The 71,597-nt window shown below is 46.0% G+C and overlaps 2 protein-coding genes, 1 long non-coding RNA gene and 1 other non-coding gene across 7 annotated transcripts in view; 3 read left to right on the top strand and 1 right to left on the bottom strand.

Annotated features, from left to right (window-relative positions):
• Window positions 1-14,875: 14,875 nt before the first annotated feature.
• Window positions 14,876-18,126, top strand: LOC103646247 (uncharacterized). Of its 2 annotated transcripts, XR_004856170.1 has the most exons (5): window positions 14,876-15,642; window positions 16,033-16,078; window positions 17,203-17,293; window positions 17,383-17,418; window positions 17,963-18,126. It is a non-coding gene; the product is annotated as an uncharacterized lncRNA (long non-coding RNA). The 2 variants fall into 2 exon arrangements; XR_004856169.1 differs by lacking the exons at window positions 14,876-15,642; window positions 17,963-18,126 and having other exon boundaries at window positions 15,665-16,078; window positions 17,383-17,674.
• A 987-nt stretch (window positions 18,127-19,113) lies between these two features.
• Window positions 19,114-45,113, top strand: LOC103646248 (uncharacterized). Of its 3 annotated transcripts, XR_562085.2 has the most exons (9): window positions 19,114-19,269; window positions 19,358-19,477; window positions 19,645-20,600; window positions 20,768-21,394; window positions 22,144-22,277; window positions 22,362-22,418; window positions 22,579-22,674; window positions 44,072-44,189; window positions 44,676-45,113. It is a non-coding gene; the product is annotated as an uncharacterized protein (transcript). The 3 variants fall into 3 exon arrangements; XR_562084.2 differs by having other exon boundaries at window positions 19,645-21,394; XR_002267132.1 differs by lacking the exons at window positions 22,144-22,277; window positions 22,362-22,418 and having other exon boundaries at window positions 19,645-21,394.
• Window positions 45,114-60,990: 15,877 nt separating this feature from the next.
• LOC103646249 (uncharacterized) lies at window positions 60,991-63,606 on the bottom strand. The gene is made up of 4 exons (XM_008670976.4): window positions 63,058-63,606; window positions 61,727-62,953; window positions 61,516-61,634; window positions 60,991-61,434 (listed from the first exon to the last, which is right to left on the bottom strand). The coding sequence occupies exons 1-4, from the start codon at window positions 63,599-63,601 to the stop codon at window positions 61,042-61,044; spliced, it is 2,283 nt and encodes a 760-aa protein (XP_008669198.2). The 5' UTR covers window positions 63,602-63,606; the 3' UTR covers window positions 60,991-61,041.
• Window positions 63,607-69,669: 6,063 nt separating this feature from the next.
• The window catches only part of LOC100273927 (Serinc-domain containing serine and sphingolipid biosynthesis protein), a 4,382-nt gene continuing 2,454 nt past the window's right edge, over window positions 69,670-71,597 (top strand). The window contains exons 1-7 of the mRNA NM_001360496.1: window positions 69,670-69,733; window positions 69,836-70,101; window positions 70,194-70,270; window positions 70,640-70,799; window positions 71,118-71,142; window positions 71,279-71,368; window positions 71,477-71,597. The exon at window positions 71,477-71,597 is cut by the window's right edge and continues 51 nt beyond it. Coding sequence (NP_001347425.1) covers window positions 69,927-70,101; window positions 70,194-70,270; window positions 70,640-70,799; window positions 71,118-71,142; window positions 71,279-71,368; window positions 71,477-71,597 — 648 coding nt within the window. The 5' untranslated portion in view covers window positions 69,670-69,733; window positions 69,836-69,926. The remainder of the gene's footprint in view (window positions 69,734-69,835; window positions 70,102-70,193; window positions 70,271-70,639; window positions 70,800-71,117; window positions 71,143-71,278; window positions 71,369-71,476) is intronic.

Below are 71,597 nucleotides of genomic sequence, written 5' to 3' on the forward strand. Positions count from 1 at the left end.
AAAGTTCTTGTATCTAATGTCAAAGGACCCAAAACTGTTTGGGTACCAAAAATCAAGAACTAAATTTGTTTTGTAGGTTTATGCATCCGGGGGCTCAAGTTGGATCATCGATAGCGGGTGCACAAACCACATGATAGGGGAGAAGAAGATGTTCTCCTCCTACGAGAAAAACCAAGATCCCCAACGAGCTATCACATTCGGGGATGGAAATCAAGGTTTGGTCAAAGGATTGGGTAAAATTGCTATATCACCTGACCATTCTATTTCCAATGTTTTTCTTGTAGATTCTTTAGATTACAACTTGCTTTCTGTTTCCCAATTATGTAAAATGGGCTACAACTGTCTTTTCACGGATACAGGTGTTACTGTCTTTAGAAGAAGTGATGATTCAGTAGCTTTTAAGGGAGTGTTAGAGGGTCAGCTATACTTAGTTGATTTCAATAGAGCTGAACTTGACACTTGCTTAATTGCTAAGACTAACATGGGTTGGCTCTGGCATCGCCGACTAGCCCATGTTGGGATGAAGAATCTTCACAAGCTTCTAAAGGGAGAGCACATTTTGGGACTAACAAATGTGCATTTTGAGAAAGACAGGATTTGTAGCGCATGTCAAGCAGGGAAGCAAGTTGGCGCTCATCATCCATATAAGAACATCTTGACGACTGACAGGCCACTCGAGCTCCTCCACATGGACCTATTCGGCCCGATCGCTTACATAAGCATCGGCGGGAGTAAGTACTGTCTAGTTATTGTGGATGACTATTCTCGCTTCACTTGGGTATTCTTTTTATAGGAAAAATCTCAAACCCAAGAGACCTTAAAGGGATTCTTGAGACGGGATCAAAATGAGTTCGGCTTGAGGATCAAGAAAATTAGAAGCGATAATGGGACGGAGTTCAAGAATTCACAAATTGAAGGCTTCCTTGAGGAGGAGGGCATCAAGCATGAATTATCTTCTCCCTACACGCCACAACAAAATGGTGTAGTGGAGAGGAAGAATAGAACTCTACTGGATATGGCGAGGACCATGCTTGATGAATACAAGACTTTGGATCGGTTTTGGGCCGAGGCGGTCAACACCGCTTGCTACGCCATCAACCGGTTATATCTACACCGAATCCTCAAGAAGACATCTTACGAACTCCTCACCGGTAAAAAGCCAAATGTTTCATATTTTAGAGTCTTTGGTAGCAAATCTTTTATACTTGTTAAAAGAGGTAGAAAGTCCAAATTTGCTCCTAAGGCTGTAGAAGGCTTTTTACTAGGATATGATTCAAACACAAGGGCATATAGAGTCTTTAACAAGTCCACGGGACTAGTTGAAGTTTCTTGTGACATTGTGTTTGATGAAACTAATGGCTCTCAAGTAGAGGAAGTTGATCTTGATGAATTAGATGATGAAGAGGCTCCATGCGTCGCTCTAAGGAACATGTCCATTAGGGATGTGTGTCCTAAGGAATCCGAAGAGCCCATTCAAGCACAAGATCAACCATCCTCCTCCATGCAAGCATCTCCACCAACTCAAGATGAGGATGAGGCTCAAGATGATGAAGAAGAAGATCAAGAAGATGAGCCACCTCAAGACGACGACAATGATCAAGGGGGAGATGCAAATGATCAAGACAAGGAGGATGAGCAAGTTCCAAAGCCGCCACACCCAAGAGTCCACCAAGCAATCCAACGAGATCACCCCGTGAACACCATCCTCGGCGACATTCAAAAGGGGGTAACCACTAGATCTCGTGTTGCACATTTTTGTGAGCATTACTCTTTTGTTTCCTCTATTGAGCCACACATGGTAGAGGAGGCACTTCAAGATTCGGATTGGGTGATGGCGATGCAAGAGGAGCTCAACAACTTCATGAGAAATGAGGTATGGCATTTAGTTCCACGTCCTAACCAAAATGTTGTAGGAACCAAGTGGGTCTTCCGCAACAAGCAAGATGAGCATGGTGTGGTGACAAGGAACAAAGCCCGACTTGTGGCCAAGGGATATTCACAAGTCGAAGGTTTGGATTTCGGTGAAACCTATGCACCCGTAGCTAGGCTTGAGTCAATTCGCATTTTACTTGCCTATGCTACTTACCATGGCTTCAAGCTTTATCAAATGGACGTGAAAAGTGCCTTCCTCAACGGACCTATCAAGGAAGAGGTCTATGTTGAGCAACCTCCTGGCTTTGAAGACAGTGAGTACCCTAATCATGTTTATAGACTCTCTAAGGTGCTTTATGGGATCAAGCAAGCCCCAAGAGCATGATATGAATGCCTAAGAGATTTTCTTATTGCTAATGGATTCAAAGTCGGAAAAGCCGATCCTACTCTCTTTACTAAAACACTTGCAAATGATTTGTTCGTATGCCAAATTTATGTTGATGATATCATATTTGGGTATACTAACGAATCTACATGTGAAGAGTTTAGTAGGATCATGACACAAAAATTCGAGATGACGATGGGGGAGTTGAAGTATTTCTTAGGATTTCAAGTGAAGCAACTCCAAGAGGGCACCTTCATTAGCCAAACAAAGTACATTCAAGACATTCTAACCAAGTTTGGGATGAAGGACGCCAAGCCCATCAAAACACCCATGGGAACCAATGGGCATCTCGACCTCGACACGGGAGGTAAATCCATAGATCAAAAGGTATACCGGTCGATGATAGGTTCCTTACTCTATTTATGTGCTTCACGACCGAATATTATGCTTTCTGTATGCATGTGTGCAATATTCCAAGCCGATCCTAAGGAAGCTCACCTTAGGGCCGTAAAACGAATCTTGAGATATTTAGTTTATACTCCTAAGTTTGGCCTTTGGTACCCCAGGGGATCCACATTTGATTTAATTAGTTATTCCGATGCCGATTAGGTAGGGTGCAAAATTAATAGAAAGACCACATCGGGGACTTGCCAGTTCTTGGGAAGATCTCTGGTGTCTTGGGCTTCAAAGAAGCAAAATTCTGTGGCTCTTTCAACCGCCGAAGCCGAGTATATTGCCGCAGGCCATTGTTGCGCGCAATTGCTTTGGATGAGGCAAACCCTCAGGGACTATGGTTACAAATTAACCAAAGTTCCTCTTCTATGTGATAATGAGAGTGCAATCCGCATGGCGGATAATCCCGTTGAGCATAGCCGCACTAAACACATAGCCATTCGGTATCATTTTCTAAGGGATCACCAACAAAAGAGGGATATCGAGATTGCATATGTTAGCACCAAAGAACAATTAGCCGATATCTTTACCAAGCCATTGGATGAACAAACCTTTACCAAACTTAGGCATGAGCTAAATATTCTTGATTCTAGGAATTTTTATTGATGTTTTTTTTGCACACATAGCTCATTATTATACCTTTGATCATCTCTTTCATGTGCTATGACTAATGTGTTCTTTCAAGTCCATTTCATGCTAAGTCATAGATTGAAAGGGAAAAGGAGTCTTCGGCGAAGACAAGGCTTCCACTCCGCTCCATCGAATCATTCATCCTTCGCCATCGCTCCGCACTACCCTCCAACTTTGGTATAATCTTCACTTCTTTATCTCTATCCAAAGGGGGAGAAAGTAGTTTAAAAGGGCTTATATTTCACTCAAACATCCGTTTTTGGCGATTCATGCCAAAGGGGGAGAGAGTATTAGCCCAAAGCAAAAGGACCGCACCACCACCAATTTCAAAAAATGTAGTCTTTTAATTGGTGTTAAAAGAAGTTTTTCAATTGGTATCCTATTTTAATATGATTTCAAATTGGTATACCCTCTTCAAAATTAATATCTAAAACCCTCTTGAACACTAAGAGGAGGATTTCATTAAGGGGGAGTTTTGTTTAGTCAAAGGAAAAGCATTTGAAACAGGGAGAGAAAATTTCAAAACTTGAAAATGCTTCTCAAAATCTTATTCATTTACCTTTGACTATTTGCAAAAGAACTTTGAAAAGAATTTCCAAAACATTTTGCAAAACAAAACATGTGGTGCAAGCGTGGTCCAAAATGTTAATAAGAAGAAAAGCCATCCATGCGCATCTAGTAAGTAATATTTATTGGTTTCATTCCAAGCAACCTTTGCACTTACATTATGCAAACTAGTTCAATTCTACACTTCCATATTTGCTTTGGTTTGTGTTGGCATCAATCACCAAAAAGGGGGAGATTGAAAGGGAAATAGGCTTACACCTTTTTCCTAATTGATTTTGGTGGTTAAATTGCCCAACACAAATAATTGGACTAACTAGTTTGCTCTAGATTATAAGTTTTACAGGTGCCAAAGGTTCACAATAGACCAATAAAATGACCAAGAAAGGGTTCAAACAAAGTGAGCTAAAGACAACCCAAAGGCACCCTGGTCTGGCGCACCGGACTGTCCGGTGTGCCACCGGACAGTGTCCGGTGCACCACCGGACAGTGTCCGGTGCACCAGGGAACTCGACGCTGAACTCGCTACCTTCGAGAAAATGGAGGCCGCTCCGCTATAATTCATCGGACCGTCTGGTGTATGCACCGGACAGTGTCCGGTGGCACACCGGACTGTCCGGTGTGCCAGCGGAGCAACGGCTACTTCGCGCGCAACGGTCGACTGCAACGCATTTAATGCGCGCATGCGCGCGCAGAGGTCAGAGCACGCGCAGCAGGCGCACCGGACAGTCTACAGTACTTGTCGGTGCGCCACCGGACAGCTAGAAGACCCCACCTGTCAGAGCTCCAACGGTCGAACCCTAATGGCCGGGTGACGTGGCTGGCGCACCAGACAGTGTCCGGTGGCGAACCGAACTATTTGTTGCGCCATTCGACAGCAGCCTCCACCAAACGGCTAGTTTGGTGGTTGGGGCTATAAATACCCCAACCACCCCACCATTCATTGCATCCAAGTTTTCAGAATTCTCACACCTTACAAGAGCTATAGCATTCAATTCTAGACACAACCAAAGAGATCAAATCCTCTCCCAAGTCTCTAGTTCAATTCCAATCAATAGTGACTAGTGAGAGAGTGACTTGTGTTTATTTGAGCTCTTGCGCTTGGATTGCTTCTTTTCTTTCTCATTCTTTCTTGTGATTCACTCAATTGTAATCGAGGCAAGAGACACCAATTATGTGGTGGTCCTTGCAGGGACTTAGTGTCCCGTGTGATTGAGAAGAGAAGCTCACTCGGTCTAAGTGACCGTTTGAGAGAGGGAAAGGGTTGAAAGAGACCTGGTCTTTGTGACCACCTCAATGGGGAGTAGGTTTGCAAGAACCGAACCTCGGTAAAACAAATCCTTGTGTCTCACTCTTTATTTGCTTGCGATTTGTTTTTCACTCTCTCTCTCGGACTCGCTTACATTTCTAACGCTAACTCGGCTTGTAGTTGTGATTAACTTTGTAAATTTCAGTTTCGCCCTATTCACCCCCCCTCTAGGCGACTTTCAGTCGTTGCAAGTCAAGCTCACCCTTTCATGCCTGATATTTTGCTCAGATTGCATTAGAGAACGGCTACACAAAGATCATGCTGCCAACATGTGCTTCTAGAATACCATGCCCTGTGCTATCTGCAACTGTGAAGGTATATAGTTGATTCGGTGATGTTTGAATTTTCTTGAGAATAACATGAGCGAACATTGAGTGCATAACGGATATACTAATTTCCCAGGGGCAAGGCTAAGCTTTACCAGCCGATGTCCTGTATGTCAATGCACGATGGGAGGTACTTGTGGTTCTTCAACTTCATGGTTGTCTGGCCTAGCCGCCATCCGCCCATGCAAACGCGGTAGCCTATAGCTGCTCCGTGCTGCCGCCTGCTGCAACGGCTCCACTACAGCGGCAGGAGGCGGTGACGTCGTCAAAGGCTGGCGGGTCTTCTTGGCATGGTTATTCACCACGCTCCCAGTACTTTTCGTGTGAATTTGAGAATCCAAGAGTACTTCACTTCGTTCAAATCGCGCTTGTGAATTGTATCAGGTACTTGATGGCTGTGGATAAGATGCCTATTGCAACTAAAGGCCGCCACCTTTGCTATCCTCATCCTAGCCAAGGACCTCATCTGCCAGGTGCTTCACTTATTCTCTCACTTAACTTCTGAATTTGCATAGCATTGATATTATTTTCTTGCATCAATCTTAGCACTTCAACTCACAATTGATATTATTTTCCCTGCTGTTTCATATTATTAGTTTCAGTGGTGACAAAATGGTCCATTAGTGGAAACACCAAGCATCATGGAGAGTTGTTTCTTCAGGTTATTACTGAAAGTTCCCTTTGCCCGGGAACAGGATCTGGATTTCGCCTAGATGGGGGGTGAATAGGCGAATAAAAATTATCACTTTAAAACTTTAGTTCTTACTCTACTCAAAGACCAGATCGCAGTGGAATGAAAGATCCTTCGAGTAGGTTGCAGCGGAATAGAAGATCCTGTCTCAAAATGCCCTGCACTTCAAATATAACTTGTACCACAGATAAGTGTTGAAGTGTAGATATAAAAAGTGAGTAAGACAGAGAGTCAGCACACAATACAAAGCGAAGCACACAGACGCAAGAATTTATCCCGAGGTTCGGCCAAGCTTGAAATGCTTGCCTAGTCCTCGTTGGAGTTAGCCACACCTGGGCTTGGAGTCTATTTCAACTCCTTCCTCCGTTTGCTCAGATCTGTCAGTATGACAGATAAAGCCTTCCACTATGTTGAGTTGGGTTACAACAAAGCCATGGCTGCTTACAATCTTCTTGACAGTACTCCGGCAGAGTAACAATGCACTCAAGACTTTGCTCTAGCTCTTTGCAGCACCTCTCCACTCTCTAAAGGCTTATAACTTTGCCTTCACACAAACTAGAGAGATATACACGAGAGTGAGAGAGAGAATCGATCTGAGTGATGTATACAATTGTTGGCTGCACTTGTGTCTCTATTGGAGGCGCCTAGGAGTCCCTTTTATAGACCCAAGGGGCCTAGGAGCCATTGGAATCACTTTTGGAAGGCAATATTTGCTTTCTGTTGGGTGGCGCACCGGACAGTCCGGTGCACCACTGGACAGGTCCTGTAGCTTGTCCGGTGCGCGATCTCCTTCCAAATCGGGCTCAGCTGACCATTGGAGCAACGGTCGTCTTGGCTCACCGGACACTGTCCGGTGCACACCAGACAGTCCGGTGCGTCAACTATCCGTTGGCCCAAGCCACGCGTCGCCCACTGATCGCGCTGCCGACCGTTGGCGCAGTCGACTGTTGGCTCACTGGACAGTCCGGTGCACCACCGTATAGTCCGGTGAATTATAGTCGTACATCGCCAAACTTCTCCCGAGAGCGGCCTGTTCACCGTAGTTCAATCTGGCGCACCGGACACTGTCTAGCGCACCATCGGACAGTCTGGTGTGCTAGACTGAGCTGAGTTTTGGCTGTACATAGCCAAACCTTTTGCTTCTCTTTTCTTTTCTCTGTTTCTAATACTTAGACAAATATATTAGTACACAAAAACCAATGTACTAAGTCTAGAAACATTCCTTCTCTTTGATTTTCACTTCTTTAGCATTTGGCATGCTTGAGATTGATGTTGGACTCATAAATCCTCAAGTCAACTTGACTTGATCTAGATTGACATTTCTGAGCTCCAACATCCTGCCAAGGTCACATAGAATATCTCCAAACATAGGAACAACCCAAACTAAAGGTCAAGGTGCACTTAGCTCTTTTGGGCTGCTTCCATTTCTGGTTTCGACATTGGTTCTCCTTCTAGTGACCTTGTTCACTTCTTGAGCTTGATCTTGAGCCTTATGACTTACACCACAGAATTGTAGATGTTACCTCATTGGTTGTAAGTCATGTCCTTATGTAGTGTTCCTTGATGCACCATAACTCTTCTTAACTTGATCAACCTTGATTCCGCAAGTCTCCTTCTTCACCCCTGCCTTTGGGTTCCTGGTCTCCTTGACTTTCTCCCGTGCACTCGGTACCTCGAAGCTCTTCTTGCTTCCAACCTTGGTTTGATCGGTTGTCTCCAAGTTATGCACATCAAGTCTCACTTAAGTAATGTCCATCTTCCTTGTGATGTCCATTATATCTATAGATAACTCCGTCTTTGGACCATCACACCTGTTTACTTGTGTTGAACCTTATTAGCTTTGCATTTAGCACATGTTCAACACTTAGCACACTTGTTAGTCCTTTAATTGAGTTGTCATCCAAACACCAAAACCCACAAGAGAGCTTTCAATCTCCCCCTTTTTGGTGATTGATGGCAACACAATTAAAGCTTACATAAGAATAAGATTTAAAGCACTAATTTTGAATTCTAAGTTTGTAGAATGCTCCCCCTAAATATGTGCTTACATCAAAATTTTAATTTTGGCCTTATATGCCACATTGCACATACTCAGGCTAATTCGAAGCATTACTACACCTTAGCACCTGTGGGATGTATTGTCGATAATTAAACATATGCACAGAATCAGAGTTAAACACCAATCAATTGAGTGGATATATCACGGGAATATCAACCTACCACTATTCACAATTAAGATACCAATTTAAAACAATTTTAAAGCACCAGAACCACATGAATATCTATTACAGGATACACATAGCAGATACTAATTGATTTATATCAACGGAAGCACTGATTTTGCATTATCACCATATGATACAACAACAAGCATATGATAAGAATTATCAATAAAACTAACACAAACTAACACATTTTTCCTTAAGACCAAGAAAACTCAAGGAAACCCCTTTTAGATAAGCTTTCCTCTCAGGTTGAGGTAAGCTTTCCTCTCAGGTTGAGGTAAGCTTTAATGCACAAATTCTCCCCCTTTGACATCAAACACCAAAACCATATTCAAGCAAGAACATAGGATGATGTCAAGGGACAGCAGGGTATTTTAGTAGGTAAAATTAAACACACTAACATTACTCCTCCTTACACATTAAACACATCCAACACAAGAAATGGAGGAAAATACAGATACACAAAAGGTCAACACTTCCTTTTATACCTTTACCCTGTTGTGACGTACTTTCCATCTTGAGAGTTTAATCTCTAGGAAGCTCCTTCACACTTGTGTCTGATCCTTTATTGTTGGGAGGTACCCAAGTCCTGATTGCTCCATTTCTTGCTCATCTTCCCTTTTCCACCTTGAGACTATACAAGATCACTCAAGAAACAATTAGTCTCAAAAGACACAAGTTATGTGTGCTCCCCCTAAAGTTGTGCATCAAGTATTTGAATGACTTGCACTTTGCACATTCTAGCATCCTCAGAACTAGAGGGGATCACAACATATCTTGGTCAAGGCATACTCTATCAATTTCATCACCAAGAGATACCAATTGAATAGTTGACTTAATACAACAATGCATGCCTCAAGGAGTATAGCATTTTACAAGCAACCTAGGCATGCTTCATACATGATAATCATTGCACCACATATACCAATTGAAAACGACAAGATCATGCATATAAAGCGCAATGTCTAAGTACACTAAGATTAAGAAAAATTTTCTTAGGTACACCAAGGGAAACAACATTTTAAGGCATAAGGCACCTACGCCAAGATACTACCAATTGAAAGGCAAGAACATAGCTATGATCATAATCAACGGAACTTCAAAATTTTCAATGAAATTGCACAGTTCCATTCTCCATACCTTTGCCTTTTCCTAAATTGTCATGAGAGCACCAGTTGTCACCAATTTATTGCTCCTTTTGCTCATGCACCTCATACTCAAGAAGGTGCATTAGTGGCACAACATGGATTTGGTATACACACAGTATCAAAATGGGGTAATTATGTGAACATGGACTAAACAAGATATCATGATTGCACAAAGGTTAATCATTAAAAACCATATAACATGACCTACAAAAGGATACAGGTTTATCCATGAACACAAAAAGAGTTCATCTTGAAAAATATATCAAATGGAAAACTACCCATTTAATGATTCAAAAGATATAACATATAGAACACACAATCATGATTAAGCAAGCATCATTGTGAACCATTGATAACACAGGCAATCTCAAAAGCATAACTACTCCAAGGATAGGTAGCACAACAATCCAACTTAAGAGCAATAATGTACTTAAGATACACGGGTACCATCCTTTGGAGAGCAAGTTGCAGATTCTCATCAAGGTCCATTGCTTGATTCACCAATAATGATTAAGGACCTCTACAACTTATTTCACTTGAGATGAACATGGGATTAGTATTGCACAATAATTCATCTTTGGGTCAATGAATAGACAATAAAAAAATTAACAGCTTAAGCATAGAGTTTGAATTAACCATCTTAAGCTTCCCCATGGTCTCCAGTCCATCTCGAGGCACCTGCATGATCTAGTTGGCACAGTTTGGTACCCATCTCGGGATGGGTCCATAATGATCATCCAAAAGAGCCTTTGGTACCCAAATAGCAATTGTGCTAGTTCTAGGTGATCTCATTACTGATCTAGCACAAGTGTATGGTTTGGGTCTCCTAAGCGAATAAGATTGAGACAAATTTACTTGCTTAGGAACCTTACCTTTATTACATACCTCAGGTGGATGACCATGCTCACCACACATGTAGCAGAAACGTCGCTCAACCCGACATGACGCTTGCTGTTTATCATTTTCCTTGGTGAGGGTCATCTTGGAGGGTGCACGTCCTTGATTCTTTATGATCGGACATGAGGTGATCATGTGGTCCTTTTCATTGCATCCAAAACATCTCCTTATCCCTTCGTCCTTGTCTTTGTATGGACAAGAAGCAATGAGGTGACCTAATCTCTTGCACTTGAAGCACCTCCTTTTTCCTCTTCTCTTTTAGCTTTTGGATGACATAGAGAGATTATTAGTGCAAATAACATGACTAATTGAATCATTACCTTTTTCTTGTCTCTTGTTGATTGCTTCACTTATTGCTTTAGGAACATCTTTCTCAAGGAGTTTGACCCTTGCTGCGGTTTCTCCTTCCTCAAGCTTCTTCACCACGTGTTCGTAGATATCTTGAGGAAGTCGAGCAAGGCGTCTTCTCCTTAATTGTCTTTGTTTCTTGTTTCCAAGCAATTTCCTTTTTGACCCTACAACTTGTTGCTCATTCATACATTCGCTTCCTTTTGAGCGACAGGGGTTAGCACATGGTGATATATTATCCAAATGTGCACTTGTGCAAGAATGAGGTTCACATGAATTTAAGTTTGTAATTACAACCTCATGAGCAACATCAAGCATGATATGGTCATCAACTAGTTTACTATGAGAATACGACAACATATCATACTTTTCACCTAAAGCAAGTTTTTCTAAATTTATCATTTCTACTTGACTCCTAAGCATAGAATTTTCAGTTTTAAGTTGAGCAACATTAGATAATACATCATGATTATTTCTTTACTCAATTAAAACAGATTCATATCGTTGGACCAAAGTCCCATGAGAGTACTTTAGCTCCTCATGTTCTTTGGTCATCTTCTCCAGGCTATCGTTGGTTTTGATGAGAGTCACCTCTAGCCTGAGAAGCATTTCGCCTTGTTCCTTGTTCCTTATCAACAGCTTAACCAAGAGCACTTTGTTTTCTTTGTTGAGATGGGTGTAGAGCCGGTGAATCTCTTCTTCTTTCACATCATCGGTCTAATTTCCCTGTCATTATTATCAGTGGACGCAAAACAGGAAAATGTACCTTGTGGTGATGAGGACTCATCCTCGCTATCCTCCTCATATTCCTCCTCATCATCGCTTTTGTCTCCACCATCATTGTTAGCGATAAGACATTTATTACCAGTAGAAGACAAACCTGCCGGTGAGGTGGATTCATCGTTTGGTAGCCATCGTTTTTCTTCTCCCTTTAAAAGGTTAGTATCACAAGCAATATAGGGAGTTGAAGCAGTACAATTTGGCTCAGAATATTTTATTCTAATTATATTCCATAAATCATGAGCATCAACAAATAAATCACTATCACTACTCATGATGGCAAAATAGGCACCTCTAGAAAGAGAGTCAACTAAGATGTTGCAAGCATGGTGATTGAGAGATAGACATCTTAGTTCATCATTAGAAGGATTTTGACTAATATTAGAGGGAAAAATACTTCTGCTAAAGATCTGTCTTAAAATAGGATCAACATGCATGAAAGTATTATAAATAGAGACAGGCCAAGATTTATAATTAGAACCATCACCTAGTAGAAGTTCTACAGTTACCTCTTGTGACGACATCGTCATCTCCGGACGGCTAAGCCCACACTGGAGAGGCCTAGCTCTGATATCAATTGAAAGTTCCCTTTGCCTGGGAACAGCATCTGGATGTCGCCTAGAGGGGGTGAATAGGCGAATAAAAATTATCACTTTAAAACTTTAGTTCTTACTCTACTCAAAGACCAGATCGCAGTGGAATGAAAGATCCTTCGAGTAGGTTGCAGCGGAATAGAAGATCCTATCTCAAAATGCCCTGCACTTCAAATATAACTTGTACCACAGATAAGTGTTGAAGTGCAAATATAAAAAGTGAGTAAGACAAAGAGTCAGCACACAATACAGAGTGAAGCACACAGACGCAAGAATTTATCCCGAGGTTCGGCCAAGCCTGAAATGCTTGCCTAGTCCTTGTTGGAGTTAGCCACACCTGGGCTTGGAGTCTATTTCAACTCCTTCCTCCGTTTGCTCAGATCTGTCAGTATGACAGATAGAGCCTTCCACTATGTTGAGTTGGGTTACAACAAAGCCGCGACTGCTTACAATCTTCTTGATAGTACTCCGGCAGAGTAACAATGTGCTCAAGACTTTGCTCTAGCTCTTTGCAGCACCTCTCCACTCTCTAAAGGCTTATAACTTTGCCTTCACACAAACTAGAGAGATATACACGAGAGTGAGAGAGAGAATCGATCCGAGTGATGTATACAATTGTTGGCTGCACTTGTGTCTCTGTTGGAGGCGCCTAGGAGTCCCTTTTATAGACCCAAGGGGCCTAGGAGCCGTTGGAATCACTTTTGGAAGGCAATTTTTGCTTTCTGACGGGTGGCGCACCAGACAGTCTGGTGCACCACCGGACAGGTCATGTAGCTTGTCCAGTGCGCGATCTCCTTCCAAATCGGGCTTAGCTGACCGTTGGAGCAACGGTCGTCTTGGCTCACCGGACACTGTCCGGTGCACACCGGACAGTCCGGTGTGTCAACTATCCGTTGGCCCAAGCCACGCGTTGCCCACTGATCGCGCTGCCGACCGTTGGCGCAGTCGACCGTTGGCTCACCGGACAGTCCGGTGCACCACCGGACAGTCCGGTGAATTATAGCCGTACGTCGCCAAACTTCTCCCGAGAGCGGCATGTTCACCGTAGTTCAGTCTAGTGCACCGAACACTGTCCGGTGCACCACTGAACACTGTCCGGTGCACCACCGGACAGTCCGGTGTGCCAGACTGAGCTGAGTCTTGGCTGTACACAGCCAAACCTTTTGCTTCTCTTTTCTTTTCTTTGTTTCTAATACTTAGACAAATATATTAGTACACAAAAACCAATGTACTAAGTCTAAAAACATACCTTCTCTTTGATTTTCACTTCTTTAGCATTTGGCATGCTTGAGATTGATGTTGGACTCACAAATCCTCAAGTCAGCTTGACTTGATCTAGATTGACATTTCTGAGCTCCAACATCCTGCAAAGGTCACATAGAATATCTCCAAACATAGGAACAACCCAAACTAAAGGTCAAGGTGCACTTAGCTCTTTTGGGCTGCTTCCAGTTCTGGTTTCGATATTGGTTCTCCTTCCAGTGACCTTGTTCACTTCTTGAGCTTGATCTTGAGCCTTATGACTTACACCACAGAATTGTAGATGTTACCTCATTGGTTGTAAGTCATGTCCTTATGTAGTGTTCCTTGATGCACCATAACTCTTCTTAACTCGATCAACCTTGATTCCGCAAGTCTCCTTCTTCACCCCTGGCTTTAGGTTCCTGGTCTCCTTGACTTTCTCCCATGCACTCGGTACCTTGAAGCTCTTCTTGCTTCCAACCTTGGTTTGATCGGTTGTCTCCAAGTTATGCACATCAAGTCTCACTTAAGCAATGTCCATCTTCCTTGTGATGTCCATTATATCTATAAATAACTCTGTCTTTGGACCATCACACCTGTTTACTTGTGTTGAACCTTATTAGCTTTGCATTCAGCACCTGTTCAACACTTAGCACACTTGTTAGTCCTTTAATTGAGTTGTCATCCAAACACCAAAACCCACAAGAGAGCTTTCAATTACCCACTAAGAAAATACCTCAGTTTCCCCCTTGTGGATATTCCCCCATTTGTTGATTAATTCTTGTTCCTTTTTGTCCCTTTCTGAAATCTACATTGGATCCAAGAGCTCCGAACGCGAGCCATAGACGGGGAGTTTATGCCACCGAGCTTATGGGCTCTTCTTTTGGGCACCAAAGCAAAGAGCAGTGGAGTAAGTTCCTCAATTTTTGTTGCATGTTGGAGATGGGTTCAATTGGGTGACAAATCTTAACCCAAGTTAGAAGGCAATGACCACCATTAATTTCTTTTCTTCCCCTTACAAAGGAATCTTTTGTGAATCTTACCAAATTCTATCATGACCCATCGGGGGAGATCAACTGCCATAACAAGATAGACCATCGTAGAGCTGAGAACAAACTGCACTAGAGCTTTTTGACCAGCTCGATTCAATAACTCAGCCTTCTAACCTTGAAAGTGTTCTGTAATCTTGTTCTCCACATAAAAACAAGGGAACACAAATCTCTACTACTTATTAAGGCAGCAAGGGGTAGGCTGACATTCCGTGTTTTGCCATTCCCATTCCCATTCTCATTCTATGTCTGTCATTCCAATCGTGCAAACCACTACCCAACACCGCAGTCCCCTGTTCCCTCGCCCCTTGAGCATCCCCTCCCCAACCCACTCATTCCAATCCCCCTCCTAGCCTCCTCGTGCCCGACCCCCTCCCCTTCTCCCTCGTGCCCAACTCCCATGTCGCCGCACGATGCCCACCGGAGATGATGCCCCGCTCGCGCACGATGCCCACCAGAGATGATGCCCCGCTCACGCATGTGCCAATTAGAGATGACACTAGGCTAACGCCACCGCAATGCCCTGCTCCATGCCCGCCGCAGCAGGTGCCTTGCCCCCCACCCCCACCGCGCGCGCTCTCATCCTCACCCCGAATCTTTGCCCTCCCCTCACTCCGGGCCTCCCACGCCGGTCTTCTACTCCTAAATTGGTGGCTAGAGCTCGTGTGGCCCTCTCATCAGATTTGGTGTCTGAGCCCTCGCTAGATCTCGCACCCTCACCGAAGCCCTCATTGGATTCGACGCCCTCACTAGAGGTTGCACCGCGATGGGATCTAGGAACCGTTGACGGCCTCGACCACCCACGTGGATTGTTGCCTCAGCGGATGAGACGCAGCGCCAAGGGGCCAGAGGAGACGACGTGATGAACCTCACATCACAGCTCATGTCATGGTTCATGCCTCTCGTCGCCTCCCGTCGCAGCTTATGTCGTGGTTCGCCGAGGCCGCCGCCACGCTGCACGCCATGATCAGCGATGTCGCCTTCGTGAAGCTCGGCATGGAGTGCTACCCCAAGGAGGCCACCGCTGTTGGGGTCAAGGGATTCCCCGACGTGGAAAATAACCGACGACGAGATCAATGCCGCCTTCGTCGCTTGCTGCCGCATCTACCTCAGGTCCGAGTCTGAGCCTGGTGAGCCCCCACCCACACAAGTTCAGAATTCCTACATTCATCTGTTGCAATCCTCTTACTTTCCCTGCTCATTTTGGTAGTAAATGATGGCACCATTCTGCCTCCAAGGCACACTAATCACAACCACTAATCCACTATTTCGAGGAATAATTCTGAACCATCAACTCAACAGTAAGACAAGCCAACAGTTGCCTTCCGATTTGGCTCACATGTCTCTCATCGATGGTAGGCATCCGATTTGGTAGGAAATCTGGGCGCTGATAGATCCATTGGCAGATTTATTGGGTAATGAAAGCAGTGATTGGTGAGAACATGTCATGTAACCTCATGTCAGGTGGGGTGCTATCTATTTGGTAGGATTAAAAAATAATTGCTCTGTCTTCATCCTAGGTATATCGCAAGTTCTTCGGCGGGTACTGCAACTGCTCATACCATGGTTAGTCTTAGTGAACTTCTCTTGGTGTTCTTAGGTTTACCTATAGCTATTATTTATCTGTAGCTATTATCTACTGGGTTTCTTTCTTGGTGTTGATAGTTTGTTGGAGATTAGGCGTTTGATTTCCTTTACAAAATAGGTTCAGTTTGAAATTGCGGCCAAAGCAATGTTTTCATGTGGTTTCATCAATTTTAGTTTCTATATTTACATGTGTTTGATTGTCCCTTGCCCTCGTTTAGATAGAGATTTCTATCAAGAGTATAGAAAGTTGGTGCCTGACAACTAGTTGCTTGCATTCATCCACCCCCTACTCTTATCTTGCAAAAGTCCACTTCTTGTGTTTTGCTTGTATATATATTAGGCTGGACCAAAGTGCGGTTAAGTAACCTCTAACAAATTGTCATGACATGAGCTGATTAGCGATCTATTGTAAGCCCGCTCGGACTTATGAAAGTGGAGGTCACATTTCCATTCCACCAATGCATGTAGATTTTGGTTCAGACTTCCATCAGTGAATGAAAAAAGGAAAAGCAAGAGAGAATAGCAAGTACTTATATCAGTATAAAAATATACCAATGGGTAGTGAGCCTGCAACGTTGTGTACGTATACATGGGGAAAATATTTGGTTTGTGGCTTGTGTGAAAGGACAATTTAGGTTTGTATTCTATATCTGAGAACCATTCATAGCTTTCAGATTTTGTTATAATTGTCATCCCATGGTTCTGCTCGGAACAACTCTTTCTCCAGGATTTTTTGGGACTGGTCATTGCGGGCATGTTGAGGGTATTTAGTTAAGCAATTTTGTTATTATTTTAGATTGAGTACATCAGCTCGCTGGTTGCTTACATTTTCTTGGTCCCTAGAGCTACTCACCTCGTTGGTTGTTTACATTTCCTTGTTCCTGGGATCCACTTTCCTAAAATGAATCAGTTTTAATCTTGTAACTGGAACTGGTGGATATTTTGATAGGGAAATTATGATGATTGATTTCTGGATTTGAGTTTCAGATTTTTTTTTTCTTGTACTGGCCTCTTGAGATTGGAAGACTGGCGTTGTTGTGGGCTTGTGGCATAGGCTTCCTTTGTGGGTCTTTTTCTCATCTAATGTAAACAATATTTTTTAGTCCGGTAACGGTGCAAAGGCAAATGGGGCATCATCACATATCTAGGTCGTATTTTCGACAGACAGATATAAAACAGAGTGGGAATGCCTCGGTAGGATTGATTACTCTGTTTATTTTACTAAGAACGGAAGACTAAATCCATTATTAATTTTCTACTGTTGGATAATATATTTTTTGCAGATTGATATCATGTCCAAGTTCTTCAAGCTGATGGTGGTAGGTGTTTTGCTTTGCTACTTTCTCATTGTTGAAGTTGTCTCCATGTTGTATTCCCTAAAGAACCCCTATATTATTTATTTTGGAACAAACCTTTTTTGTTATGTCCTAAAATGAGATCGAGCAAGAGCATTTTTCCTGTGGGTTGAGTAAATCTAGATTTTTGCTTTGCATGATGAGACAATCCAGAGAATGTATACCAATTATGATGTGTGCCTTTTATATTTATCTACATTACCCAATATAGCATATTATTCTTTGCTGTCTTAGTCTATTATTACTCATGATATGGCATATTATTCTTTTTGCTTCTTGAAATAATTTAACCATAGTTCTTGGAGATGCTAGGATTCCAATGCAAGACACTGTCATCTCTTGTAGTGTTGGCTATATGTGTTCTACTCCTTTGCTCGATAAAGCACCTACCTAATTTTCATATCTTTAGCAGTTGTCTTATGTCACTGTTGGCATCATATCCAAATTTGTATCCTTTTGTATGGTATGATAAGTCCAAAAGCTCTAAGATTTTTTTTGTCTTGTGCAGGTTCTACAATTAATGAATGATTTGAACCGAAGTGTTCAAGATGCCGCTATCTCTTGTATTGAGGTTAGTTAATTCCATATTTGATATTGTCTGTGTATGCCTACTTCAGCCGACATTGTGTTTTTTCTAGACCCATGGTGGCTGGTATGATCTCTATTTATATTGGACTTGTTCAATTTCCCAATAGTTACATCCCACATTTACAAGCTGGAGAGATTGAAACATTTTTTATAACATCTTATCTATTAAAACTAAATGTCGTTTGCTCCACCATGGGCTTCCAGTGCACTTTTTTCCCTCGATCTCGTGTGATCTGAGTGTGAGAAGGTTGTTAAAATGTGCATCTACTCATATTTTTATTTTTACCAGATATGTGTCTAAATTTTGTTTCTTGTGTTTTAATACAGGCTTATACTGTGCTTGAGGTTCTTCGACCTCTCTATAATTCCCCTAACATACTAGAACAAAAGGTAACTGTTGCGATATATGTCAATCTTCAATTTCGTTGTCGCTTAGCAGTTGTTGGGCTTTGGTACCCGGTCTGTAATTTTGCTGATGCACCAGCGACACATATTTATCATTGTTTATTTTTTAATCAATAACAAAGCACAGGTACAATATAATCTTATATAGCTTTTAAGGTATGTAAACATCCACTTTAGTGATGCTAACAAATGTATAAAATAATAATTATTGTTTTTTCATAGCAATATATTTTATCATATTGCATCTTAGTTCATGCTACCTGGATGTAAATGTGGTGTGGTTTAGTTTAGTAAGATCTTCACTAATCACTACATAGTGCAGCACTGGGCTGTTAATATTTTTTGTACCATGTGTCATAAGCATGAGATGTTGCCTGTAGAGTACCAATGCTTTATTGCAGTCTTCCTCCTCGTCCGCCCCAATGTCGGCAAGTCAGCCCTCTTCAACAGGTGAGAGGCACCTTAGGAAGGCATCGGTCATTGCCTCTCGCCTGTAGTTTCTATGCCGCTATGAGGGGTGGTAGCATTTCCTCAAATACGTTGCATGTATCACTATAACTGTTCTTCCCCTTCCGTTACCATTAACCCATGCATCTAATTACTTGTATATTTTACGTTACCGTTTTCCTGTTCTCAACATTTCAAATTCTAGATGATGGTACGACAAATTATTTTAGGAGTGCTTTGCCATAGTTTAAAGCTTGGAAGGGAGCTTTCTATGATTTATTTTTCTGACTGTTTCGTCACATGTTCTTTCCCTAGATGAAAGTATTGATTTATTTTTGGTTCTGCAGGATCATTGCGTCTCTGCGAGCTAATCAGGTTGGGATACTTTGTTATGTTTGGACAGTTCTATGATTGGGAACTGTGCAGAATGTGACAGCATTTCTTATTTTAATGTGCATTGCAGTTCTGTGAGCGTCTCCCTAGCCCCAATGGCGAGTCAACTGTTGATTGCCATCAGATCTCAAAGATGCCAAATCTTGCATTCACCATAGCAAACAATACTTTCACCTTAACACCAGAGCAGGTAACTCCCTACTTACAGTTTCTTCAGTGTTTGAATTAGTAGTGAAACATTGTCTAGGGAACCATGATCTCATTTTCAAAGTTATAGTTCATTTATTGGATATTCTTTGGTGCAAACATATACTTCTTCTATTTCTCTTGAATCCACTGATTGCCTTTGTGCTGCAGTACATAGTGAAGTTGGAGCAAGCAGGACAAACTATCTGCATCAGTGGGTTTATGGCATTTGACGTAGCGCCTCCTCGTGGTCCTCTCTGCTACGCTGAACATATCTGTACTACTCTTAAGTGTGCAACGAGGGCGTCCACCGAGGGCATCACCGTGCCCCCGCTCGCCCCCTCCACGCCCGCGCCTGTCTGCGTCTGCCCCCTTCGTCTCCCCGCAACGGCCGCGTCCCCACCCCAGATTTCCGCGCTCGTGAGAGCCGCCCAGAGATTGCTCCCCTGGTCCCCCCTCTACCCCCGGCCCTACCCCCGTCCTCCCGACACGAACCCCACACACACATTTGCTTCGCCCACCCACATTTGTGACCCCCGCCCCGCAGCCCCTGCCCCAGCACAGGTCCGTGACCGCCGCCCCATCTTCCACCCCACACCCCTTCTTCGTATCTGCGTTCGCCATGCCCCGCGCCATCTAGCCACCTCCTCCCACCTCGCGCATGGCGCTCCCGGCGAATCAGCCCCCATCACCCCCCGCCATGCCCATGTATGCGCTCCCGACAACTTCATGCCCACCCAGGATCCTATGCCCAAGGGTGCCGCCAACCGATGACAGAGCATTCTTTGTCGACAGAAGCGCCACAAGGATGACGGCGGAGAGGGTGATCCTGCAGACCCGCGACGACGTCATCTATGGGGTCTTCACGGAGGGCGGCACCGCAATGATGGCGGCGAGGAGGCCGACCTCACCAAGCCCATCCAGTTCATCTCCACCAGCAAGTTCACCCTGCAGATTTCCATCTCCAACACGTCGGCGAAGAAGAAGCTCTACGGTCTGGAGGAGTAAACCCTGCTCGTTGTCTCGCGTCGGTTGCTTGGTGCGCGGTCGAGATCTGGGCAGAGATCTAGGGCGCCGGCCATGGCGAGCTTTGGACTCGCCTACCCCATGTCTACGACGACAACCACGTGCGTCCTGCCCAGTCCGATCTGCTCAGTTTCGCCATCCCGCTTGTTTCGTGTTTGTTTCTTTGGTGGAGTTTTGATCGAGTGTTTGCTTTTTCTTGCATGCAAAAGCATCGCCACAAGAGTTTGTTCTGGTGCTCACATTGGCAAGTGTGGAACTTTCACCACAGGTTAAACATGAAGATAGTGATCACCGTGCCCCCGCGAGATCCAGGCGGAGATCTAGGGCGTCGGCCATGGCGAGCTTTGGACTCGCCTACCCCATGTCTACGACGACAACCAGGTGCGTCCTGTCCGGTCCGATCTGCTCAGTTTCTCACATTGACACGAGGTCGGTAATACTGACTCTTCTTATTAGAGGGGAGGGTAGTGCATAGCTTGGGCTGCATCTTTAGAATGTTGCCTTCCCTAATAACATGGCTGATATTGATCTTTGGGAAGAGATCATTGTCTTCATGTTTAACCTGTGGTGAAAGTTCCACACTTGCCAATAAGAAGCATGTTTCTTTAGGTTAAAGTGAACTGAATACAAGGGATGAATGGAATGCTTGCAGAGTTGTATCATAAGTGGTCTCTCGGCGTGTCGATGTAATGCACATTATTAACTAATTTAATAATTTTATATGGAATAAAACTAGGTCCATGTAGTGTACAATGCATTCTCATAAATATCGCATATACTTGAATTGCATATTCCACACCTGAGACCCGCTGAGTCCAAGAGGTCCAAGTTGTCAAGGAATTGAAGAACTGAACTGTCCAAATGGTGTTCTGTCTAGTACTGCAGTTAAAAAGAGGTGATCATTTTTTCACATCTCATCCTTGTCTGTTAAAATGATTGATTGTGAAACTAAGACAAGGCTAAATATTTACCATTGCAATACATATCATAAATTGTTCGTATTAATTTTTTAATGATGTAAAAAAATCGTAATTTTTTTATAGCTTCTGTTCTTATTTTATTCTATATCAGTCTTGTAGCTTACAACCTAAGAAAATATAGGTAGGAAGCCAGGCGCTTTATATTGTGATGTTATTTGGGGATGTAGAACTGTGGAACTAAATCTTTATATAAAATGCTTTGACTTTTGGAATGTGATGCTATTTGGGGATGCAGAACTGTGGAACTAGATCTTTATATGAAATGCTTTGCCTTTTGTGACCGATCATTCCACTTATAGAGTACTTCAGATACATATTATATACTTATAATAATGCATAGGAATCTGAAATTTAGTTGGCGGATGAGCATTTTTAGCAGGGATTATAAGGTGTGTTTCTTAGGTTTTGATACTAAAGTAACATTTTTTTGTGGGAACGGTCCATTATACTGGCTTACTAGACCCTTTTGTGTTATTCGGACGTTGCACTTCTGCTAGAAACTAACCCACCCCTGCCTTAATACAGTGACATTTTACCACACATATTTTGTATATCAAAGTGATGTTTATGCTTTTTCAGAATTTTTTTTTGCCACGTGATCATACATTATAATCAGTTTCTCTTCGCCTTACAAGAGCCTCTACATAATCAACCAATCCTGCAGCTGTGAAACTGAAGAACTGTTAGCCATGTCACAAATCCAAAACTGTTAAACAACAGTTGTATGTGTTGGACAATCCATCCATCGATCAGGAAACCATACCAGGATCTATTGAACCAGCAGTTTTCGCGATTGAGGTTTGGCCACTAGATTTGATGTCGCATATTACCATAGGTGATTATGAAGATTGCCTATTTTCTAATGAGAGCCTCAACTTACAGGTGTCATATTCCAAAGAAGCTTTATTTGCACGAAACGAACAGACAGTTGCATAGATGGTATTACCTTTACAAATGCAAGGACATAGGAATATATGAGTTAAAATCCTTTGTGTTGTTCGCTTCGGATTAAAGCCAGTTGTTTGAGACAAAAACACTGTAGTAGAAGCCAGTACATATTAAAGTCAAGCGAATAGGTTGTAATCTTCTTTCTTTTTAGGAGCTTTTGATGGTAAGGACTGAGGAGGCAGCAGCCCACACCTATGATCTTGCAGCGCTCAAGTACAGGGAATCAGACTGCAAACTCAACTTCCCAGTAAGTTCAGAGAGTTCAGCATGCACTTGTCCTTGTTTCAGTACTGTGCTTTGCTGCTAATTCTATTCAATGTGTAGCTTATGATCTGTTTTATAAACAGATTTTAAGCGATTACCATGTTTATATCTTCACATTCTCATTGTTTTAATTTACAAATCATTAGGCAGGCAACATATATGTCCATTTTTCCCCAATCCTATTAATTTGGGGTTATAGAAATGCTCGTACATCATCCCTCTTTGTTAGGAGTAGCTAGGTAGTAATTTAAGTACATGGCCAGTTGAATAGTCGAACCTTGTAAATATGGCAGTGATATAGTGATACCTTGCCTGATTGTAGTACATGAGGTTTCTTGTGCAGCAGCTAGCCGCGAGTGACTGTGGGTGAAGCTCCTATGGACACCGATCCGCCATCACCGTGGCAAGGAAGGAGCCTGCCCGCCTGTCGGGTACCATAATTAGGGGTTCCCCCAACGCTCCTAATCACGGCTGGTTAACACCCTCAGACCAACTGACGGGTGCGGTTCAAGCCAAGACTTCGTCTACCCGAAGGACGCGAGCTTACCCGAGCCCAGCCTCGGGTTGGAACAGTGGTCCCAGACGAATTCACGTCTCGCCTGAGGGCCTCCTCAGGCGGCAGGCGCCCCCTCGGCTCTCCCGAGGCCCGGCTCGGGTAGGCTTCGTCGAGAAGCAACCTTGGTCATACCGCCTCACCAACCGACCGCTTCATAGGCGCATTAAATGCGGGGGATGTCTGACGCCGTATCCTGACACACGCGCCTCAGTCGGCCAGGCCGAAGTGACCCAGTCACTTCGCCCCTCCTCTTTACTGTCCGATATGACAGGAAAACAGCGCCGCCCGCTCCGCTCCGACTGCCGTGTCAGCCACCCCGGCAACGACTGACAACAGGTCACGATCAACCATCGAGCTCAAGCCTCGGGCGCAACAGGAAGCTCTGCCTCGCCCGACCTCACGCTCCGGCCTCGGGAGGAGGTCTCCGCCTCGCCCGACCTCACGCTCCAGCCTCGGGAGGAGGTCTCCGCCTCGTCCGACCCCCGGACTCGGCCTCGACCCCGGTCTCGGGAGGAATCGTGTCCTCGCACGACCCCGGCCTCGGCCACAAGAGAAGTCTCCGCCTCGACCGACCCTGGGCTCGGACTGACCGTGCTGATAGGGGATACATCATTCCCCTACTCCTAGCCTGCTTAGGCTACAAGGAACAAGACCGGCGTCCCATCTGGCTTACCCCGATGACGGGTAATGATGGTGCCCCGCGTGCGCCATGACGTCGGTGGCTCTCAGCCCCTTACGACAGCAAGGAGACGTCAGCAAGGTCCTCGCCGCGCTGCCAGCTGTGCTCCTACAGGACTCAGGCGCTCCTCCAGCGACCACGCCATCACATGTACAGTGCCCAAGCTCTCCCCCAACGGCCACGTTGGCATGTACACAGGGCTTAGGCACTCCACTGCCAGACACGTTAGCACATAGCTACACCCCTCGTTGTACACCTGGACTCTCTCCTTGCCTCTATAAAAGGGGAGTCCAGGGCCACCCTGAGGGAGGTTCGCGCGAGGGAAGCGGCGTACGAGCCCCCTCTCTCTCTCCCTCATGTGACGCGCTTGTAACCCCTACTGCGAGCGGCACCCCTGGTGCAGGATAATACAAGGCTTGTTCCACATCTTGTGTCCCATCCCGCGCCAACCCATCTGGGCAAGGGCACGCAGCGACAATTTACTCGTCGGTCCAGGGACCCCCCCGGGGTCGAAACACCGATAGTTGGCGCGCCAGGTAGGGGCTTGCTGCGTGTTAACGAACACCTTCCCGTTGAGATCCAGATGGGGAGTCTTCAGAAACCTCTCCAGCCCAGAACGGTGCTCCACTTCGGGAGTCTTGAGTTCATGTCCCTCGACGGTAGCTACGACATAGTACTCCTTCCCCCGCGGCGTGACGACAACGACGGTCTTCGACTCGCCCGGCGGCGGCGAGCTCTACGATAGCATCTCCCCGCGGCAGAAGAGGAGCACTCCGGTCGTCCCTGCCACCCTTCTCGTCGGAGGAGGCGGAGACGGGGCAACCATGGCCACGCAGGAGGCGGCACCTTGTCGGCTGTCGCACCAGAGCGAGTCGACAACGCCGGCACTCCCCCGCGGGACATGTCGGACATTGCCCTCGCACCTGAGGCGACGGTGGGTGTCACTTCCCCACAACGTGTCAGCCCCAAGCGGACTGATGACGCCAGCACCCTCGCGAAAGGCCTGCTGGGCGTTACCCTCGTACCTGAGTTGACGGTGTGCACCGCCCCCGACGCGACTTCACCACCGTCCAACGACCAAGAGGTACCGTCCGTTTTCCATCCCATACCTTTTCGGTTCAGCTTTGATCCACCTAGCGACCCCGCAATGGTGAGCGCCTTTGTAAAGGCGTATCCAAACCTTCTGGGGTACCACATGTGGTCGACCTGGGACCGACTGACAGCCGTCTCGACCTCCGGGCCGGTGGGTTCTGAGGAGGAGGACATCCCCGACTCCGGTTGGGATTTCTCTGCCCTCAGTGACCCCGGTGCCATGCGGAGCTTCATGTCCGCATGCGACCACTGCCTCTCCGGTTGTTCTGACGATGGCCATGACCTTGACGATGAAGGTTACGGCCCAAGTCGTGAATGCTTCCACATCGATTTGGGGGATCACGACGAAGGCAACCACCTCGGTATGCCAGAGGTTGACGATCCCCCTGGGCCCTCATCTCGTGTTGACATCATGCGGGAGCTAGCTGTCGTCCCAGTCCCTGCGGGGGGTCAGGACATACAGCTCGAGCAAATCCGTGAGATGTAGGCCTGAGTCGACGGGGAAGCAGACCGGCTTGTGTAGCTCCGACAGAACATCGAACAGGAGTGGGCAGGCCGATCACTCACCTGAGAAGCCTGTCACCGGGCCCAAGACATCCGGCACCACATCGTCGACAATGCTAGGGCAGCGCTGCCTCCGGCTGTCTGCGGGTCCGGCCAGGACCTAGCTGCAGCGGCGATGCTGCTTCGGGCCATGCCGGAGCCATCCACCACCGAGGGACGGCGCATCCAGGGCGAACTCAAGAATCTTCTAGAGGGCGCCGCGGTTCGACGAGCCGAAAGCTCCGCCTCCCGTAGGCGAGCTGACCCCTCGGAGCATCGTGCGGTGTCCTCCCACCGCATTCGGGAAGCCTCGGTCTGTCCAGAGCGTACACGGGACGAGGCGCCCATCGCCCGGGAACGCCTCGGCAACGAGCACCACCACCTCGACCATCAAGCCCGCCTCGACGAGAAGGTGCGCTGAGGCTACCATCCCAGGCACGAGGGACGCTGCAACAGCAAGGAGGACCGCAGTCCTTCACCCGAACCACCCGGCACACGAGTCTTCAGCCGGGCCATACGATGAGCACCGTTCCCTGCCCGTTTCCGAGCCCCGACTAGTATCACCAAGTACTCGGGGGAGACGAGGCCGGAGCTATGGCTCACGGACTACCGACTGGCCTGCCAGTTGGGAGGGGCGGATGATGACAACCTCATCATCCATAATCTACCCCTTTTCCTCTCCGACGCCGCCCGAGCCTGGCTAGAGCATCTGCCTCCTGCGCAGATCTCCGACTGGGACGATTTGGTCAAAGCTTTCGCCGGGGAACTTCCAAGGCACGTATGTGCGCCCTGGGAACTCGTGGGACCTCCGAAGCTGCCGCCAGCAGCTAGGGGAGTACCTCCGAGAGTACATCCGGCAGTTTTCGAAGCAGCGCACCGAGCTGCCCAACGTTACTGACTCGGATGTCATCGGGGCTTTCCTCGCCGGCACCACTTGCCGGGACCTGGTGAGCAAACTGGGGCGCAAGACCTCCACCTGCGCGAGCGAACTGATGGACGTCGCCACCAAGTTTGCCTCGGGTCAAGAGGCGGTCGAAGCCATCTCCCGGAAGGACAAGCAGCCTCAGGTCGAGCCGAAGACAGACGCCCTGAGGTGTCCGCCCAGTGGGGCACGAAGAAGAAGGCCAAAAACAAGTCGCGAGCGAAGCGCGACGCCGCAGACGTGAATCTCGTCGCTGCGGCCGAGCATAGGAACCCTCAGAAACCACCTGGAGGGGCTAGTGCGTTCAACAAGATGCTCAAAGAGTCGTGCCCCTATCACCAGGGGCCCGTCAAGCACACCCTCGAAGAATGTATCATGCTCCGACGCCACTTCCATAAGACCGGGCCCCCGGCGGAGGATAGCAAGGGCCATGACAACGACAAGAAGGAGGGCGGCAAGGAAGAGGGATTCCTGGAAGTCCATAACTGCTTCATGATCTACGGCGGGCAGGCGGCGAATGCCTTGGCTCGGCACCGCAAGCAGGAGCGTCGGGAAGTCTGCTTGGTGAAGGTGGCAGCGCCAGTCTACCTAGACTGGTCCGACAAGCCAATCACCTTCGACCAAGGCGACCACCCCGACTTCGTGCCGAGCCCGGGAAGGTACCCGCTCGTCGTCGATCCAATCATCGACAACGTTAGGCTCTCCAAGGTCCTCATGGACGGAGGCAGCAGCCTTAACATCATCTATGCCGAGACCCTGGAACTCTTAGGGGTTGATCGGTCCAAAGTCCGGGCCGGTGTGGCACCCTTCCACGGGATCGCGCCCGGGAAGCGAATCCAACCCCTCGGACGGATCGACTTACCCGTCTGCTTCAGAACTCCCTCAAACTTCCGAAAGGAAGTTCTCACGTTTGTGGTCGTCGGGTTCCGAGGAACCTACCATGCGGTGTTGGGAAGACCATGGTATGCCAAGTTTATGGCCGTCCCCAACTACACCTACCTCAAGCTCAAGATGTCGGGCCCGAATGGGATCATCACCGTCGGGTCCATGTACCACCACGCGTACGAATGCGACATGGAGTGCGTGGAGTACGCCGAGGCTCTCGCTGAGTCTGAGGCCCTCATCGCCGACCTTGAACGCCTCTCCAAGGAGGCACCCGACGCGAAACGGCACGCCGGCAACTTCGAACCAGTTGAGGCGGTCAAGTCCGTCTCTCTCAACCCCAGCAATGACGCCAGCAAGCAAGTTCGGATCGGCTTCGAGCTCGACCCCAAATAGGAAGCAGTGCTTGTCGACTTTCTCCATGCAAATGCCGAAGTCTTTGCGTGGAGTCCCTCGGACATGCCCGGCATACCGAGGGATGTCACCGAGCACTCACTGGACATCAGAGCTGGAGCCCGACCGATGAAGCAAACCCTGTGCCGTTTCGACGAGGAAAAGCGCAGGGCCATAGGCGAGGAGATCCACAAGCTACTCGCGGCAGGGTTCATCAAAGAGGTATTCCATCCTGAATGGTTAGCTAACCCTGTTCTTGTAAGGAAGAAGGATGGGAAATGGAGGATGTGCATAGACTACACTGGTCTAAACAAGGCATGTCCGAAAGTTCCCTACCCTCTCCCTCGCATCGATCAAATCGTGGACTCCACAGCTGAGTGTGAAACCCTGTCATTCCTCGATGCCTACTTTAGGCTATCACCAAATCAAGATGAAAGAGTCCGACCAGCTCGCGATTTCTTTCATCACACCTTTTGGCATATACTGTTACACCACAATGCCATTTGGGTTGAGGAATGCAGGCACCACTTACTAGAGGTGCATGAATCACGTGTTCGGAGAACACATCGGCAGAACGGTCAAGGCTTACATTGACGACATCGTTGTCAAGACGAAGAGAGCCTACGACCTCCTCTCCGACCTTGAAACGACATTCAAGTGTCTGAGAGCGAAAGGCGTGAAACTCAATCCTGAGAAGTGTGTCTTCGGAGTCCCCCGAGGCATGCTCCTTGGGTTCATCGTCTCCGAGCGGGGCATCGAGGCCAACCCGGAGAAAATCGCGGGCATCACCAGCATGGGACCGATCAAAGATTTGAAAGGAGTACAGAGGGTCATGGGATGCCTTGCGGCTCTAAGCCGCTTCATCTCACGCCTTGGCGAGAAAGGCTTGCCTCTGTACCGCCTCTTAAGGAAGGCCGAGTGCTTCACTTGGACCCCCGAGGCCAAGGAAGCTCTCGAAAACCTTAAGGCGCTCCTTACGAAAACACCCATCCTGGTGCCCCCCGCCGTAGGAGAAGCCCTCTTGATCTACGTAGCTACGACTACTCAGGTGGTCAGCGCCGCGATCGTAGTCGAGAGACGAGAAGAAGGGCATGCACTGCCCGTCCAGAGGCCGGTCTACTTCATTAGTGAAGTACTTTCCAAGACGAAAGCTCGCTACCCACAGATCCAGAAGCTGCTCTACGCGGTGATCCTGACGCGGCGAAAGTTGCGACACTACTTTGAGTCTCATCCAGTAAATGTGGTGTCATCCTTCCCCCTGGGGGAGATCATCCAGTGCCGCGAGGCCTCGGGTAGGATAGCAAAGTGGGCGGTGGAGCTTATGGGCGAAACGCTATCATTCGCTCCTCGGAAGGCCATAAAATCCCAGATCTTGGCAGACTTCCTGGCTGAGTGGACCGACACCCAGTTACCGACAACTCCGATCCAGCCCGAGCTCTGGACCATGTACTTCGATGGGTCACTCATGAAAACAGGAGCGGGCGCTGGCCTGCTCTTCGTTTCACCCCTCGGAAAGCATCTCCGCTATGTCATTCGCCTCCATTTTCCGGCGTCAAACAATGTGGCCGAGTACGAAGCACTGGTTAACAGGCTACGCATCGCCATCGAGCTAGGGGTCCGACACCTCGACTCTCGAGGCGACTCGCAGCTTGTCATTGACCAAGTCATGAAGAACTCCCACTATCGTGACCGAAGGATGGAAGCCTGCTGCGACAAAGTCCGGCGCCTGGAGAACAAGTTCTACGGGCTGGAGCTCAACCACATCGCCCGACGGTACAATGAGACTGCGGACGAGCTGGCGAAAATAGCCTCGGGGCGAACAACAGTTCCCCTCGACGTCTTCTCCAGAGATCTGCATCAACCATCCGTCAAGATCGACGACGCGCCCGAGCCTGAGGAAGCCTCGGCCCAGCCCGAGGTACCCTCGGCCGCACCCGAGGCGCCCTCGGCCATCGAGGAAGAGGCCTTGCCCGTCGAAGAGGAACAGAATGGGGACGCGCCAAATTCGAACTGGCAGGCCCCGTACCTGGAATATCTCCTCCGAGGAGAGCTTCCCATCGACAAGACCAAAGCTCGGCGGCTGGCTCGGCGCGCCAAGTTATTTGTCCTGCTGGGTGATGAAAAAGAGCTCTACCACCGCAGCCCCTCGGGCATCCTTCAACGATGCATATCCATCGCCCAAGGACAAGAGCTGTTGCAAGAAATACACTCGAGGGCTTGTGGCCATCATGCAGCGCCTCGAGCCCTCGTGGGAAATGCCTTTCGACAAGGTTTCTACTGGCCAACTGCGGTGGCCGACGCCACTAGGATTGTGCGCTCCTGCCGGGGGTGTCAATTCTACGCAAAGCAGATGCATCTGCCCGCTCAGGCCTTGTAGACAATACCCATCACCTGGCCATTTGTTGTGTGGGGTCTGGACCTCGTCGGACCCTTGCAGAAGGCACCCGGGGGCTTCACGCACCTGCTGGTCGCTATCGACAAATTCTCAAAGTGGATCGAGGTCCGACCCCTAAACAGCATCAGGTCCGAGCAGGCGGTGGCATTCTTCACCAACATTATTCATCGGTTCTGGGTCCCAAACTCAATCATCACCGACAATGGCACACAGTTCATCGAAAAAAGTTCCTGGACTTCTGCGACGACCACCACATCCATGTGTACTGGGCCACCGTAGCTCATCCCATGACGAATGGGCAGGTGGAGCGAGCCAACGGTATGATTCTACAGGGGCTCAAACCAAGGATCTACAACGACCTCAACAAGTTCGGCAAGCGGTGGATGAAAGAGCTACCCTCGGTAGTCTGGAGCCTAAGGACGACGCCGAGCCGTGCCACAGGTTTTACGCCGTTCTTTCTAGTCTATGGGGCCAAGGCCGTCCTCCCCACGGACTTAGAATATGGCTCCCCGAGGACCAAGGCGTACGACGACCAAAGCAACCAGACCAGCCGAGAAGACGCGCTGGACCAACTCGAGGAGGCTCGGGACGTCGCCTTACAACATTCGGCACGATACCAGCAGTCGCTGCGGCGCTACCACGCCCGAAGCGTTCGGGCCCGAGGCTTCCAAGTGGGAGACTTGGTGCTTCGCCTGCGACAGGACGCCCGAGGGCGCCATAAGCTCACTCCTCCCTAGGAAGACCCTTCATCATCGCCAAGATCTTGAAGCCCGGAACATACAAGCTGGCCAACGACCAAGGCGAGGTCTACAGCAACGCTTGGAACATCCAACAGCTACGTCGTTTCTACCCTTAAGATGTTTTAAGTCGTTCACGTACCTCGTTTACGTACGTAAAGTCTAACCGTCAAGGAAGGGTCGTCCTTGCCTCAGCAAAGCCCGACCCTCCCTCGGGGGCTAGAAGGGGGGAACCCCCTCTGCGTCAAAATTTTCCTCGGAAAAATTTTCTACCAAAACAACCTTTGTGCTTTCGACTTCCGTATTGATAGCGGGATCCTGAGAACGACAAGAGTACACGTAAGCGGCAAGGCCGACCGAGCCGAGGAACTCCTACGCCTCCGGGATATGGATACCTCACTCATCACCTTCCGCGAGAAGTAACTCATGCTCGGATAAGCGATCCTGCTACCAAACAAGTCCTAACGCTCGGGTAGAAAATGACTTTCGCGCCTTCTCGACTGTCCCAATAATGGAATCCTTCGACTGAATGAGAGCGCACGTAAGCGGCAAGGCCGACCGAGCCGAGGGACTCCTACGCCTCCGGGATACGGATACCTCACTCATCACCTTCCACGAAAAGTAACTCTTGTTCAGATAAACGATTCTGCTATTGACAGACAAGTCGTGATACTCGAAACAAGAGGAGAGAAGACGCAGCTTTTTAAACACGACGATAAAGTGTTTAGGCCTCGGCGGCTGGACAAAAACATGCGCATGCTACAGACAAACTGTTCCTGCGGGTTCAGGCATCGGCAGGGGGAGCAGCAGCACCCTCGGCGTTGATTCCACCCTCGGCGGAACCAGGCCCGGCCTCGGACGGCGACCCAGGCAAAAGGACCTCCACCTAAGGAAGGACGCCAGCACTGCGCCAGCAGATGTTTTGGCCAAGCTCCAGCAGCTGTTGCCACACCTTCTTCAGCCTAGGAAGCCGCCATCTCCCGGGCCAACGAAGTCTCCTTCCGAGCCGACTCTGCGTCTGTCCGCGCTAACACCGCTGCCTCTGGCTTCGGCTCATCACAGAGCAGCCGAGGGTTCCGAAAACTGAGCAAGGGAAGCCTAGAGCGGCAAGGCCGACAGAGCCGAGGGACTCCTACGCCTCCGGGATACGGACACCTCACTCGTCACCTTCCGCGAAAGGCAACCAATGCTCGGTTAAGTGGTTCGGCTAGCCAACAGACAAGTCCCAGCGCTCGGAATGAGGAAGACACACAGCTTCAGTCTCGAATACCCAAATGTTCAGGCCTCGACAGCCACCATGAACATACACTGGCGCTCAAGGTGCCATTACAAACGGGACTCCGGTTCCGTTCCCGCGGGTATGAACAACCTCCATACCAGGGGGCCAGCGGGATGACGAACTCCAAGCGGCTCACCGGCAACCGCTCTAACAGCAGCTCACTGGAAACACCATGTTCGGTGCCCTCCGAGGGCAACATGGCGCTTTCCCCCCCCCCCCCCTCCTCCTTGCGAAAAGGCGACGCAGGGGCGTATAATAAAAGTCGGGAAAGTCCTTGATCGTCCTCTCGCTCCGTGCAGAGGCTCAGGGGCTGCTCTCGCACCCGGCTACGGCCAAAACTGTTGACAGCATCAACAAACCAGCCTGACAACTTGGAACCCGGCCGCTAGAGGGAACGACCAGACCGGCCGAAGCACCACAAAAAACATTCAGACCTCAGAGGAGTCAAACCACTCCTCCGAGGCCTCGGGGGCTACACCCGGCGGGTGCGCTCGCACGCACCCACCAGAACAAGGCAAAAAACCGAGAAAGGTTGGTCCCCTCACCGAAAACGTGGCAAAAGCCTCCAAGCGAGTACCATCACTCCCTTCGAGGCTCGGGGGCTAATGTCGGGTACCATAATTAGGGGGTACTCCCAACGCTCCTAATCACGGCTGGTTAACACCCTCAGACCAACTGACGGGTGCGGTTCAAGCCAAGACTTCGTCTACCCGAAGGACGCGAGCTTACCTGAGCCCAGCCTCGGGTTGGAACAGTGGTCCCAGACAAATTCACGCCTCGCCTGAGGGCCTCCTCAGGCGGCAGGCGCCCCCTCGGCTTTCCCGAGGCCCAGCTCGGGCAGGCTTCGTCGAGAAGCAACCTTAGTCATACCGCCTCACCAACCGACCGCTTCATAGGCGCATTAAATGCGGGGGATGTCTGACGCCGTATCCTGACACACGCGCCTCAATCGGCCAAGCCGAAGTGACCGCAGTCACTTCGCCCCTCCTCTTTACTATCCGATATGACAAGAAAACAGTGTCGCCCGCTCTGCTCCGACTGCCGTGTCAGCCACCCCGGCAACGACTGACAACAGGTCACGATCAACCACCGAGCTCAAGCCTCGGGCGCAACAGGAAGCTCTGCCTCGCCCGACCTCACGCTCCAACCTCGAGAGGAGGTCTCCGCCTCGCCCGACCTCACGCTCCGGCCTCGAGAGGAGGTCTCCGCCTCGCCCGACCCCCGGACTCGGCCTCGACCCCGGTCTCAGGAGGAATCGTGTCCTCGCCCGACCCCGGCCTCGGCCACAAGAGAAGTCTCCGCCTCGACCGACCCTGGGCTCGGACTGACCATGCTGATAGGGGATACATCATTCCCCTACTCCTAGCCTGCTCAGGCTACAAGGAACAAGACCGGCGTCCCATCTGGCTTACCCCGGCGATGGGTAATGATGGTGCCCCGCGTGCGCCATGACGCCGGTGGCTCTCAGCCCCTTACGACAGCAAGGAGACGTCAGCAGGGTCCTCGCCGCGCTGCCAGCTGAGAGCACCTAGAGGGGGGGTGAATAGGTGATCCTGTAAACTTCAGAACTTAAGCCACAAAACCTTGATTAAGTGTTAGCACAGTTAATGCCAAGTGGCTAGAGAGAAGTTCTTGCACAATATGATAATCACAAGGAGTTCAACACAGAGAAGACACAGTGATTTATCCCGTGGTTCGGCCAAGTACAAAACTTGCCTACTCCACGTTGTGGCGTCCCAACGGACGAGAGTTGCACTCAACTCCTCTCAAGTGATCCAATGATCAACTTGAATACCACAGTGTTATGCTTTTCTTTCAATATCCCGTTTGCGAGGAATCTCCACAACTTGGAGTCTCTCGCCCTTACACTTGAGATTCACAAAGAAATACGGAGTAAGGGAGGGAAGCAACACACACAAATCCACAGCAAAACGCGCACACACACAGCCAAGAGTCGAGCTCAAAAGACTATCTCAAGGTTCTCACAAGAACGGAGCTCGAATCACTTAGAATGACAATCGGATGCGCAAAGACTGAGTGTGGATGATCAGGAATGCTCTAAGGTTGCTTGGTGTACTCCTCCATGCGCTTAGGGGTCCCTTTTATAGCCCCAAGGCAGCTAGGAGCCGTTGAGAACAAATCTGGAAGGCCATCTTTGCCTTCTGTCGTCGGGCGCACCGGACAGTCCGGTGCACACCGGACACTGTCCGGTGCCCGATTTCCTTCCATAAACAGCGCAGCCGACCGTTGCCGACCGTTGTAGATCTGGCACACCGGACAGTCCGGTGCACACCGGACAGTCCGGTGCACACCGGACAGTCCGGTGCCTCCTTCCGACCGTTGACCAGACCACGTGTCGCGCGCAGAATCCGCGGCCGACCGTTGGCCCTGGCCGACCGTTGGCTCACCGGACAGTCCGGTGCACACCGGACAGTCCGGTGCATTTTAGCCGTACGCCGTCGGCAAATTCCCGAGAGCGGCTTCTTCGGCCGAGGCAGCCTGGCGCACCGGACACTGTCCGGTGCACCACCGGACACTGTCCGGTGGACCACCGGACAGTCCGGTGCCCCAGACCGAAGCAGCCTTCTGGCTGTACACAGCCAACTTCTTTCTTTTCTTCTTCTTCCTGTTTCTAACACTTAGACAAGTATATTAGTACACAAAACCATTGTACTAAGACTTAGAAACATACCTTTGCTCTTGATTTGCACTTGGTTCATCCATGGGCATTGATTCACGTTTAAGCACTTGTGTTGACACTCAATCACCAAAATACTTAGAAATGGCCCAAGGGCACATTTCCCTTTCAATCTCCCCCTTTTTGGTGATTTATGCCAACACACCATAAAGCAACTAGAACAAGTGCAAAATCACTTCAAATAAAAATAAATTTGAGCTTTATTCGATTTTGGCATATATGGATCATCCTTTGCCACCACTTGGTTTGTTTTTGCAAATCAAACTCAAATCTCTATCTCTAAGTCAAACACACATGTTGAAGCATAAAGAGAGTCATTCCAAAAGAGATTGATCAAAGATTTCAAAAACTCCCCCTATTTCCCATAATTAACACTTCTCCCCACAAGAAGCCAACTTTGACAAGAGAGACAACAAAAGAGTTTAACAAAACAAAAACTCTACTATTTTCAAAATTTCTCAATTTCTCAAGTGGTAGCTGATCCATTTATCACTTTGGCCTTTATTTTCTCCCCCTTTGGCATCAAGCACCAAAACGGGATCAATCTTGGCCCTTTAACCCCATTGCCTCACCAAAATCTTCAATTAAGAGCAAATAGGCAATAAGAGTTTAAAGATGAACTTGGAATAAGTTACCCTCTCATCGGAGTGCAGTGGAAGTCTTTCATGGTCCAAGTCCACCTTTTCCCTTTCAACCCTCCTTCGAGACTAAATCATCAAACTCAAGCACATGGTTAGTCTCAAAAGGGTCAAGTTGTAACACATCTCCCCCCAAACATGTGCATCACTTTGCAACGGACTTGTGAGGTCCAGGGAGTGTTTGTACAACTTGAGCACCATAATAAGCAACAAAATGCAAAAAGGAACATGATCAAAAGCATAAATACATGTATGCTACAATTCAATCCAGGTTCCGCGAATCTAGGACATTTAGCTCACTACGCAACCTGCAAAAGGTCTTCTCATCTAGAGGCTTAGTGAAGATATCGGCTAGCTGGTTCTCGGTGCTAACATGAAACACTTCGATATCTCCCTTTTGCTGGTGGTCTCTCAAAAAGTGATGCCGGATGTCTATGTGCTTTGTGCGGCTGTGCTCAACAGGATTCTCCGCCATGCGGATAGCACTCTCATTGTCACATAGGAGTGGGACTTTGCTCAGATTGTAGCCAAAGTCCCGGAGGGTTTGCCTCATCCAAAGTAGTTGCGCGCAACACTGACCTGCGGCAACGTACTCGGCCTCAGTGGTGGATAGGGCAACGGAGGTTTGTTTCTTAGAGTTCCATGACACCAGGGACCTTCCTAAGAATTGGCACGTCCCCGATGTACTCTTCCTATCGACCTTACATCCAGCATAGTCGGAGTCTGAGTATCCAACTAAGTCAAAGGTAGACCCCTTTGGATACCAGAGCCCGAAGCAAGGCGTAGCAACCAAATATCTAAGAATTCGCTTCACCGCCACTAAGTGACATGCCTTAGGATCGGATTGAAATCTAGCACACATGCATACACTAAGCATAATATCCGGTCTACTAGCACATAAGTAAAGCAAAGAACCTATCATTGACCGGTATGCTTTTTGATCAACGGACTTACCTCCTTTGTTGAGGTCGGTGTGTCCGTCGGTCCCCATCGGTGTCTTTGCGGGCTTGGCGTCCTTCATCCCAAACCGCTTTAGCAGATCTTGCGTGTACTTTGTTTGGGAGATGAAGGTGCCGTCCTTGAGTTGCTTCACTTGGAACCCAAGGAAGTAGTTCAACTCGCCCATCATCGACATCTCGAACTTCTGCGTCATCACCCTGCTAAACTCTTCACAAGACTTTTGGTTAGTAGAACCAAATATTATGTCATCGACATAAATTTGGCACACAAACAAATCACCATCACATGTCTTTGTAAAAAGAGTTGGATCGGCTTTCCCAACCTTGAAAGCATTAGCAATTAAAAAGTCTCTAAGGCATTCATACCATGCTCTTGGGGCTTGCTTAAGTCCATAGAGCGCCTTAGAGAGCTTACACACGTGGTCGGGGTACCGTTCATCCTCGAAGCCAGGGGGTTGCTCCACGTACACCTCCTCCTTGATTGGCCCATTGAGGAAAGCGCTCTTCACATCCATTTGGTACAACCTGAAAGAATGGTGAGCGGCATATGCTAGCAAGATTCGAATATACTCTAGCCTAGCCACAGGAGCAAAAGTCTCCTCGAAATCCAAACCTGCGACTTGGGCATAACCTTTTGCCACAAGTCGAGCCTTGTTTCTCGTCACCACCCCGTGCTCGTCCTGTTTGTTGCGGAACACCCACTTGGTTCCCACAATATTTTGCTTCGGACGAGGCACCAGCGTCCAAACTTCATTTCTCTTGAAGTTGTTGAGCTCCTCCTGCATGGCCAGCACCCAGTCCGGATCTAGCAAGGCCTCCTCTACCCTGAAAGGCTCAATAGAAGAGACAAAAGAGTAATGCTCACAAAAATTAACTAATCGAGAACGAGTAGTTACTCCCTTGCTAATGTCACCCAGAATTTGGTCGACGGGATGATCCCTTTGAATCATCGCTCGAACTTGGGTTGGAGGTGCCGGTTGCGCATCTTCTTCCATCACATGATCATCTTGTGCTCCCCCTTGATCACATGCCTCTTGTTGATGAACCTGTTCATCGTCTTGAGTTGGGGGTTGCACCATGGTTGAGGAAGAAGGTTGATCTTGCACCAAGTGTTCCTGTGGTCGCACATCACCAATCGCCATTGTTCGCATAGCGGCCGTTGGAACATCTTCTTCATCTACATCATCAAGATCAACAACTTGCTCTCTTGGAGAGCCGTTAGTCTCATCAAATACAACGTCGCTAGAGACTTCAACCAAACCCGATGATTTGTTGAAGACTCTATACGCCTTTGTATTTGAGTCATAACCTAACAAAAACCCTTCTACAGCTTTGGGAGCAAACTTAGAATTTCTACCCTTCTTTACTAGAATGTAGCACTTGCTCCCAAATACACGAAAGTAAGATACGTTGGGTTTGTTACCGGTTAGTAGCTCATATGAAGTCTTCTTGAGGAGGCGATGAAGGTAGACCCTGTTGATGGCGTGGCAAGCTGTGTTCACGGCTTCCGACCAGAAACACTCGGGGGTCTTGAATTCTCCAAGTATCGTCCTCGCCATATCGATTAGCGTCCTGTTCTTCCTCTCTACCACGCCGTTTTGCTGTGGTGTGTAGGGAGCGGAGAACTCATGCTTGATCCCTTCCTCCTCAAGGAACTCCTCCACTTGAAGGTTCTTGAACTCGGACCCGTTGTCGCTCCTTATCTTCTTCACTTTGAGCTCAAACTTATTTTGAGCTCTCCTGAGGAAGCACTTGAGGGTCCTTTGGGTTTCAGACTTATCCTGCAAAAAGAAAACCCAAGTGAAGCGGGAAAAGTCATCAACAATAACTAGACCATACTTACTCCCTCCTATGCTCAGATAGGCGACGGGTCCGAAGAGGTCCATATGCAGCAGCTCCAGGGGTCTTGAAGTGGTCATCACATTCTTGCTGTGATGTGCTCCTCCCACTTGTTTACCTGCTTGACAAGCTGCACAAGGTCTATCTTTTTCGAAATGCACGTTAGTCAAACCTATCACGTGTTCTCCCTTTAGAAGCTTGTGAAGGTTCTTCATCCCCACATGTGCCAAGCGGCGATGCCACAGCCAGCCCATGCTAGTCTTAGCTATTAAGCATGCATCTAGACCGGCCTCTTCTTTTGCAAAATCAACTAAATAAAGTTTGCCGTCTAATACACCCTTAAAAGCTAGTGAACCATCACTTCTTCTAAAGACAGACACATCTACATTTGTAAATAGACAGTTATACCCCATGTTGCATAATTGACTAACAGATAGCAAATTATATCCCAAGGACTCAACTAAAAACACATTAGAAATTGAGTGCTCATTAGAAATTGCAATTTTACCTAACCCTTTTACCTTGCCTTGATTCCCATCACCGAATATGATTGAATCTTGGGAATCCTTATTCTTGACGTAGGAGGTGAACATCTTCTTCTCCCCCGTCATATGGTTTGTGCATCCGCTGTCGATAATCCAGCTTGAACCCCCGGATGCATAAACCTGCAAGGCAAATTTAGGCTTGGGACTTAGGTACCCAACTCTTGTTGGGTCCTATAAGGTTAGTCACAATTTCCTTAGGGACCCAAATGCAAGTTTTGTCTCCCTTGCATTTTGCCCCTAACTTCCTAGCAACTATCTTCCTATCCTTTCTACAAATAGCAAAGGAAGCATTTAAAGCACAATAAATTGTAGAAGGTTCATTTACTACTTTCCTAGGAGCATGAATAGTATTCTTTCTAGGCACATGATGAATAACATTTCTCCTAGTCATATCTCTACCATGCATATAGGAAGAACTAGAAGCAGTCATGGCATAAGAATCATAAGCATGTGAATCAAAAGCATCATAATTTCTAAACACATTTCTAGAATTTTTCCTATCATGATACAAAAAGGCATGGTTCTTTTTAGCACTAGTAGCCATAGGGGCCTTCCCTTTCTCCTTAATGGGAATGGGAGCCTTATGGCTTGTTAAGTTCTTGGCTTCCCTTTTGAAGCCAAGTCCATCCTTAATTGAGGGGTGTCTACCAATCGTGTAGGCATCCCTTGCAAATTTTAGCTTATCAAATTCGCTTTTGCTAGCCTTAAGTTGAGCATTAAGACTAGCTAATTCATCATTCAATTTTGAAATAGAAGCTAAGTGTTCGCTACAAGCATTAATATCAATATCCTTACACCTAGTACAAATTTCAACATATTCAACACAAGAGTTGGATTTATTTGCTTCTACTAGTTTAGCATTTAAATCATCGTTTATGCTCTTTAAGTTAGAAATAGAGTCATGGCATGTTGACACTTCACAAGCAAGCATTTCATTCCTTTTAATTTCTAATGCAAGGGATTTTTGAGCCTCTACAAACTTATCATGTTCTTCATACAACAAATCCTCTTGCTTTTCTAAAAGTATATTCTTTTCATTCCAGGCATCAATTAATTCATTAATTTTGTCTATCTTAGATCTATCTAAGCCCTTGAACAAACATGAATAATCTACTTCATCCACATCACTAGATTCGTCCTCACTTGAAGAAGCATAGGTAGAGTTGCGAGTACATACCTTCTTCTCCCTTGCCATAAGGCATGTGTGACGCTCGTTGGGGAAGAGGGTTGATTTGTTGAAGGCGGTGGCGGCGAGTCCTTCATTGTCGGAGTCGGAAGAGGAGCAATTCGAGTCCCACTCCTTGCCTAGATGTGCCTCGCCCTTTACCTTCTTGTAATGCTTCTTCTTTTCCCTCTTGTTCCCCTGTTCCTGGTCACTATCGTTATCGGGGCAGTTAGCGATAAAATGACCAATCTTACCGCACTTGAAGCATGAGCGCTTCCCCTTTGTCTTGGTCTTGCTTGGCTGCCCCTTGTGACCTCTTAGCATCGTCTTGAAGCGTTTGATGATGAGAGCCATCTCTTCATCATTAAGTCCGGCCGCCTCAATTTGTGCCACCTTGCTAGGTAGCGCCTCCTTGCTTCTTGTTGCTTTGAGAGCAAGAGGTTGCGGCTCGTTGATTGGTCCATTCAAGGCGTCGTCCACGTACCTTGCTTCCTTAATCATCATTCGCCCGCTGACGAATTTTCCTAGGACTTCTTCGGGTGACATTTTGGTGTACCTGGGATTCTCACGAATATTATTCACCAAATGAGGATCAAGAATGGTAAAGGACCTTAGTAATAGTCGGACGACGTCATGGTCCGTCCATCGCGTGCTTCCATAACTCCTTATTTTGTTGATAAGGGTCTTGAGCCGGTTGTATGTTTGGGTTGGCTCCTCGCCCCTTATCATTGCAAACCTTCCAAGCTCGCCCTCCACCAATTCCATTTTAGTGAGCATGGTGATGTCATTCCCCTCGTGAGAAATCTTGAGGGTGTCCCATATTTGCTTGGCATTGTCCAAGCCGCTCACCTTATTGTACTCGTCCCTGCACAAAGAGGCTAGCAACACAGTAGTAGCTTGTGCATTTTTGTGAATTTGTTCATTAATAAACATAGGGCTATCCGAGCTATCAAATTTCATTCCATTCTCTACGATCTCCCATATGCTTGGATGGAGAGAGAATAAATGACTACGCATTTTGTGACTCCAAAATCCGTAGTCCTCCCCATCAAAGTGTGGAGGTTTGCCAAGAGGAATGGAAAGCAAATGCGAATTCGAACTATGTGGAATACGAGAATAATCAAATGAAAAGTTCAAATTGACCGTCTTCCTGTAGTCGTTGTCGTCGTCCTTTTGGGAAGAAGAGGATTCGTCGCTGTCGTAGTAGACGATCTCCTTGATGCGCCTTGTCTTCTTCTTCTTCCCATCTTTACGTATGTGGCCCGAGCCAGAGTCGTTGGATTTATCATCTTTTGGCTCGTTGACGAAGGACTCCTTTTCCTTGTCGTTGATCACGATTCCCTTCCCCTTAGGATCCATCTCTTCGGGTGGTTAGTCCCTTTCTTGAAGAGAACGGCTCTGATACCAATTGAGAGCACCTAGAGGGGGGGTGAATAGGTGATCCTGTAAACTTCAGAACTTAAGCCACAAAACCTTGATTAAGTGTTAGCACAGTTAATGCCAAGTGGCTAGAGAGAAGTTCTTGCACAATATGATAATCACAAGGAGTTCAACACAGAGAAGACACAGTGATTTATCCCGTGGTTCGGCCAAGTACAAAACTTGCCTACTCCACGTTGTGGCGTCCCAACGGACGAGAGTTGCACTCAACTCCTCTCAAGTGATCCAATGATCAACTTGAATACCACAGTGTTATGCTTTTCTTTCAATATCCCGTTTGCGAGGAATCTCCACAACTTGGAGTCTCTCGCCCTTACACTTGAGATTCACAAAGAAATACGGAGTAAGGGAGGGAAGCAACACACACAAATCCACAGCAAAACACGCACACACACAGCCAAGAGTCGAGCTCAAAAGACTATCTCAAGGTTCTCACAAGAACGGAGCTCGAATCACTTAGAATGACAATCGGATGCGCAAAGACTGAGTGTGGATGATCAGGAATGCTCTAAGGTTGCTTGGTGTACTCCTCCATGCGCTTAGGGGTCCCTTTTATAGCCCCAAGGCAGCTAGGAGCCGTTGAGAACAAATCTGGAAGGCCATCTTTGCCTTCTGTCGTCGGGCGCACCGGACAGTCCGGTGCACACCGGACACTGTCCGGTGCCCGATTTCCTTCCATAAACAGCGCAGCCGACCGTTGCCGACCGTTGTAGATCTGGCGCACCGGACAGTCCGGTGCACACCGGACAGTCCGGTGCACACCGGACAGTCCGGTGCCTCCTTCCGACCGTTGACCAGACCACGTGTCGCGCGCAGAATCCGCGGCCGACCGTTGGCCCTGGCCGACCGTTGGCTCACCGGACAGTCCGGTGCACACCGGACAGTCCGGTGCATTTTAGCCGTACGCCGTCGGCAAATTCCCGAGAGCGGCTTCTTCGGCCGAGGCAGCCTGGCGCACCGGACACTGTCCGGTGCACCACCGGACACTGTCCGGTGGACCACCGGACAGTCCGGTGCCCCAGACCGAAGCAGCCTTCTGGCTGTACACGGCCAACTTCTTTCTTTTCTTCTTCTTCCTGTTTCTAACACTTAGACAAGTATATTAGTACACAAAACCATTGTACTAAGACTTAGAAACATACCTTTGCTCTTGATTTGCACTTGGTTCATCCATGGGCATTGATTCACGTTTAAGCACTTGTGTTGACACTCAATCACCAAAATACTTAGAAATGGCCCAAGGGCACATTTCCCTTTCACCAGCTGTGCTCCTACAGGACTCAGGTGCTCCTCTAACGGCCATGCCATCACATGTATAGCGCCCAAGCTCTCCCCCAACGGCCACGTTGGCATGTACACAGGGCTTAGGCACTCCACTGCCAGACACGTTAGCACATAGCTACGCCCCCCGTTGTACACCTGGACTCTCTCCTTGCCTCTATAAAAGGGGAGTCCAGGGCCACCCTGAGGGAGGTTTGCGCGAGGGAAGCGGCGTACGAGCCCCCTCTCTCTCTCTCCCTCATGCGACGCGCTTGTAACCCCTACTGCGAGCGGCACCCCTGGTGCAGGATAATACAAGGCTTGTTCCACATCTTGTGTTCCATCCCGCGCCAACCCATCTGGGCAGGGACACGCAGCGACAATTTACTCGTTGGTCCAGGGACCCCCCGGGGTCGAAACACCGACACCGCCCCTTCGATGCGCCCGCTCCGCTCGACGCATGTTGCTAGATCTGCAGCGACGGTGACCGGTGGATGCCACGATAGTGGATGCAATGCCACGAGTGATGGTGGGTGCCGCTCCACTCTGCGCTCCCGCGGTTCGAATCCTAGCCACAGCTCACGCTCCTCCCCCTCCTAGCCTGGTGACGCTGACAGCTTAAGCGGGCGGTGGACGACCACGCCCCCTGCTCTTGCTCTCGAGGTACCTACCACTACCGGCTGTGTTGGGGTTCCCCTTCCTGCCTCCTCTACTTTGCGTGCGTTCGATTCTCAGCCCGGCCGATCCACCGCTGTACTTGACTCAGCATGCTGTGCATAGAAGGAGCTTCAAAGACGTTTACTTGGTTTATGAGCTCATGGGCACTGATCTGTAGCAAATAATTAAGTCATCTCAACCACTATCTATTGATCATTGCCTATATTTTCTTTTCTAGGTAAGTTTCGCAAGGATACTGTTTTCAAATAGCTACGTCCTTTGCCCTTGTTTCTTTATTGATATAGTATGTTCAGTTATGTGCTCCAAAATCGGCAAAATTCAGCCCAATAACTGCATGTATCAGAATGGGGATAAACAAAGGACTTGTTTTTATGGACTTATTGAAGTTCAATGGGAATGAAGCTAAAGACAATGTACCCAAAGACATATAGAAGATTCTTAAACGTGTTAGGGTCTGAAGATGAATTGTGATGTTATTCTGAACACATGGTTGTGTATTCAAGATAGCTATTCTGTGAGATTTCTTTCTAGAGTGAAACTTAAACTACGAAAATAAATATCATCATTTGGTTGTTTTCATATGCATCCCTAAAATGTTGTTGTAGCTCTCAATACTTTGTGGGTTTAAACATTCTTATTTTCTTCATTTGTGATACATCTAAATTTGATTTTCTTTGTAGGTATGGTTAGAGTGATGGTTACCTAGCTTAGAAGAAGGACATTGACACAACAAGGATAGTTATCTTGGGAAGATGTGCTGTTGGACAAGTGTGATCTGTGTTTTTTATCTGTGCTGCAGTAAGAGTATTCAGAACTGTCATGTGTCATTGGTTTGCTCTATTGGTCTAAAAAACCACCAAATCATCATAGCTATTCCAAAGCCTAAAAGAATAGCTATGATGATTTGGTGGTTTTTTTAGACTGAGATTTTCAACTGTTGTTGACATGAGTGCCTTAATACCTATCAAAGTCTCTGTGCTTTTGCTATAAATAGATGTTGCAAATATGTTGTTTGATCATGCTATTGGATGTTGCTTCCACCAAATACTCTCTTTGCAAAACATTGCTTTAGCCTAACTAAGGGTGTCTTTCATCCTATAATAAAAACAAAAAGGGTGTATTTGTCATGAAAACATGCTTTAATGAACTATGTAGCTTTCATTCAAATAGCTTAGTTGTCTTCCTTTTTGTAGAAGCATATTTTCCTAGCAAAAAAGATCTACCATGTTTACCCACACTTATGCTATTTCTCTTGTACTCCTAATCTCTATGGTATTTCTGCAGCCGTGGACTACAATGTGGATGAATGCAGACTATACCACTCTCGTTGATTCTATCGCCACCTCGGAGCAAACAGGTGGTGAAACCGAGACCACCTTGGAGAAAATAGGTGGTGAAATTGCAGACACCTTGGAGCAAACAGGTGGAAAAACTGAAGAACTAGCCTTCGATCCAAAGCATCATCTTCGCGCAATGGCGTTGCGCGCCGCAGAGTTCTCCTTCGAGCCGGGACTCTCCCGTGCCGCCAAACCTCGATGGGGATGTCGTGCCCATGGCGGTGGGATGACCGCTTCCTTCGTGAGTGGTGAGTCAGTAGCAGTACTATGTATTTTATCAATATATTGTGCCAGTGCTGTATTGACTAACAAATAACAAACAATGAAGATATAGAGCTGTATTGTAAGAAATTACAGATTTTATAAAATGTTCACAAAATTAGAATGGGATTGGGTTGCAAGCCCATATAGTGTAATTAGTTTGCAAGTCGATAGAGTGTAATTACTAATTAGTGATTGGGTTGCGAATACAGTCACTACTAGAAATTTGTAACTATCAAGATGGGAACCCTTAACTGGCATTGGAGAAACAACTACAGTCAAGCTCGAGGTGTTTCTGTTTTGGGCTACTGAACATAGAAAATGATAATATGTAGAATTCACACAATGATAGTAGTTAAGCTTGAGCCATGTTTGTCTTGCCCTATGAAACACAAAATGATGCTTTGTAGCCTGTGAAAGCAGATCCTTTGGGACCATGAACAATTTTTTTTGTGCACCATACTGGATGATGTAGCAGAGGTGTAACTAGGATGGCTTGTACCTTACTACGAGAGAGACAGAAAGAGAGCAAGAGAGATTTTGTTGTGCTTCCACTATAAGGTGCACTTGCTATCCTGAGAATAGTTAAATATGAGCCACTCAAATGATCTTTTTCTCTTAGTACCACTGTCTGAATAGTCCTGCCACCTTCCACCTAATTCCCATGGTGGTTTTTAGAGGTTGGCTTTGTTGTTGTTACAGGTAATGATACATGTAATCTGCTATTTGAATTGGTTAAGGCTTTTATTATGTTCTGTACTCATGTGCTCTTGTTTGTTTATTCTTTTGTTTGGCTTTGTGTATTTTCTTTTAATCAGATATTGATGAGATAACTAAGGAATAAAGCTAGGACTTGCATCTCTTGCTGCTGTCAGTGTTCCTATGTTTATCTTCCAGTCAAGATTTGTCCTACAGTGTTATGTTTATTTGATTTGACTGTCTTCATATTGAATTTTTTTGTTTTCTTGTTGAATTATGTACATACCGATTTTTTTCTCCTTGCTAACTACACATATTTAACTCTTAACTATGCTATATAATTGCACATAACCTCCCTAAAGGAAAATATAATGGATTACATTGACGTATAGACATAAATTCAATAAAGCAAACAATGATCATATTTGTAACTACACATATTTAACTTTTAGCTATGTTACATAATTACGTGTTCTAATAATAGTCCATGTTCTGCTAATTAGTGTGCTACTTTGCTTGCTTGAACTACTTAATGACTTGGTGATGTTGTCTATTGTTTGAGATTGGTGAGCAAAGTTCAGCTAGGCGCTAGGCGGAATCTAGGCGCTCACCCATTGCCTAGCGCCTAGTCGGGAGTACTCGGTCCTAGGCGCTTCTAGGCGATTTTCTAGGCGTTTTGGCAATATAGCCATAAATTATATATATTATGTATATAACTATATATACGTATATAACTGTAAGGAAAATGGACCCCAGGCCTTTTGGCTAATTGAGTTTTGGTGTTTGATGATTAACACAACCTGTGGACTAATATGTTTGCTAGTGTTTATAATTATAGTTCACAGGATGCGTAGAGAATTGGACCAAGGCAATGAGGATGCAACACCTCAAAAGAAGACATAAAAAGATGCATACAAGTCCAATACTCGAGGACAAAAGACGCCCAAAGAAATCAGCGAAGAAACCCAAGAAGCGGGCTGTCAGCTAGCGCCTGGTGGCGCACCGGACAGACTGCGCAGAGAGGCCACAGACAGGCTCTCTCTGGCTGTAGCACCGGTCTGTCCGGTGGGGCACTGGACAGTCGGCACTGGACTGTCCGGTGTGCACCGGACAGACGGCAACGGTCGGATCCAACGGTCGACTGCTACAGGCGCTAATGATCGGCTGACGTGGCGTGCACCAGACACTGCACAGTGGCTGTCCGGTGGTGCACCGGACTATCCGGTGCACCCGACGACAGAAAGCTGCTGCTTTTTGTCCAACGGCTAGTTTGGGGATTGGAGGCTATAAATACCACCCCAACCGGCCATTCTCAAGTGTGAGAGCCCAAGCAACATACCAAGACACATAGTGCATATTTCCAAGAGCTCAAACACCCAAGTGCTTAATAGAATCACTCGGTGATTAGCGTAGGTGCTTTGCGAAGTGCTTAGGTTAGTTAGACCGCTTTAGCGCTTGCTCTAGGTAAACCCTAGTTAGTTGAGTGAGTTTTGTAAAACCACACAACCCCTCGGCTCTTGCGTGAGTCGTTGTAATTGTACCGAGTGGGGCGAGAGTCTTGCGAGACCGTGACAACCGCGTTTGTGTCACGGCCGCCACCGTGTACCGGAGGGAACGAGTCCCGCGGCGTTTTCGCCGGAAGCTCGATAGTGGAGACGGCGGGGAGCGTCCGAGAGGAGCCGGAAGCGGAGCACCACTTACACGTGGAGAAGGCCCGCGGCTCTCTACGGAGTTACTCGACCGTGGTGCTTGGCCCTCGCGTGGGCTTCCCTTTGTGTAGGGGCACCAACGAGGATTAGTCAGGACCTTGCGTGGTTCCGGATACCTCGGTAAAAATACCGGCGTCTTCCACGAGAGTTTGCTTCTCTACTTTGCTCTTTAAGTTTCCGCATTTACATTAAGCATTTAAGTTTCAATCTTGTATTCATACTTATCTAGTGTAGATTGAAACTTAGCTATTGCGGTAGAGATAGCAACACTTAGACAAAACCTAGTTTGCACATTCTAGTTTGATTACTTGCATAGGTTTTGCTCTAGGGATTTAATTGTGGCCTAGTTTAGTAAAAGTTTTAGAAGTCCTAATTCACCCCCCCCCCTCTTAGGCGTCACCCGTTTCCTACAAGTGGTATCAGAGGCCGGTTTGGCTCATTTGAAACGCTTTAGCTTCACCACTAAAAGAGTCGACGCTTTTTAGAGGAAGGGATGGATACCCATAGGCCACCACACTTCGACGGCACTAACTTCCCATATTATAGTGCTAGAATGGCTTATTACCTAGAAGCCGTTGATCTAGGTGTTTGGAGAGTCACTCGTGACGGGATGAAACCCCTCAAGAATCCCAAGAAACCCACCACGAGTGAGGAAAAAGAAATTCATTTAAATGCTAGAGCCAAAAATTGCTTGTATGAATCTCTTAGCATGGATATTTTTAATCAAGTATTTACCTTGGAAACTGCTAATGAGATATGGCTAAAATTGCATGAGCTCCATGACGGCACATCCAATGTCCGTGAGCAAAAACATTGCCTAGTCTTAAATGAGTATAATTCTTTTGCTATGAAAGATGATGAGCTTGTTAGAGACATGTATTCTCGTTTGAATCTAATTATCAATGAGCTATTGGTATTAATAAGCTAGGTGATGCGGACATTGTGAGGAAGATTATCTCACTGCTACCACAACAAAGATATGGGAGCATCATCACCATCTTCACAACATGGAGGACTTGAGCAACATGACCTCGACCATTGTGATTGGAAAAATCGCGGCCTTTGAGATGTCGCGAAAAATGAGTCGGGGAGAGGAGCCAACTTCCTCAAGACCATATGCTTTTGCATGTGATGAAAGGAAGGGCAAAAAGAAGGCTCCCACTCCAAGTTCCTCAAGTGAAGAAGAGGAAGAAGAAGAAAGTGATGATGATGAAGATAATCAACCATGCACATCATCCTCCGAGGACGAAGAAACAATCCGACGCGTCGGAAAGGTAATGAGGATGATCCGCAAGATTAATCTAATGGGTGTGCCCCTGCAGGTCGAGGATCTTCTCTTTAACATTGACAGGAAAAAGCAAAGGAAGAGAGGATGCTTCGCATGTGGGGAGAAGGGCCACTTCAGGGACAACTGTCCAACTATGGTCGAACCCAAAAAGGAGAGGAGCAAAGGCAAGGCGCTAACAAGTGTTAGAACTTGGGACGATTCTTCAAGCGAAGATGAACCTCCAAGGACACGCAGCCACCGATCCTCATCACGCTCATCACGGTCATCACACAAATGCCTTATGGCAAGAGGTAACAAAAGCATTCCATCCTCTAGTGATGAAAGTAGTAGTGATGATGAAGGTGAGGGAAAGCCCTCTGTAGATGAGCTTGCAGAAGCCGTAGAATTTTTCCAGGATGTTTGCACTAAGCAAAAAGCTCAACTTAAAACCTTGAAAAATAAGTTGGTTAGCTCCCAAAATGATTATAAAGGTTTGCTAAAAAAATTTGAAACTTTTGCAAACTTAAATAGTGAGCTGTCAACTAAAATTAAGCTATTAGAATCTAGTGCTCCAGCCACTGCTACCGATGACAGCCTTGTTAAAAAGAATGAAAAACTTAAGGCTAAGTTAGCTAGCTCCCAAGAAGCTATTGAAAATTTGCTAGAAAAAATGGAAATTCTTAGCATACACAATAATGAGCTAACTATTAAGCTAGAAAACATTGGTAGCACCCCAGTAGCATCTTTAGTTGAAATTCCTGAAATTATTAAGAAAGATGCTTCTACTTCTTGCTTTGATTTAATTGATGATTCTAACCCTTGCAACCAAGTCGTTGTTGAGAATATTGTTGTAGAGACATGTTCAGATGAGGTTGCAAAGGAAAATGAAGAATTAAAGCAAGAAGTGGATCGCCTTGGCAAGGCTTTGTATGACAAGAAAGGCAAAGCCAAACAAATCCGACCTCCACAGGATAACACCACTGCGGGAGTGAACAAGCCTGTAGAGGGAGAAACTGTGATTTGTAGGCTATGCCACAAGGAAGGCCACAAGTCTTTCCAATGCAAGGCGATGACCGGGGATAAAAGGCAAAATCTCAAGCAAAAGCCATCAAGCAAAATCTCCAACACCTACATCAAAAAGGTGAACAAAAAGGATGATACACCATACTTGATCAAGAAGAAAAAGAATGGAAAGGTGATAGTGTTAGAAATATGCCCTAGAGATATCATAGAGATGAGCATATTTCTTTGTATCCATGATATATATATTGCTTAATTGAATATCCATGGAAGGCACCTTGTATTGATTAGCAATTATGTGAATTGTTTGTGAGATTCTTTACTTATATGGTTATTCTAAATGATGTCCCTAGTCAGAGTCGATGACTAGCACATGTATTAGTTGATGACTACATTTCACAAGTCATGAACATGGAGATGTTAAATTAATAATGTGGGCGCATGTATGACATGAGGCTGGACCGACCCAACGTGAGATATTGTAATATAGTTCTCTTCTTGCAACATGAATACTGTATCCTTAGACCTGAGATTGTCGCATGTTCTCAAGATGTGAATTGACTTACTTAGGGACTATCAAACGCTATCCCGTAACTGGATAGTTATAAAGGTAGTTTTGGGTTTGTCAGGAAGCATGCTATGAGGCATGGTCAGTCAAGATGGAATTTGTCCCTCTCTTTGTGAGAGAGATATCTCTGGGCCCCTCGAGTGATTGGATCAAGAAATGCATGGCCGTGCTAGGGTTAAGAGTTAACCATTGAAAGGATTCCAATTCACAGTATCGAGAAAGAGAGGTCAGCTTAGAGCCAGACCAAATATCGTGAGACAAAGGGAACAGCATGTACTTAATGTCGCAATGGTTCGTCTGATATGATCTTTACGTACACATAGGAGTTGACATGTCTTGCTAGAGGCCGCTGTCAATTATTGGGCCAAGTAAGAGTACTCGGGCTATGTCTATTTGTACGTGAACCTATAGGGTCACACACTTAAGGGGAAGGAAGCCTAATTCGGATTAAATCCGAAATTAGACTGGGCTTTAGGGTTAATGATGGGCCTTGGCGTCAGAAGCCCACCATAACGCCTATATAATGAGGGGCGGGGGCGCGGTTAAGATATAACCTAATTCGCCACCTGTAAACCAGCAGCCGCCGCTCGCCTCTCGCCCTCGCCAAGCCGCCGTCGCGAACCTAGCAGTTCGGTACGCGGCGCTTCCTCCCTGTACATGTGGATACCTCGGAGGTGCTGCATCTGGAGCACTTGGACGAACCGTGCGAGGACGTGAAGAACGCCGGCGACTACACGGCACTGCTCGACGCGTTCGTCTACATCGAGACGTCTTCCGCTGCTCTGCGCGTCTAGTGGTAATTCCATGACCTATAACCGCAGTAGTTCTTGGTATTATGGGGATGAAAATTTTTGTTTTGCGCTAGCGTAGCCTCCCCGTAATCCTACAGTGGTATCAAAGTCGGTTCTGCGTAGTTTTAGGTCTGGATCTAGGTTCATGAGATGGATCTACTTGATGCATGGTTTGATTAGATCAATTGGTAATAAAGGGTTGAAGTAGATTACATCGGATATGACTGGAGAGATCAGTTCGTCCTTCTCTGTTGTATGCGCGACTTGCCCCTACCGGCTGGAATCACCATCGGGGCTAACTGCGTACACAACCAGCAGATTGACGTAATAGATCAACGTCATGAGTGTAATCTTCTTCGGGTCGAAAGTCTCGGATTTGGGTTGATTTGATCAACCGCATGAGATTTCCAGTGGAATTTCCATACATACGATGCATGGAATCTTGTGAGGTTTTTGCTGAAGTGGCGAACGTATAGAAACGTGTTTGTCTAACCTGTTTTTGCAGGACATCTTGTGATCGGTATGGCTATTGTGTATATGATGCATATTAATAAATTATTCATGACCTGCGTGTCGTGACCAGGGCAATACGGCTGGAGCCACATGTATTGTCCAAATTTAATGTAATGACCTGCGTGTCAACATGTGATGATCCAAAGCGTATATGTAATTTGTTTACCAGCATACGTTAGATAGGTCTTGAAGGACTCATCACCTGGAGGATGGCATACCTATATCATGGAGATGGAGATCATCGTGATGGACAGATTATTGGAGATGGGGATCACCATGTGACAGCAAGCCATACCGAATCACAACTGTTGTGTGAATGCCATTCTTATTGTTCTACTTGTTTATATTGCATATATGTCCTTGCGTGCGATGTTATAAGTAGGACGATCCCTCATAAATGTTTAAGCTTTAATGCCTCTCCAAACCTTGCACTATCATAAGTCTTGTACAATTGGTGGTGGGTCTATGAAATTAGGGTGCCACCAGTTTTCCTTGACTAGATAGGTTTGTATCGGATACGAACTGCAGAAAGGGTTGGTTAACTTAAACAAAGTCAGCTTAATGGTTAAGGACTTTGAGGCATAAGGTTGGGAGCCGAGACATAGAGATGTCACCCAACAACAGGAGTCATATATATGATATGATTAGCAAGGAGTTGCTTACCGATCTACCTTGTCTTCTAGCGGTGATGCTAAAGCTCACTAGTAGACTTGTTAGTTGTGGGTTCTGAATCACTAAGTATCAATCGAGGGATATTGATTTTAGTGGGAGTAGACTATTAAATGTTTAATATGATTTACTCTGTCATGGATATTTTTGTCTTAGTATTTTGCATTATTTTGTTGTAGATAAATGGCACCTAGCACACCAACATTTACTTTGCGATCAATTCTTGAAAAGGATAAGTTAAATGGAACAAACTATACGGATTGGATCCGTAACCTGAGAATTGTTCTCAGGGCTGAAAAAAAGGAAGACGTTCTAGACACCCCACTACCAGAGGATCCTGGTGAAAATGCAACTGCTGCAGCTAAAACCGCTTACAAGAAAGCAATGGATACTAATCTTGAAGTGAGTTGCCTAATGCTTGCTTGCATGGAGCCTGAGCTGCAGATGCAGTTTGAGACAAACCATGAGGTACACGATATGATCGTGGCGCTCAAGGATATGTTCCAGAGTCAGGCTAGGACTGAAAGGTTCAATGTGTCCAAAGCCTTTCTGGAATGCAAGCTAGCAGAAGGCGCAGCAGTTGGGCCACACGTAATCAAAATGGTTGGTTACAGTCAGAGGTTGGAGAAGCTAGGCTTCCCAATAAGCCAAGAGTTGGCCACTGACTTCATTTTGGCATCTCTTCCGCCTAGCTATGGAAACTTCATCACGAACTACCATATGCATGGGGCGGAGAGGGGCCTCAATGAACTATGTGGCATGCTGAAAACAGCAGAGGGGGACATAAAGAAAAGCGCTGGCAGCAGCGGCCATGTGATGGCGGTCCAAAACAAACCCAACTTTAAGAAGAAGGGTAAATCTCAAAAGAAGAAGGGCAAGGGAAAGGATACAGTATCCAAGCCAAATCAAAAGCCCAAGGCTGGACCAGCTGCAGATGCAGAGTGCTTTTATTGCAAAGAACTTGGTCACTGGAAAAGGAATTGCAAGCAGTACTTGGCCTCTAGTAAGGATCGCGGCGGTAAGGGTACAGCCGCAGCAGGTACACTTGCTATTCACATTACAGAAATTTTTCTTGCTGATTCTTATATTAATTCTTGGGTATTTGATACCGGATCGGTTGCCCATATTTGCAATTCGATGCAGGGAATGATAAGAAGTAGAAGCGTGAAAAGAGGAGAAGTTGATTTCCGGGTAGGCAATAATGCAAGAGTTGCTGCGTTGACCGTCGGGACGATGCAACTCCACCTCCCATCAGGATTTATTTTGGAGTTAAATAATTGTTATCTAGTTCCTAGTATGAGTCGAAACATTATGTCTCCTTCATGTTTGATGAAGGATGGTTATTCATTTGCGAGTGAAAACAATGGTTGTGTGATCTCTAAGAATGGCATGTTTGTGGCTTTTGCATCCATTATGAATGGGTTATTCATTTTAAATCTTGATGATGCACCTATCTGTAATATTAGTGCTAAAAGGCCTCGGCCTAATGATTTAAGTCCTACCTACATGTGGCACTGTCGTTTGGGTCATATAAGTGAGAATCGCATGAAGAAGCTTCATTCTGATGGGCTTTTAACTTCGTTTGATTTTGAATCATACGAGACATGTGAAGCTTGCTTACTTGGTAAGATGACCAAGGCGCCCTTCACGGGTTTACCGGAGAGGACGTTAGATTTATTGGAACTCATACATACTAATGTGTGCGGACCAATGAGTACGACAGCTAGGGGAGGATTCCAATACTTCATAACCTTCACTGATGATTTTAGTAGATATGGGTATGTCTACTTAATGAAACACAAGTCTGAATCCTTAGAAAAGTTCAAAGAGTTTCAGAATGAAGTAGAAAATCAGCGTGGCAAGAAAATTAAAGCACTGCGATCAGATCGTGGTGGTGAATATTTGAGTCATGAGTTTAGCAATCATCTAAAGAGTTGTGGAATTGTTCCACAGCTTACGCCGCCTGGAACGCCTCAGAGGAATGGCGTGTCTGAGCGACGTAATCGGACTTTATTGGATATGGTTCGATCAATGATGAGCCAGTCGGACCTACCTTTGTCGTTTTGGGGATACGCTCTAGAAACAGCAGCTTTCACACTAAATAGGGTACCGTCTAAGTCCGTAGTTAAGACACCATATGAAATGTGGACTGGGAGGACTCCTAGTTTGTCTTTTCTGAAGATTTGGGGTTGTGAGGTTTACGTCAAGCGACTACAGTCGGATAAACTCACTCCAAAATCGGACAAGTGCATGTTCGTGGGATATCCAAAGGAAACTTTAGGATATTACTTTTACCACCGGTCAGAGGGAAAAGTGTTTGTCGCCCGGAACGGTGTGTTCTTAGAGAAAGAGTTTCTCAAAAGAGAGAAAAGTAAACAAAAGGTGTATCTTGAAGAAGTTCAGGATGAGCCAGTGGGACAAGATTCAACAAGTGATGCTAATGTAGCAGAACAAGTTGAGACATCTATGGCAAGAGAAACACCACCACAACCACGAAGGTCAGCAAGGCTTCGCGAGGCACGAGGAGAAGTGCTATTGTTGGGCAATGGGGAAGTGTTGTTGTTAGACAACGACGAACCTGCAACATATTCAGAAGCGATGATGGACCCAGATTCCGAGAAATGGCATGTCGCCATGAGATCCGAGATAGATTCCATGGGAGAAAATCAAGTTTGGAACTTGGTTGACCCGCCTGATGGTGTTAGACCTATAGAATGCAAATGGATCTATAAGAAGAAGAAAGACATGGATGGAAATGTTCACATCTATAAGGCTCGACTTGTTGCAAAGGGTTTTCGACAAGTTCAAGGAGTTGACTATGACGAGACATTCTCGCCAGTAGCGATGCTTAAATCTATTCGGATCATTCTAGCTATTGCCGCATATTTCGATTATGAGATTTGGCAGATGGATGTCAAAACAGCTTTCCTTAATGGAAACCTAGATGAGGACGTGTATATGATACAGCCCGAGGGTTTTGTCGATCCGATCAATGCTGGAAAGATATGCAAACTTCAGAAATCCATTTATGGGTTGAAGCAAGCATCTCGGAGTTGGAACATTCGTTTTGATGAAGTGATCAAAGGGCTTGGTTTTCATCAGAATGAAGAAGAAGCTTGTGTTTACAAGAAGGAAAGTGGGAGCGCTGTTGTATTTCTAATCTTGTATGTGGATGACATATTATTGATTGGGAATGACATTCCTATGCTGGAGTCCGTCAAGGCTTCACTGAAAAAGAGTTTTTCTATGAAGGACTTAGGGGAAGCAGCATATATTTTGGGCATAAGGATCTATAGAGATAGGTCGAAGAGGCTTATAGGATTAAGTCAAGATACGTACATTGACAAGGTTTTGAAATGGTTCAACATGGAACAGTCCAAGAAAGGGTTCATACCTATGTCACATGGTAAACACCTTAGCCAGATGCAATGTCCTGCAACGGCTAATGAGCGGGAGCGCATGAGTAAGGTACCATACGCCTCAGCAATTGGTTCAATCATGTATGCCATGATAAGTACACGCCCAGATGTTTCATACGCTATAAGTGCTACGAGTAGATACCAGGCTGATCCAGGTGAGGATCACTGGACAGCGGTAAAAGGCATTCTTAAGTACTTAAGAAGGACTAAAGATATGTTCCTGGTATATGGGGATAAGGAGGAGCTCGTTGTAACTGGTTACACCGATGCTAGCTTCCAAACTGACCCAGATGAGTTAAAATCGCAATCAGGTTTTGTGTTCACAATAAATGGTGGTGCTGTTAGTTGGAAGAGTTCCAAACAGGAGACTGTGACTGATTCTACAGCAGAAGCCGAGTACATTGCAGCTTCTGAATCTGCGAAGGAAGGTGTTTGGATAAGAAAGTTCCTCATCGAGCTTGGTGTGTTTCCTAATGCATCTAGCCCATTGAACCTCTACTGTGACAACAATGGGGCTATTGCGCAAGCTAAGGAGCCAAGGAACCATCAGAAAAACAAACACGTACTGTGGAAGTTTCACCTCATACGGGAATTCATTAGGCGGGGTGAGATAAAGATATGCAAAATACATACGGATTTGAATGTTGCTGATCCTTTGACAAAACCTCTTCCACAACCTAAGCATGAGGCACACGTGAGATCTATGGGTATTAGATATCTTCTAGATTAACTCTAGTGCAAGTGGGAGACTGTTAGAAATATGCCCTAGAGATAATCATAGAGATGAGCATATTTCTTTGTATCCATGATATATATATTGCTTAATTGAATATCCATGGAAGACACCTTGTATTGATTAGCAATTATGTGAATTGTTTGTGAGATTCTTTACTTATATGGTTATTCTAAATGATGTCCCTAGTCAGAGTCGATGACTAGCACATGTATTAGTTGATGACTACATTTCACAAGTCATGAACATGGAGATGTTAAATTAATAATGTGGGCGCATGTATGACATGAGGCTGGACCGACCCAACGTGAGATATTGTAATATAGTTCTCTTCTTGCAACATGAATATTGTATCCTTAGACCTGAGATTGTCGCATGTTCTCAAGATGTGAATTGACTTACTTAGGGACTATCAAACGCTATCCCGTAACTGGATAGTTATAAAGGTAGTTTTGGGTTTGTCAGGAAGCATGCTATGAGGCATGGTCAGTCAAGATGGAATTTGTCTCTCTCTCTTTGTGAGAGAGATATCTCTGGGCCCCTCGAGTGATTGGATCAAGAAATGCATGGCCGTGCTAGGGTTAAGAGTTAACCATTGAAAGGATTCCAATTCACAGTATCGAGAAAGAGAGGTCAGCTTAGAGCCAGACCAAATATCGTGAGACAAAGGGAACAACATGTACTTAATGTCGCAATGGTTCGTCTGATATGATCTTTACGTACACATAGGAGTTGACATGTCTTGCTAGAGGCCGCTGTCAATTATTGGGCCAAGTAAGAGTACTCGGGCTATGTCTATTTGTACGTGAACCTATAGGGTCACACACTTAAGGGGAAGGAAGCCTAATTCGGATTAAATTCAAAATTAGACTGGGCTTTAGGGTTAATGATGGGCCTCGGCGTCAGAAGCCCACCATAACGCCTATATAATGAGGGGCGGGGGCGCGGTTAAGATATAACCTAATTCGCCACCTGCAAACCAGCAGCCGCCGCTCGCCTCTCGCCCTCGCCAAGCCGCCGTCGCGAACCTAGCAGTTCGGTACGCGGCGCTTCCTCCCTGTACGTGTGGATACCTCGGAGGTGCTGCATCTGGAGCACTTGGACGAACCGTGCGAGGACGTGAAGAACGCCGGCGACTACACGGCACTGCTCGACGCGTTCGTCTACATCGAGACGTCTTCCGCTGCTCTGCGCGTCTAGTGGTAATTCCATGACCTATAACCGCAGTAGTTCTTGGTATTATGGGGATGAAAATTTTTGTTTTGCGCTAGCGTAGCCTCCCCGTAATCCTACAGATAGCAATCAAGGCCAACAAGCAAGCCAACAAAGGAAAAGGGGCCAAACGCATCTGGGTGCCAAAGGAAATAATTTCAACTATGAAAAGCACCAAGAAGGTTTGGATCCCGAAAGGGAAGTGAGTGGACCGAAGGTAGTCGGGAAATTTGGAGACTTGGCAAAGTTGGGATGTATATCATGGGATACATCATATTGGATCAAGTTTATTGCCAAGTGGATTAGTGAAAATTTTGGACCCAAATTTCCCACCCATGACTAAGGTAACTAGTTTTATTGTATTTCTTGTTTTTAGATATGTGTATCTATTTACCTTTTTATCTAGCTTACCTTTTCTTGCCTAGTATTACATTTGTTATTTACTTTGTTTAAAATTATGCATACTAGGTAAATCTCATGGTAGGATTGCTTGCTTTCAATTCACATACTTAAGCAAACCTACATGGTTTAAAATGTTTAGTTAAAGCACGGCACATAGCTTTTATATCACTTCATAGTAAATGATACATCAATTGAAAATTTTTTATTCCTACAAGTTGTATCATTTAACTTATATGTGCCAAAGTTCGGATTATGGATAATTTGCCCCTCTTGATATCAAATCAAAGTGCATGTCTCCTACAAGTATTCAAAACTTGTATGCACACCTTTAGGGGGAGGTTACTCTATAATCTAACACTTTGAGACTAACACCTTTTCAAGTCTATTTCATGTGATAGTCTCATTGTAAGGAAAATGAGGTCCCCGGAGAAAGACAACAATCTTCCACTGCAAAATCTCCAAGAACTCTCATGTCTCTCAAGCTCGCCATTGACTTTCAATTGGTATCTTTTGAGACTATATCTAGTATCATTTACATGTCTTCTCCAAAATTTGATTAGACTATATTTCATATCATATGCTTCCATGTTGCTAAAAATGCATAAGTAGTTAACTCATATTCTGTTACCTATGCATAAGGGAAGTTAGTCTTTTCAAATCATGTCTTGCACCTTTAATTTTCACATGCTTTTTCCTAAGTAGAGGATCTCTGTCAGGGGGAGTATTTCTTCATCTCTAAAAAGGGGGAGAAACTTCTTTCTAAGGAGAACACTCATTTAGGGGGAGTAATCCTTTCAACTGGTATCATTCATGTGGTTTAATTTAATATCCTTCTAGTGGTATCATTTGATAAAATTCTTGATGAGGGCAAGGTTTTATTTACTTCCTACATGCTTTTAATGTCTTCCTTTTTGGTGGTTGATGCCAAAGGGGGAGAAGTTTAGGGACCAAAGCAATGAAAACTATATCAAACACCAAACACCACCAATTTAAAATTTTATATCTACAAATGGTTTTTCCAGTGGTTTTGGTTATTTGGTCCAAAAATAGGAAGTAAGTGAATTATGGAGTTAGGGGGAGGCTTAAGTCCATAATATCACATTGTGGGGGTCAATCATGCATCTTAGCAAGTAGATTGCATATTTTAATTCAAATACTTGTATTATTTGCTTGCTTTGGTTATGCTGTCATCAATCACCAAAAAGGGGGAGATTGTAAGGAAAATGGACCCCAGGCCTTTTGGCTAATTGAGTTTTGGTGTTTGATGATTAACATAACCTGTGGACTAATATGTTTGCTAGTGTTTATAATTATAGTTCACAGGATGCGTAGAGAATTGGACCAAGGCAATGAGGATGCAACACCTCAAAAGAAGGCATAAAAAGATGCATACAAGTCCAATACTCGAGGACAAAAGAAGCCCAAAGAAATCAGCGAAGAAACCCAAGAAGCGGGCTGTCAGCCAGCACCTGGTGGCGCACCGGACAGTATTGTCCGGTGTGGCACCGGACAGTCTGCGCAGAGAGGCCACAGACAGGCGCTCTCTGGCTGTAGCACCGGTCTGTCCGGTGGGACACTGGACAGTCGGCACCGGACTGTCCGGTGTGCACCGGACAGACGGCAACGGTCGGATCCAATGGTTGACTGCTACAAGCGCCAACGGTCGGCTGACGTGGCGTGCACCGGACACTGCACAGTGGCTGTCCGGTGGTGCACCGGACTATCCGGTGCACCCAATGGCTAGTTTGGGGATTGGAGGCTATAAATACCACCCCAACCGGCCATTCTCAAGTGTGAGAGCCCAAGCAACATACCAAGACACATAGTGCATATTTCCAAGAGCTCAAACACCCAAGTGCTTAATAGAATCACTTGGTGATTAGCGTAGGTGCTTTGCGAAGTGCTTAGGTTAGTTAGACCGCTTTAGCGCTTGCTCTAGGTAAACCCTAGTTAGTTGAGTGAGTTTTGTAAAACCACACAACCCCTCGGCTCTTGCGTGAGTCGTTGTAGTTGTACCGAGTGGGGCGAGAGTCTTACGAGACCGTGACAACCGCGTTTGTGTCACGGTCGCCACCGTGTACCGGAGGGAACGAGGCCCGCGGTGTTTTGGCCGGAAGCTCGATAGTGGAGACGGCGGGGAGCGTCTGAGAGGAGCCAGAAGCGGAGCACCACTTGCACATGGAGAAGGCCCGCGGCTCTCTACGGAGTTACTCGACCGTGGTGCTTGGCCCTCGCGTGGGCTTCCCTTTGCGTAGGGGCACCAACGAGGTTAGTCGGGACCTTGCGTGGTTCCGTATACCTCGGTAAAAATACCGGCGTCTTCCACGAGAGTTTGCTTCTCTACTTTGCTCTTTAAGTTTCCGCATTTACATTAAGCATTTAAGTTTCAATCTTGTATTCATACTTATCTAGTGTAGATTGAAACTTAGCTATTGCGGTAGAGATAGCAACACTTAGACAAAATCTAGTTTGCACATTCTAGTTTGATTACTTGCATAGGTTTTGCTCTAGGGATTTAATTGTGGCCTAGTTTAGTAAAAGTTTTAGAAGTCCTAATTCACCCCCCCCCCCTCTTAGGCGTCACCCGTTTCCTACAATAACTACTATATATGAGTCACAGTAAGTATAAAAAGAAGGCCAGTAGACATATCTGATTCCTAGCTGAGCTTACTCTTGCTGTTCCTAGCTCCTGCAAGGCTGTAACACATTTTGACAGCTAGTAGTTAGTAAATTAGTCAATAGACATCTAGCTATTCATCAAAAAAAATAGAAAACACTAAATTGTGACTTATCTGGATGATTTCAGCAGCCTCCCATTCATGAGCAGTTGAGCACACCATATCAGCAGCTGGTAATTACAACACAAGTGGATAGGACAGTAATACAAGTGCAGAACACAATTTATAAATAAAGGACAGCACAAGCACATAGTTCTTAGTTCAGGTCTCACTAATCACAAAAGAAGACACACAAACACAAAGTGACACAGTTGCAGTTCATAAGACCAGGGCATCACAAAAGGCTTCACTACTAGATGGAGATGGTCCAGATCATATTTCATCTTCACTGTAGCACAGATCTTCATCTTCATACTCTTCTTCTTCAGACTCAAACTCTTCTCCTTCATAGAGCTCTCTCACTCTTGCACTTCTACGAGGCTCAAGCTGTTCTTCTGCTCCCACTGCCTCTCCAATAACAGACCAAGGTATCCTTGTACCTTCCATCTCATCTTCCTCCCCATCTCTAAAGACAACTTGTGCACAATCATCTCCACCCTCTTGGAGAAAACCTTGAGCTTCAGTTGTATCACTAGATAAGAGAACATCAGTGATTTTCTTTGACTTAATCGTTTCTCTCTTATTCATCAGCCTGTTATTGAACTGAATATAGACCAACTTGTTGAGGCGGGTTGTAGTCAGCCTATTTCTCTTCTTAGTGTGTATCTATAAATTAGAAACAAAAGCATTTTCAATTCTGAAATTTAATCATAGTACTGCTGAAATGATTATTAGATAGGTACTAACCCCTTCAAACCCACTCCAATTTCTTTCACAACCAGAAGAGCTTGATGTCAAAGATAATATCCTTGTAGCCATCTTCTGTAAAGCTGGTGTTTCAGTTCCATATAACCGCCACCATGATGTTGAAATAAATTAGAAACACCTCTATTAGTTTAAAAAACAGCAAACAACCATGTTAGAAAACAGCAAACAACCATATAATAAGTACCCCTACCTGGATTGTAATCATAGTTTTGAAAAGTTCTTGCAAGCTTCTTGCTAAATGGTCCTTCTCTATTCTGAAATTTTTTCAATTCAAAGTTGGCAGCCTGTTCTTGTTGGTCCTCATCATGATAATAAAATTGCTCAACACAAGATATGAAGGCTTCATTCATTTTGGGCTCATCAAAGATTGATGGGTTAGCATAGCTATAGTGTGGATTCAGCAAAAAAGCTGTCAAATGCAATGGAGAATCAAGTCTTCCATTCATCTTCTTCTCAATTACAGCCATAACATCTTTGAATCGAGATTCAACATTGCCAAAGGCCTCTTTGACCTCTCTCTTTGCCTTTAGTAGCTCTCCATAAAGGAAACCCATGGATGGCTTAACATCCCCATCAACCAAACAGAGGACTTTGACCAATGGCTCAAAAACAGCCAACATTAGCTTCACATCCTTCCAAAAGGCTGGACTCAATATAGTAGTTGTGGCCTCTTTTCCTTTCTTTGATTTCACATCCTTTAATGAGTCCCACCTGCTATGAACCACCATCTTCCTTAACTGGTCCTTCTTCTCTTGCATATTGTTCAAAGTGAGAAAGTATGAAGCAAACCTAGTCACTCCTGGCATCACTAGCTCTTTCCCCTCTGTGAAGTATCTCAAGCACTCCAATGTTCTTGTGTGGCCATACACAAATATGGTAAATGACTTTGCTTGGTCAATCACTTTCCTGAACCGAGGCAAGTTGCCAATTCCTTGGAGCATCAAGTTGATTGTGTGAGCTGCATAAGAGGTCCAAAATATTTGTGGTCTCTTCACAAGCAATAGCTTCTTTGCTCCCATGTTGTTAGAGGCATTGTCAGTGACTACTTGCACCAGATTTTCTTCACCAATGTATTCAATTGCTTTGTCCACTAATTCAAAAATGACTTCACTTGTGTGTGACACATCTGACATCTCTTTTGAGCTGATGAAGGAGGTTCCATCAGCACAATTAGTGCATATATTCATTATGCTTCTCCTCTTCCTATCTGACCAAGCATCGGTCATAATAGAGCACCCATTTTTCATCTTCTCGGCTTCACGTTCCTGCAGCAAACACTTGGTTCTTTCATATTCTTCTTCTAGCAAACTACCTCGAAAAGCATCTTGAGTTGGAGGTGTAAGTCCTAGTCCAAATTGTCCAATTGCTTCACACATTTGCTTGAACTCATCATTGTCACATGCATTGAAAGGTATTCCTGCCAATGATTAAAAAATGAAGTCCAATTAGTGTTCAGTTCATGAATAACAGCAAATAATGAATTTTAAAATGTGAAAACAGCATAGTATACTAGCAATTTACCACGATTATAGGCCCATCTTGCAATAAACTTGTGCACCTCATGCTCTCTTTCTTTCCACAGTTCCTTGTTCAGCTGCTGTTGTTTGAAAGAATCAGCCTTGGTAGGATCAATAGCACGTGTCCATTTGTCAATTGGCCCTAATTTGTGAGGCTGTGAGCTTCCAACACAAGTGACTTCTTCTGACTCCTCTCCAACCCTAGATACATTCACTTCCTCTCTAAGTTCTAGCTCACGAACAGTCTTCTCCTCCCTCTTCCTTTTTGCAGCCTCTATTGCTTTCTTGCACTTCTCTTTAGCCTCTAGAGCCTGCGGTGTTGCAGACGTGCATTTCTTCACATTCTTTCTAACATGGGCAAGATGCTCCTTCAACCTATAAATCCCTCCCCTCATCTCCTTGTCACAGAACTTACACTTCACCTTGTCTTTGTTGTTAGCATCAACAAGAACACCATATTCCCATCCAACATCATCTGAATTTCTTTTTAGGAGATTCGCTCTAGCTGCTTCAGTTTCAGAAGGTGCAGCTGCAGTTTCTGATGACATCCTTTCTCTTGTACACCGTAGGCTATCCTTTCTCTTGTACACCGCAGGCTCTAGAGGCTAAAAGCAGGGGAGGAAAATAGGGGAGGCCAAGTTAGCAGGGGAGCGGCTGGCGGAGGGGGATGAGCAGGGAGGGGAGCAGCTGGCGGGGGAGGAGAACTCACCTTGGGGAGTGGGGTGGCCGGCGGGGAGGGGTGCGCCGTCGACAGCATGCCCGGCACTGGCAGGAAGCAGGGCCGGCGGGGAGGAGGGAGGCCGGCGGCGGGGAGGAAGCAGGGCCGGCGGGGAGGAGGGAGGCCGGCGGGGACGAGCGGGAGCACGAGCGGGACTAGCGCGAGCGGGACCAGGACTGCAGGACGGCCCGGCGCAAATTAGCGTGTGGATTTTCCCGCACGGGAGCAGGACGGCCCGGCGCACGCTTCCGCTAAAAATCGCCGCGCGCTTCCGCTAAAAAATCGGCCGCCACCCGCCTACGCGGCCGCCTTCGGCGCCTACGCGCCACAAAATCTCCGTGGAGGCGCGGCTGAGAGCCGCCTAGGCGATGCGCCCGCCTAAACACCGCACAACGCCCTAGGCTACGCGGTAGCCCACCGATTACCGATTAGGCGCGCCTAGTCGCCGCCTAGCCGAACACTGAGGTGAGTAAAATCATAAAATCACATCACCAGTTATGCTCTACTCCATGGAAAATGTGTTTTGTTGAGAATATTTTTTTCAGCTTTCACCCTAGGAATCTGCACTCTTTGATTTTTTTGCCCCTTTTATAAGAAAGTTGGTAGGTATTGTTTCACTTGATATGCCTCTTGAAAGGTTTTTGATATTTGAATGCTACTTAGTTCTTTTATTGATTTGTCTGAAACATAGAAACACTAATTGATTGCATTCTTTTAAGTATGTAACAACTAACCACCAGCATCAAGTTCTTTAAGGTAATCATTTGCTTCTGGTAAACTTATATGTGTCTTGATTGAAGCTATTTGAGTAACTATGATATCATTTTCTTGGAAAAACTATGAATATATGTCCACCTTCTATCCATAATATTTTATTGGTGAATTTTAAATCTCAAATACAAGCCAACCTTTGTTATTGTTTACATGGTAGTTTTGACTTTTTTTCTCATCCATATTACTGCTATTTTTGTAGTTCTTCACATAATGTAGTAAGTAATTTAGCCATAATTTGTGTACATCATTATTTTTGAAGTTTTTTTATTAGGAAGGTAGCACCACTTTTCTGAAAAAATGTTTAACCATATCTTTCAATACTGAAATTGAATCTTGAGGGCTATCTTTGTTCTACTTTATGTCATATTTGTGAGTAATATGATTGCTAATTTATTTGTGCACTATTAATACCACATATGTGTCGTGTAGTTACTATTTGTAAACATATATATCCAGGTTCTGGTCGAAGCAGAAATTTTGTTTCAATAGGATTTTGGATGCGACGAGAAGTTCCCCATCATAGATGATTTGGTTAGCCACTTGGTACCTGCATACGAGGATAGAATTGTGAGGATCTATGCCAAGAAGCCTGAGTTGGTTAGTGCACATGAAGTGAGCTACTTTGTTTTCATCGTATTCATAAGTTTCCGAATGTTAATGAAATACTGGAATCGAGGTTGATGTATCTCCAGATGAGAATGTATGGTGAGAAGACTTAAGTCATGAGATGCCCAAGAGAAAGAGGATTAGATCTAACTAGCCATTGCAATGTATTTTTGGAATATGACTTCATTTTATTTTGGAGGATTGATCGAATACTTATTTTTGCCTTGTAATGATACTGTTATGTCATTTGGAAAATAAAACATAACGGTCCAAGTTTTGCATATCATAATGATGTTTGTCGTTCTATATCTTACGTTTTATACTAATTTGTAACTCTCGTGGCAACGCACGGGCACCTACCTAGTGAGATGAATAAGGGAGTATCCAAATAAGACCTTTAATGGTTAGTGATAGGTTCCAGGTCGGGCACTCGTACTTTCTATTCCTATGAGACTGAGCAGGGGCTAGAGATGTCCAAACGGGCCACCCGGCCCGGTCAGGCCCGGGCCCGGTGAAGCCCGGCCCGCCAGGCACGATTAGAAAACCGGGTCGGGCCAGGTCGGCTATGCACGCGGGCTCAATTTCTTGTCCGAGACCGGCCCGCAACGAGCCTAAACGGGCCGGGCCGGCCCATTTAGCACGAAAAAAGCGAGCCGAAAAGCACGTTTTAGTGTAAAAAAACGGGCTTAATAGGCTTAGAGCTAAACGGGCCGTGCCGGGCTAGCTCACCGTGCCTAATTTCCTGTCTGAGCCCGGCCCGCTTATTCGTGCCGGGCTCGGACCGAGCCCAAACAACGGGCTTCGTGCCAGGCTCGCGGGCCTCGTGCTTATTGGACATCTATAGCAGGGGCTAAGCCATGATTTAAACAGTGCAGATCAAGGGGACGACGTGGCTGCAGCCCCGTGGGCTTAATTCCCATCCCACCGAGGATGTCTCTGTGGATTGCTTTTCAGCCTGGCCCAAATTTCACAGGATATATCCGTAAGCTTCACCTCATGTCGTTCCGGAGCTAGACTCCGCGCACACCCAACAACTATTTTGGTACGGTCACCAAGTCATACACACTGGTATGACTTTGATCGTGCACAGTATCAGGGTGTGTTGTTACAATGGTAGATGTAACTGGCGCAGAGTCAAGTATTGTGCATAGTATCGATGAGTATCAGTAAGGCTGGAAAATTAGCTCGAGGCTCGCGAGCCGGCTCGAGCTCGGAGCGGCTCGCGAGCCTCGAACGAGCTGAGCCGAGCCTCTTCTTCGAGCTCGTTTTTGCAGCGAGCCGAGCCGAGCCGGCTCGTTCCAGCTCGCGAGCCTTGCAAAAATGATCAATTTATGGAATAATAATGAATGTTACATAATTTTATGGATAATAGCTCATTTTTAGTCTTTGATGATGAATATATTACAAGTTATAGTTTAATTTACTCATAATGTAGAATGATGATTCTATATTTCAAATTTATATAATGTTAATTCACTAAATAATGCAACGATAAGTACCAGAATATGGCTCGCGAGCCGAGCCGAGCCGGCTCGCGAGCTAAGGTCGAGCCGAGCCGAGCCTCTTTCGCCAGCTCGTGGAATGGACGAGCCGAGCCAAGCCGAGCTCGGCTCGGCTCGTTTCCAGCCCTAAGTATCAGAGTCAACACTAAGACTGGCTGATTGTTTTCAGCAACGTCTTATATATCCATCCTCTATATCTGTCCTTAATTTACAGTGTTCTCTAAAAGATTATCTTCTCTATATATTTTTCCTCTCCAACAACATCATTTATATCTCATCCTTTATACGTGAATATCTGTATTAGAGATATATTTTATTTTAAAAATTTTATACATACGTATTTGTCGTACTCTAAAATTTATTACACATATTTTAGTTTTGTTAAATCTATTATTTAAAGTATAAAATATATAGAGGAGATGAGAGAAAAACTCTATATACAGAGGATCAAACAGCGTCCTTTAAATTTAGAGGATCATTTAGAGAACGTCGTTGGAGCACGGGGTCATGTGAGCCTAGGTCCGGCAATAGCCGTGCCTTAGGGCATGTACAACCCATATAAATATCTCGTATCATAAGGGATATTAAGGTGTTAAGTGAAAAAAAAACAGAAGAGACGGCGAAAGACCGTTTCTAGCATGGTTCTTTAAATCTAGATACAGTTCCACTTATACAACTCGCATAAATAAGTTATATTTTGAGAGGTTTTAGTGAATAAAGATACAAGACTTCAATACCTTGGGTTGTATGAAAGAGTTTTTTAGATGTATCTAGTGCTTGTAGAACCGTAATATAGTATTTAGGTTGTACATGGTCTTAATGAATTTTTATTGAAATCTTCGGAAGAGGCGTGTTTGGCAACATCCTGACGTTGCTACATCTTACAATATTAATTACTACGTAGAGCCGAATCCAAAATCTAAGATACTGAAGCTCTCATAACCGCTTGCTCTTCACACCACAATAGCCTTACTAACTAGCTGCTCGATTTCTTTTGGCAACGCATGCACGAAACTGTTCCCTTTTCTTTTTTCCAGAACCATGAACCGGAAGTGTTTCGTACTGAACCAATTCGGAGGACACTCTCCAAAATGTGAAAGAGATCATTTTGGCGCTTTAACCCTAACTAAATTAAAGGCCATCGAGCTGTACTAGTATTGCTGCAAGTTTGCCCAAAGAAATTAAGAAACCGAACAAGACAAGCAGATACGGGTAGCTGCTTTAATTAAAACTTTAAACTGCGTCCCAGCAACAGCAAAAGCACTACGCGGACGAACCTACCGCTGTGTCATTTTGCGCCGGGTCGAGGGAACGGCTCCCACGTTTCAAGTGTCCAGAAGCCTGTGTGCCCGAGCCCCGAGGTCTGGGCGCGCGACCTTTTCCTCACCAAACCCCAAGAAACTTGCCCTATCTAACGGACTGGACGAGCCAAAGGCACAATCACCAGGTACCAGGTCGGTGCGCTTCGTGTTCGTGATTTCGTCCGGGCAAACGAACCTGCCTGCTCGATCGTGTGTTTCCCTTAATTGCACGGTAGGACAAGCGTCCGTGGCGTCAAAACGTGATTTCTTGGAGAAAAACGAGCGCACCGCAGTCCCCCAGTCCCGTCCCGGACACCCCGGTTCGGCTTTAAATAAGAGCGGCCCGAGCCCGTGACCCCCAACGGTCGCCTGGACGTGTATTTTTTTAAAAAGGAAAATCATAATTAAAACTAAATATTATAACTAATAAACTAATAGAAAGCTTTAGGACTAGCTCCATATATCGATGGGTAGTGGTGCTTGTTGAGGGTGATAAAACACTGGGAAAGAGGAGAGAAACAAACAATATAATTCCCCTTTGAGTAAAATATGTTGTCGGTCTTTACACTTGTTTAGGTTTGTTAAATTGGTCCCTAAACTCTCAGAGTAGCCAATTATATTTCTAAACATTGTTCAGGTATCATTTTAGTCCAATCAACTATAAACATGATCTAATTGGCTAATGTGGCCTTGTCACCGTGTCGTCCACGCGGCACGGCCTTGCCGCATGGCCACCTCCTCGTCCTCGACGAGCCTTGCTCCGAAGATGCCGTTGCACGTGGACAACACGATGGTAAGACCATGTCAGCTAACCAAGTCATGTTCACAACAATTTTGGCTAAAATGACATCATGAACCGATGTTTAGAGATCTAATTAGTTATTCTGAGAATTTAGAGATCAACTTGACACCCTTGAATAAGTTAAGAATAAGACCCAACTATTCTAAGAATTTAGAGATCAACTTGACACCCTTGAATAAGTTAAGAATAAGGTCTTGTTTGTTTCTCCCTAGTATTATATAATCTACCTTACAGATTATATAATCATTTATTGACCTGCATATAGATATTATAATCTAGATATTTATATTACATAATCCACTCAACAATCTATGTTGTTTGTTTATCTATTAAATTATTTAAACTAAATTATATAATTTAGAGGGTAAATAAATAGGACCAGTTTAGGGACCGCCGGTGTTGACGTTGTTTAGCTGCGATAGAGAAATTTTAGTATGATCGGTAGTTTTGAAAATAGTTTTAGGTTCAGTTTGGTTGGGCTGTGGCTGTGAAAAAAGTTGTTATAGGTTGTGAGCTGTGAAAAAAGCTGTTGTAGGCTGTAAGCTATTAAAAAGCTAAAAACCGGTTAGTGGAAACCACTAAAAGTCGTTAAAAATTCATCGATATATGTTTTCATAGTTCCATCTAAAAAGCCACTAAAAGCAGGTCCAGAGTTGCTTTTAGATTTAAACTACGAGAAAGTCGGCTTTTAAAAAAAGATGCTTCCTGAATCCAGCACTTTGGTTAGCTTTTGGTTTTTAGGGGGTTAGGTTTTGGTTTTTAGGGGGGCAAAAGCCAAAGTCAAAAGTGAAACCGGCCCTATTTCTCTATCGCAGCTAAGATAAAGAAATAGTTTTTAAAAAGACATAAAAATCCACGGCTGCAGCCTGCAATGCAACACAGCCTGCCCGCTGCGCCCGGCTTTAAAAGGCGCAAAAGCGAACGAGGCAGGCGCTCCTCCGCACCACCGTACACCGGACCCGGAGCAGCTCGCCGCCGTGAATTCCCGTTTCCCTTCACTTCCGTTGTTCCGCGTCCGAATTTTGCAGGGCATTGCCGCGGCGACCCTAACCCTCCCTGCTGGCTGCTGCTCCGCGCAGGAACCCAGCGCTGAACCGACGGGGAGAGGCGAGGCCGCGCTTTACCCCGGGAACTACGAAGCAACGACGGCGGGACTGAGCAGGCGGGGATATGACTGTGATCAAGGCAGCTGGAGCGGAGCCGTGCGGAGACGGCGGCGCGTACGGCGCGAGGCGGCGGCAGTCGCTGCGGGCGCGGTACGCGTACGGGTTCGTCTTCTTCGCCACCAACCTGCTGGCCTGGTTCGTCAGGGACTACGGGGCAAGGGCGCTCCGCGGCTTGCATCGTGAGTTCCTCTTCCCTTCAGAATTCAGCTCTCGCATTTGTGGCCTGAGGAAGGACGCATTCTGTGCTCACCGATTACGATTACGCCTGCAGATGTGCCGGTCTGCGGAGCAGGGGACTCCAAGTGCTTCCAGTCCGGAGGAGTGCTTCGAGTAAGCTTGGGCTGCTTCGTATCCTTCATCTAACAAGCACGGTGTGTGTTCGTTTCAGCTCATGTAACTGATGGGCCCGTTCACTGTATATACGAGGCATGCAGCTAGAAGCCTAGAATGTTTTCAATTACAACCGTGTTTCGGAGTCCTTAACCAAACTATGGGCCCGTTTGGAATGGGGTTTTCTGGATCCAGTTGCTAGTATGTTGTACAAATTTGAACTAAAATCCTAAAATCTGTTGGAACAACCTGTCTAAAACGCTAAAAGGGCATGGTCAAGGATTCAGGATAGTAGATGCACTAGTTCCAGAATCCAGAGCTACTAAACATTTGACATTGTGGACCGTGCTGTGTTTCCTTGGGTTCACTTCCTTACAGAATGTTAAGATATTTTTCTGGGTGATGTTTGCCACAACATTTGGAACTCGCAAGCTCCATGAAGCTCGTAATTCGTGGCATTCTGGATGTTGGATTCTGAAGTCTCTTGTGTATGCCATGTCGATCGGCATCCCATTTATCATCCCTAACATCTTCATCCAATTTTATGGTAAGTTCTGTGCAGTACTGTGGCTGTGTGGCAAACGTCGTTGCTGTAGATGTAAGATATCTTGGGCATAAGTGAATGTGCAGCAGTTATAGAGTGGGAATTTTGCTTTACTTCATAGCAACTAGTTTATATGAGAAATTAATGCTTAGAAATGCCAAGGCCAATCAATTCACAGTTCCTTGCTTTGGAAAGTTCAAAATATGATAAACAAAGATGAAAGTTTCAATTTGTTGTACTGGTCCTGGTATACTTTTCCACCAATGCATCCATACTTAAATTTTAGCACGCTCAAAGAAAACCATTTTGTTGTGTCTGCAGGTGAAGTTGCTCGACTGGGTGCCGGGTAAGTTAAATGAAAGTCCTTACATTGCTCAAATTTGGGATGTTTCAAGCCCTAATGAACAACATTTTACGTTTATTTTAGATGGTGGTCTTATTTTTATAGTAAACATGTTACTTCTGTTTCATTATCCCTCCAGGATATTTCTCCTCCTCCAGCTCATAAGCATGCTCCACTTCATATCATGGTGCAATAAACGATGGATGCCAGATCCTGGATCAAATCAATGGTAAGGATTGAGCTAGTTGTGTTGGAACTTGTGGCATCGCAGTTACTTCAGTCTTCAGGTCCTGAAGCTAGAACTGACCATGGCGTGTCACCCTTATGTGATTCTCAGTGGGTTGTTTGGGTTATTCTTGTCAACCATCTCCTACATTGCTTCGTTTGTTGGAATTGGCGTGCTGTATGTTCTGTATGTCCCCAACTCCTCTTGTGCGTTCAACATCTTCACTATTACA

The sequence above is a fragment of the Zea mays genome, chromosome 2 (assembly GCF_902167145.1).
Source record: "Zea mays cultivar B73 chromosome 2, Zm-B73-REFERENCE-NAM-5.0, whole genome shotgun sequence".
In the NCBI taxonomy this organism is placed as follows: domain Eukaryota; kingdom Viridiplantae; phylum Streptophyta; class Magnoliopsida; order Poales; family Poaceae; genus Zea; species Zea mays.

Bases quoted from the DNA above. Each gene is read 5' to 3' on its own strand.
- LOC103646249 (XM_008670976.4), bottom strand. From the start codon at position 63,601: ATGTCATCAGAAACTGCAGCTGCACCTTCTGAAACTGAAGCAGCTAGA. The intron at 61,635-61,726 runs GTAGGGGTACTT...AATTTATTTCAA, and splicing joins AAACTATGATTACAATCCAG to CATCATGGTGGCGGTTATAT. The intron at 61,435-61,515 runs GTTAGTACCTAT...TCTAATTTATAG, and splicing joins ATTGGAGTGGGTTTGAAGGG to ATACACACTAAGAAGAGAAA.